General features: G+C 37.8%; 2 protein-coding genes and 1 long non-coding RNA gene across 3 annotated transcripts; 2 read left to right on the plus strand and 1 right to left on the minus strand.

Annotated features, from left to right (window-relative positions):
• The first annotated feature begins 10,401 nt into the window (after window positions 1–10,401).
• LOC132640883 (YTH domain-containing protein ECT1-like) lies at window positions 10,402–20,854 on the plus strand. Its single transcript, XM_060357681.1, has 8 exons — window positions 10,402–10,680; window positions 14,746–14,783; window positions 14,887–15,061; window positions 15,778–15,854; window positions 15,935–16,435; window positions 18,509–19,033; window positions 19,336–19,548; window positions 20,020–20,854. Exons 1-8 carry the CDS (start codon window positions 10,626–10,628, stop codon window positions 20,260–20,262), a joined length of 1,827 nt encoding a protein of 608 aa, XP_060213664.1. The 5' UTR covers window positions 10,402–10,625; the 3' UTR covers window positions 20,263–20,854.
• A 1,114-nt stretch (window positions 20,855–21,968) lies between these two features.
• On the minus strand, window positions 21,969–31,463 carry LOC132640884 (serine/threonine-protein kinase STY13-like). Its single transcript, XM_060357682.1, has 3 exons — window positions 31,222–31,463; window positions 28,191–29,181; window positions 21,969–22,617 (listed from the first exon to the last, which is right to left on the minus strand). The coding sequence occupies exons 2-3, from the start codon at window positions 29,084–29,086 to the stop codon at window positions 22,278–22,280; spliced, it is 1,236 nt and encodes a 411-aa protein (XP_060213665.1). The 5' UTR covers window positions 29,087–29,181; window positions 31,222–31,463; the 3' UTR covers window positions 21,969–22,277.
• A 2,035-nt stretch (window positions 31,464–33,498) lies between these two features.
• LOC132642492 (uncharacterized) lies at window positions 33,499–36,388 on the plus strand. Its single transcript, XR_009583197.1, has 3 exons — window positions 33,499–33,694; window positions 34,562–34,608; window positions 36,089–36,388. It is a non-coding gene; the product is annotated as an uncharacterized LOC132642492 (long non-coding RNA).
• The last annotated feature ends 35,701 nt before the right edge of the window (window positions 36,389–72,089 follow it).

A 72,089-nucleotide genomic window follows, 5' to 3' on the forward strand; every position in this document is an offset into this window, starting at 1 on the left:
CATCTATCTAGCCTCTTAAATATACAATCATCTCCACTCTGACATTCCACCATGTGAATTTACTTCCCTTGAAACCTAAATCAGCCACTCCACAATTCTGTATGCAACCTCTAAAATCCTGTACTTCATTAATTGTAATGGGTAGTCCTCCATACTTTTCCTCCTCAGAAGTTATCACATTAAAATCACCTCCAATTAACCATGGTACCACCATTGTTATGGACACATCCTCTAAAGAATTCCACAAATCCAACCTATCTGCCTGATTACATTTTGCATAAACCAATGAGACCACCATCTCATCTTGATTTCCTCTCAAAGTTAATTTAAGCGCCAAATGTTATGGATGATCAACTAAAACTTGACAATCAAAAATCTCTTCCACAAAGGCCCAAATCTTCCCAGAACTATTTGCCACAGAATGTTGCAGGCCAATCTTCCTTCTGTATTCTTCTAATTTGTCAGCAGTTTGAAAAGGTTCCATGAGACTTATAAAACCAAAATGATATTTCTACTGCATTTTCATCAACCTTGTAAAAGCTTCCAAAGTATTAACGGATCTAATATTCCATATTATTGTATTCATCATGGCTTATTAGATTTATTATGGAATCTTCTAGTTTGAACACCTGAAAGTGTACTGAACTTTTTTGCAGTTTTCTTCTTTGTCTTTGCCCCTCCTTTCTCTACTAATTTTGGAGATAAATCCCCTGCTTTGAAAACTTCTTTGACATTCTGCTCAATTGTATGTTTATCCAAATCTTTTCCTCCCGATTTAACAAGCATTTTATTATGTGACTGTTCTGCAAAAGCCACAATCTTCTCAGTATCATCTTGTTGATGCTCTCCTGTATATGGCTTTTGATATTTATGTTGTTTTCCCCTAGATCCTCTTTCAGATATCTCTTCCTCATCTTTCTTTGGTGACCCCTCAGCAAGTGAATCCACTTTTTCCCCCGTCTGCTCTGTGTTAGTCCCTATACTATGTGATGGAATCTCCATAACATTGCATGATAAGTTTTTCTTATCACACCTATATTCTGCATAATGTTCCTCCTCTTGTTTGCTTGGACTTGCTTTGCTACATACTGCTGTACTATTACTTTGTGCCTCCTCTACCATTGCTGAAGAATTAGATTTATCTGAACTGCTGCTCTTTTGAGATACTAGACTAGTTGCATTGAGGACGTTGTATTTAATAGGGCTGATTTCTTTTCTCTTATTTGACACATCCCCCCTGCCCCTTTTTATCTTTAGTACAACACGGAGCACTTTTACTTGCATTACTGCTTATTGACTTCTAAATCTCTAAATCTCTGAATGGTTCTCTTTCTGCAGAATTGGGTATGGTGTTGTGCGGGATGTTTGTTGACTTTTAGATCTCTTCAGCCTTGAGGGGATCATCTGCTGTATTGGTTGGGTCCTCCTCTTCAATTTTATCACCTTCTCCAAGAATAGCAAAGGAATTTTGTGTATCCACAACATTTTCATTTTGTTTGTCCTTCTGCACTTCTCCCACTATTACTTCATTCTTGTCTCTAATATATTTGTATTTCTTGCTTTGCATCCACTATTTCTAGCCTGCATATTCCCCATTCTTTTTGGTACTGTTGAAAGTCCTTCTCTGTTGTGCATCACTTCCATTTTGTTGAACCTGCTTTTCCCCTTCATTATCCTTCCCAAGCTCCTCTCTATATTGTTTCTTCAGTTCTGGATGTAGTGTTCTACATTCAACTTCATCATGACCTTGCAGTTTACAATGTTTGCAATATTTTGGAAGGTAATCATATTGAATTGGAATCCATTTTGAATTTATTGTCCTCTTTTCATCATCCTCCTCAGATATATATGTATTCTCTTTGGATGTGCTGCTAACAAATCTATCTCCACTTTTACTTTGGCACAACTAGGTCTTGTTTTATTTGTTGTGGCAAGATCAACTGTTAGAGGCTTACCTACTGCTGATGCAAGTGAGAAGACTGCCTCCTTGGCAAAGAAATTTGGTGGCAATTCAGGAAAGCTAATCCAAGCAATGGTTATAGAAGTTTCCTCATCTGGCTTGAACTATGGGTTCCATATCAAGGGCCTTATTTGGCAGTATCTAGAATGAACTTTGATGTAATATGCAGGAGTAGACATTACTTTGACATAGTCTTCAAATAGGGAAAGCCTAATCAAAATATGTCTATCTTCAATTAGTCCTATTCTACGTTGTCCTTTGATTGAACACTGCTCCGGAATAGCAGTTCTGAACTCCTTAATATCTATGATGTCATATGAGAACTTGCCCAGTATTGCATATTGTAATTCCTCCTGTATTATCAATTGCTTAATTTCTGATGATTTCCAAGCAACATGTGGCTCTCCGTTTATGTATGTAACTGGTTTTGGTGCGATTGGTTATTTAAAAATTGTTGCTGTAGGTTCGAAAAGATTGGCAAAATTTGAAACTGTAGGCAAAGTAAGGTTAGATGAAGTAGGGTTAGATGGTGATGGCTATATACATAATGGTGAAGACATTTATACTGAAAACATAACAGATGGTAAAGTTGATCTATTTTGAATAGTTCAGGGGTATTTTTTTTATCATATTCCCTATTATCGAACTAGTAAGAGAACATTTGGTAATGTTTCAGGATTAAAACAGGTGTTTTATATAGAGAAAATATCATAAATAGTTATAGTTTAGAGAGTAATTACGAAACGTAGCTACAGTTGTTGTATCTGGCAGAAGAATTGTATCAGTGCATACTGTATCTACTGAAATCGCGTGAAAGAGTTATATCACCATTATTGTATCAACGCTAATAGCTACGTTTCGTAAAAATAGTAGCTACATTTTGTAATTTTTTAAAACTATAAGTACATTTCGTAAGTACAGTCTAAATGTTTGGCACGTTTGCGTAAGTTCCGTTTTTATACAAATCAATCAATCAAAGAAGAGAGAAGAAACTGTATTAGTGTAAGTATTTTAATGTTGGTCCCTTCACTTAGAAGAAAGAGGAAGTGGAAAAAGTGAAAACAACTGAAACGGTAACTTCCTGCCTGGTTGGAAGTAAATAGAGAATAGGGACCCCTAAAACCCCTTTTAATGTCTAAAAATTTTATTCAAACCCTCCCGCGAAGCAATAATTTCCCCTTTTCTCTTTTTGTTTCTTTCTTCTATTCTATTCTATTCCAATAATAATATAATAAGAGAGAATTGGGGATATTGATTTGGGGTTTCCTATCTCAATTCGATTCTTCTTTCAATTTGCATTTATTAAACACTATTCAATTCAGTTTTATTTGATGGAGGATTCGAATCAACAGAGCATCAATCGATTTACTTCTGTTTCATCTTCAGGTTCGTTACATAAATTAACCCTTATTTTTTTGCGTAATTACATACGTGTATTATGTGCATCAAGAATGGATCTAGGATTTAAACAAGTGAGAAGAAGGGCATCTTGTTGTATATATGGATGTCTTTTTTTTCCCTGTAGTTCGTTGAATTTTCCCTATATAGCTCGAGTACGAGGTTTTGTATTAGACAACAACAACATACCCAGTGCAAGTGGGGTCTGGGGAGGGTAAGATGTACGCAGACCTTACACCTACCTTTGCGGGTTAGAGAGTTTTTGTATAATTCGTTGAATTTTTTCTACTCCGACTGTCCTAATTTATGGGGTACTTTTTGTTTTCGAGAGTCAACCAAGAGAATCTTTGACCGCGATCTATTTGTGCATGCCCTTTAACTATTTTAAATTGTTAATTGTCGGGACTTACTACTACTTTTTATGTAGTTGCTAGTTTCTAAGTATGTAAATTATTTTTTGAAAAACTTAAAGATTGTACAAGGTCAAAATAAAGAAGTTTGACTCTCAAAATTCAAACTGTATCACATAAATTAGGACAGAGGGAGTAGTATATATGGATATTTTTTCTACGTAGGCGTATATATTGCTCGAGTACGAGGTTTTGTATTGGATGGAGTCTTACTTATGCCGACCTTGTATGTAATGTTATCTTGTTAGAGATTTATTTGGTTGTTGTTTGATGATGGATCTGCATGATATGATTGTACTATTGTAGGCAACTCATGCCAAGAGTTTTAAATAGTTTGGTGCATTCTTTTTCTGGAGCACCTATCTGTTCCCTTACCTGTATTATTATTTTCATGCTAGCATTATCCTATTCTTCAATTTTATTACTACTGTTGTTTCTTTACTTTGGTTATTTTACTGTCAGTACTTTTTTCTTCATAATTTCTTTCAAAGCTGTTTTGAAAAACGAAGGTAGGGGAAAGGTCTGCGTACACCCATCCTCCCCAGACCCCACTATGGGAATATACTAGATATGTTGTTGTTGTTGTAAAAATTAGGGCAAAAAGCACAAAGCATGAAGTAAACACGTGATACTTCAAGTACATGAAATCTCTTGTGCCACTTAGCAGGTTATTTTGTACGTTTTCTAGGCTTAGATATTTGGCACCATGACAATTCATTGTTGTCTAGCTACTTCTCTCCAGTTAACTGAAAGTTGGCATTAGCTTTATTTGAAGTTTCCAGAACAAGGTTGGGCCCCTTAGGCACAAGCGATCGGCAATTCTTCTTAATCACAAACAAACTAGCTCTTTTGGCATCTCCAACAACAAGCCCAGTATAATCCCACCATGTGGGGTCTGGGGACGGTAGAGTGTACGCAGACCTAACCCCCACCTTGAAAGGTAGGACGGCTGTTTCCGAATGACCCTCGGCTCAAGAGAGGAGAACAAGAGAGGAAAACAAGACAAAAGGTCAAATAGGACCAAGCATATCGAAAACAATATGAAAACAAGGAGTAACAAAAGCGAGAAAGTCATGGTAGAACAGTCCGGAAAGAAAGGAGCATTAACTACTATAGATAAATAAGATAACCAAAGTGCAACGGCCCAACAAATATAAGCAGCAATCAAATGCAGAAATCAAATGGTAATAAACAAATGAGCAAAACTACAACTACTCTGGTGAAAGGATAAGTCACCTAGCCTTCTATCCTAATCTGAGTCCTCCACAACCTCCTATCTAAGGTCATGTCCTCAGTGAGCTGAAACTGTGTCATATCCTGTCTAATCACCTCTCCCCAATACTTCTTCAGCCTCCCTTTGCCTCTATTGAAAGGTCCATAGCCAACCTCCCACACCTCCGCACTGGAGCATCTGTGCCTCTCCTCTTCATATGCCCAAACCATCTCAGCCTCGCTTCCCGCATCTTGTCCTCCACCGATGCCACTCCCACCTTGTCTCGGATATCTTCATTCCTAATTCTATCCCTCCTAGTGTGCCCACATATCCACTGCAGCATTCGCATTTCCGCGACTTTCATCTTCTGAACGTGAAATTTCTTGACTGGCCAACACTCCGCCCCGTACAATACAGTCGGTCTAACCACCACTTTGTAGAACTTGCCTTTAAGTTTTGGTGGCACTTTCTTATCACACAGCACTCCAGAGGCGAGCCTCCATTTCATCCACCCTGCACCAATACGATGTGAAACATCGTCGTCGATATCCCCATCTCCCTGTATAATAAACCCAAGATACTTGAAACTTCCTTTCTTTTGAATGGCCTGGGTACCAAGCCTCACTTCCCCGTCAGCCTCACGCGGTAGGCCACTGAACCTGTACTTCAAGTATTCTGTCTTGGTCCTACTCAATTTAAATACTTTAGACTTCAACGTCTGTCTCCAGCCCTCCAGCTTATCGTTAACTCCGTTGCGAGTCTCGTCAATTAGGACTATGTCATCCGCGAACAACATACACCAAGGCACCTCACCTTATATTTGTCGCGTCAATTCATCCATCACCAGGGCGAATAGAAACGGGCTAAGAGTTGATCCCTGATGCAACCCCATCATAACAGGGAAGTGCTCCGAGTCTCCTCCTACCGTCTTTACCTTGGTCTTAGCTCCATCAGACATGTCCTTTATCGCTCTAATGTACGCCACAGGTACACCTTTAGCCTCCAGGCATCTCCATAGGACCTCTCTTGGCACTTTGTCGTAGGCCTTTTCTAGGTCAATGAATACCATGTGCAAGTCCCTTTTCCGCTCCCTATACTGCTCCACCAATCTCCTTACAATATGAATGGCTTCTGTAGTCGAGCACCCCGGCATGAATCCAAACTGGTTCTCTGAAATAGACACACCTCTCCTCACCCTCATTTCCACCACCCTTTCCCACACTTTCATAGTGTGACTTAGCAGCTTGATACCTCTATAGTTGTTGCAGCTTTGAATGTCGCCCTTGTTCTTGTACACGGGAATCATTGTACTCCACCTCCATTCTTCCGGCATCTTCGCTGTCTTGAAAATGACATTAAACAACCCAGTCAGCTACTCCAAGCCTACCCTGCCTGCATTCTTCCAAAATTCCCCAGGAATCTCGTCAGGTCCGGTCGCTCTTCCCTTGCGCATCCTACGAACAGCTCCCTTAACCTCCTCAACCTTTATACTCCTACAATATCCAAAGTCGCGATGCCTATCCGAGTGCTCCAAGTCTCCCAACACAATGTCTCTATCCCCTCCTTTGTTCAAGAGTTCATGAAAGTATGACTGTCATCTCTGTCTAATGCGAGATTCATGTACCAACACTTGGCCATCCTCGTCCTTGATGCACTTCACTTGATCCAAGTCGCGTGCCTTCCTCTCTCGCCTTGGCGAGCTTAAATAGATTCTTATCCCCACCTCTGTCCTCTAGTTCTGCATAAAGGCGTTCAAAGGCTACCGTTTTAGCCGCCGAAACTGCCAATTTCGCCTCCTTTCTCGCCATCTTATACTTTTCCCTGTTTGTACGCTTCTCTTCATCATCTTTGCTATCTACCAACTTCACATATGCATGCTTCTTTGCTTCTACCTTCCCTTGGACTTCTCCATTCCACCACCAATCCCCTCGGTGCCCACCACGGCGGCCTCGTGAGGCCCCCAATACCTCTCTAGCTGCTTCCCTAATGCAACTGGCCGTCCTATCCCACATACTGCTCGCATCCCCCTACTATCCCACGCTCCCATAACCATCAACTTCTCCCCCATCTCTAGGGCACTAGACAGAGTCAAACTCCCCACCTAATCCTCGGTCGGTCATCCACGACCCTCTTCTTCTTCTTCTTCCTTCTTATCTCTAAATCCATCACCAATAGCTTATGTTGGGTCGTAAGATTCTCACTCGGTATGACCTTGCAGTCCTTAAAGAGGCCTTTATCATCTTTTCTAAGGAGCAAAAAGTCTATTTGCGTCGCAGCCACCGAGCTACGGAAGGTTACCAAGTGCTCCTCCTCCTTCGGAAAACTCGAGTTGGCTACCACCAATCCAAAAGCTTTTGCGAAATCCAAGAGTGAGACTCCTCCACCATTCCTGTCCCCGAAGCCAAATCCTCCATGCATCTCGTCATAACCCCTCGAAACAGACCCAATGTGCCCATTGAAATCTCCTCCTATGAATAACTTCTCAGTAGGCGGTATACTTACCACCACTTTGTCCAAGTCCTCCTAAAAGCGCCTTTTTACCTCCTCGTCCAAACCCACTTGTGGCGCGTAGGCACTAATAATGTTCAAGGTGAACCCTCCAACGACTAACTTAATCGCCATCATCCTGTCATTGATCCTCCTAACCTCTACCACCTGATCTCTAAGCTCACCATCTACTAAGATCCCTACCCCATTCCTATACCTCGACTTGCCCGAGAACCAAAGTTTGTACCCGTCCACCTCCTTAGCTTTAGGTCCTACCCATTTAGTCTCTTGGATGCAAGCTATATTAATCCTCCTCTTCTTAAGAATCTTAACTAACTCTATGGACTTTCCCGATAAAGTCCCAATATTCCAAGACCCTACTCTCAACCTAGAAGGTCCCTCAACCCCCTTAGCCCCCCCCCCCCAACCCTGGCCCCCGATCCCAACCGAGAACATGACCCTAGTCTACCATCCCTCCACCAAATCCAGTAAAGCAAATATACGCTAGTGAAAGGTTAATCTAAGACAAACGAAGGATTGATACTAAAGCACAAGTTAGCAATAGTCTATAAGCAGTGAAATAGGTATTTAATTAGGCGGAGCAGGCAAAATTTATGGCTAAAAGACAGGAAATAGGCTATTGGAGGTACCAACTCCAAGTAAATAAAACCTATTCACCACCGAGAAATCTCTGTTTGCCGCCGGAAATGCTGTTCTCTGCCGGAAAATACTGTTCACTGGCCGGAAATCACTGTTCACCGACCGGAATCACTGTTCACCGTCAGGAACTGCCGGAAAACTCGAGTACCTGTGCAGAAACTGCCGGAAACCTACTGGTGGAGGATTTCCAGTCGCAGGGTAGAAGAGAAAGGAAAAGAGGAAAAAAAAAACAAAAAAGGAAGAAGGAAAGAAAAGAGAGAACAGAGGAGAGAGAGAGAGAGAGAGATCTGGCCAGCCGGAAGCTTATTACCAGTGGTGGTGGTCGTCATCGCCGGTCGCCGGTGACCGTTTGGGGTGGCTTGGTGTGGGGGGATGAGCTGCACTTACCGTTGGTGAGAGAGAGATGAGAGGAGAGAGAAGATGAGAGGAGAGAGAAAAAGAAGATGAGAGGAGAGAGAATAAGTTGAAAAGACAAATGGAGCAAAAATACAAAATAATTTCATGCATGTATAGATTTTACATTATTGATCTCCATAGAAGTAGGAATAAAGGTTTAAATGGTCACCGAGAAAAAGTTAGAGGAATTAAGTAAAACTCACCGAGAAAAAGTTAGAGGAATTAAGTAAAACTTTCTTTTGGCATCTCTAAGTATACTATATTTATACAACAACATATCCAGTGAAATCTCACAAAGTTGGATCTGGGGAGGGTAGTGTACGCATACCTTACCCAACCTTGGGAGGTAGAGAGGTTGTTCCGATAGATCCTCGGCATAAGGACAAGCCATTCTACTATATCTGTATGAGAAAAAAAGTGTCTTAGTAGATTACTTGAGAATTTGAGATGAACAATAGCCGGACACATGTTCTCCTCGATGCTCTACGCGACCGCGACCTAAGCCAGGCAACCGCGATGCAGCTGCCAGTAGTCTCAAATCCTAACGAGGTGTTAAAACTTATAAGAGTTGGGTTGTTACATTTCAACACAAATAAAAGGTTTGAGCTTAAGCTATTGGATTCTGCCGAACCCGTAACCACAATGTTGGCTCCACCCCTAGTGGTAATTGATAATGTGTGCGACCAATGGTGGTGGTGGTGGTAAACATTGAAATGTCATGTTTGTAGAAATCCTTGAATGGATAGCATTTGTTATAAGTTTAATTATTCAGATCTATTTAAATCCATTCAATAATTGTAAAATAACAAAACAAACCCACTTGATGATTGAGTCGGAATGAATAAGATTCTGACTATAAAAACAAATGCATTTAATGACTGCAATTTGAATTATTAAGATTCCAATCTATATTAAGTGCAAAAAAGAATAAGAGCAAACAAATGAGACCTTAATTTAATTGGACACGACGCTTAAGAGTGTGAAAGTGAATTTTCTGTTCTTAAATTAAATATATGTCTAACATAGCAAATTAATCTTTGCATGTTGTAATGTCAGAAATATCATGTTATTTTTATGAAGGATTTCCTGAAAATTCTGAGAGTTGTATAAAATACTCACTCAATTAGTTTTTACTTGTCCCATATGCTAAAAATAGATGTCCATTTTTACTTGTTCAGTTTGGAAAACCAAGAGATAATTTACCATTTCATACCTGTTTTACTCTTACTATTAATTATGGGTTGGAAACTTCAATGAATTGTTAGTGTTGCACAACTTTAAAGTATTGTTCGATTTATTTCAATCATTAGATGATTTAATAATAATTAGGGGGGACATAGAAAAATTATCATTCTATTTATGGCTCCAAAAGGGGTGTGCCATGCCAATACATAACAAGTAAAAATGGATGAAGTGAGTAATATTATCACTTAAATAACAGGAGAACATTTCGTTACGTTTGAGGATTAAAAGAAGTGTCAATAGATCAAAGAAAAGAAGAGAAAATTTATTATCCCTCCATCCCAATTTATGTGGCACCATTTGACTAGTCACAAAGTTTAAGAAAAAAGAGAAGACTTTTGAAATTTGTTCTAAGACAAACCTTAAACATTTGTGTGGCTATTAATCATTTCATTAAGAGTAAAAGGAGAATTTTAAAGTCAAGTTATTTTTAATTATAGAAAAATGACATTCTTTTTTAAACAGATTGAAAAGGAAAGTGTGTCATATAAATTCATTGTAAATATTGACACAACTAGTATTGTAAATATTTTAATGTTGGTACCTTCACTTACAAGCAAAAGAGGAAGTAGAAAAAGTAAAAAACTGAAACGGTAACTTCCTGGTTGGGCACTCAGTTTGGAAGTAAATAAACTAAATATATGTACAGTCAGATACGGACCCTAAAACCCTTTTTATGTCATTGTTTTCCAAACCCTGCCGCGAAGCATCAATTCGAATAAGAGAATTGGGGATTTGGATTGGGGTTTTCGTATATCACTTCTCAAAATCAATCCTCAATTTGATTCTTTTTTCGATTTGCATTGATTAAGACTATTTTCAGTAGATTTGATTTTGATTTTCAATTCGATTCAATTTGATGGAGGATACGAATCAGCAGAGCATCGATCAATTCACGTCTGTTTCATCTCCAGGTTCATACAGATTTTAACCCCTTTTTCTTTGTGTGTAATTAATTACATGGTTTATGGTGCATCAGTAGTGGATCTAGGATTTAATGGAAGTGAGGGAAGGGCACCTCGTAGTATATATGGATGTTTTTTTTGTATAGTTTGTTTAATTTTTTCTATATATGCATATATACCTCAAGCACGTGGTTCTGTATTAGACGACAACAACAACATACCTAGTGTAATCCCGCAAGTGGGGTCTGGGGAGGGTAAGATGTATGCAGTCCTTACCCCTACCTTTGCAGGGTAGAGAGGTTCTGTATTAGATGGAGTCTACTTATGCCGACCTTGTATGTAATGTTATCTTGTTAGAGATTTATTTAGCTGTTGTTTAATGATCGAATAGGACTAGTCCTATGCACAAAGTGCTTCCAGGCTAGGGCAGCGTAGAGAAGACTGAGCTAGAGCGGGAGCATCTTAGGCAGCCTTCCCTTGCGCAGGGGTGGACACACCTTATGTCAAGGGGTTTCATCCGACACCGTTTTGTCGAAAATTGTAATATATATATATATATATATTCTGAAAAAAGAAGAATACTGAGTCCTTCGCAGCAATATTCAATTTTTATTTTTTTTTAATAAAAAATTTGTAAGTGTATTGCTAAAAAAATTCAGGTTCTGAGGAGAATCGAACCCGAACACCTCTCCTACTAAGGATCCAATAAAACCAGTCAACCTAAAGTTATTCCAACATAAGTCTTAGACATTTAATTACTTGAACTCGATTTGAACTGGATTCTTCAAGCTAAACTTAAAACCTTAATGTTGCAATAATTATTCATTTTTTTCTCCCACTTGTTCATCTGTTTCTTCTTTAAATGTCGACACTGATTACCAAAAATCTTGCGTACGCCACAGCCTTTGCGTTTACGCAAGGATGCTTTTTTAACACCTTATAGTAGAGTACACTGGTTATGATGTTGTTGTTGTTGTAACTCTAATATTGAGCCAAAGCTTGCCCTCTGGTGTTTGTCTGATTGTATTAATGGAAAATTTTCTTTTGGTCTCGTTAGGCATTGGCTTACCGTGGATAATTCTCTTTCTTAGGGAGATTTGTTGCTTTGCGGTTGCTCTTTCAGGGTTTCACGAAAGGGGATATTTGGATTCTTTCCCGTTGTATCTTTTATTTGTTGGCTATAATTACGAGGACTTGTGTTATTTCTCAAAAAAATAATTACAAGGACCTGTGTTACAGTAAGCTGTTTTGAAGCAATTTTTGTGCGGGTATCAATTGTTGGAGGTGATTTCTGAGGAATTGTTATCATTTAAAAATCATGACGTGCATTTTTAGTATGACTAGATATGCAACATGATTGTGATTGCTTTCCTAACTAATATCTCATCCCAGAATTGAGAAAGGAGCAAGAACCCTAACTGGTGAATTTTTTCTACACTGAATCAGTGAATCTGCTTTTTTTCTTTGTTTGTGTCAACCGAATTTGTACCCCACACAAGGTACATACTGCATATTTGTTATATACAGATAATTGTATGAGTGTACCCATTGGTACTCTTTTTTTTTATGACACGTACCCATTGGTACTCTTCCAACATCTGAACAAGTAAAATCACGTGATGTGTGGGTTAGGTGCATGTCACGAGTTCGAACCCTGCTATAGACAAAAGTTTGGTATTTAAGCGGAGAAGGGTAGAGGAGCGGGCCCATTAATTAAATTATTAAAAAGATTATCAAAAAACAAGTATAATCACAGTTTAGAAGTGCTTGGGTAATGCCCAAACAATCATTGAATTATCTGCAAGTGGCAATTAATCACTAACCTATACAGATACACTAAGAATACAAGCAGGGGTCATAATCCAGATCTTCTTGATGGCTGTCAACTCTTCATAGGCTCCAGCTCTCATAAGCATCCTTCACTGAGAGGGGTCTGGTCCAATTGAGACCAAAGAGACAAAAAAACATGTTTCTGATTTCTGAAGCCACCTCACAATAAAGAAGAAGGTGTCTGAGGGTATTAACCAAACACCCCAACGAGTCTGTGATAGCATACTTAATGCCCCAACGCACATCATGGCGGTGAAGAAATAATACCCAACGCTATGGGGCATGATCATTTATTAAATGATTTCAGCATTTTGAATAAGGTAAGTCAAGACCACCAATTCTGCCAAGCGCATGCTCATCCTGACACATGTACAAAGGCAGATAAAATGCATTGTCAAAGCAAGCTTTGAGAAAAACTAAAGATCTCACTTACCTTGAATTCTCAATTCAAGCACACTTTGTAACAAACCATAACTCTGCTCTAGGGTTGCAGATCACCTCAAACTACACAAAACAGGTTTAGAATGGTAAATAAAACCTTAGATAAACATACTCTAAAATTTTTAACACAAGCCTAAGTGCCTAACTCATGGTCAAAAGTTGACCCAAAATGTCGACTCTGATCAACTGGTCAGAGTTCCCGGATCGTGACCAACAATGATTTTTTCTCAGTGAGAGGATTCCAAAATGCTAATCTAAATTAATTTTTTATAACATTTGCCCCCTTAAATGAAGATTTGGGTTGAAGAACCCTAGGACTAAGACTTTCTCAAATTTTCACATTTCCACTATAAAATCTACTCGTGATCATGTAATAAACTCAAATAAAAGGTCAGAATCAGTACCTTGATGATTTGGGTTGAAAATCTCTTTCTGCGCTTGCTATTGCTTTGCTCCTTTCCTTTTTATTTCCTTCTGATGTCTTCTAATGCCATTTACACTTTAATTCCTTATATTATGGGCTTGGACCCCACCTGTGGGATTATGCTGGATATGTTGTTCTTGTTATGGGCTTGGACCACTAAGTTTTCAACTGAATTAATTATTACTCCCTTCGTTTCAGTTTGTTTGTCTTACTTTCCACTTTAGTCGGTTTAAAAAAGAATAACACTTTCTATATTCGGTAACTCTTTACATCCTACATGACATATTTAAGACCTCTTAGTTTGAGATCACAAGATTCAAAAGTCTTCTTTATTTTTTTAAACTTCGTGCCAAGTTAAACTAAAACAAACAAATTGAAATGGAGGGAGTTTTTTGTTTTGCTTTCTCATAGTCAAGAGACTATTATGTCCACTTTAAATATTTGGGATATTACAAGTTCTTACTCCTTGTTTTTACTTATTGAACACCTTGGGTTTATCTTAATTGAAATGCATATGGGATTCATTTTTATGCTTAAAACAACTTTTGAAAATTAAATTTATGAAAAAGTTGTCTATTTTCAAGTTTTCTTTAGAGTGGAGTGTCATTTCCAATTGCAGGATCCAAATTTTGAGCATTAGTTCCAAATCTTTTCACAAAGCATCCCCTTGAGGCTTTCCTCTTTTTTTTTTTTTTTGATGACATGGGAACCCGCAGCTGCTACCCTTCGGGTGCGCACAGGATAAACCCAGCTCCTGTGTAATAGCTTGCAAACCACACAGGAGAGATAACCGGCACTAGGCAAGCCCCGTGTGACGAGCTCGACCCAGAAGGCAAATCCCCTGCTGTCGTAGGCAGGGGGTTTCGAACCTGAGACCTCCATTATGAAAGCCCCATGCTCAACCAAGTGAACCCCCCTTGCGGGTTTGAGGCTTTCCTCTTTTATTGTGGCCTTTTGGGAGAAAGGAACCTGCTTTTTCATCTGAAGGGGGCAATCTCATATCCTATTACCTCACGTAGCAGGGTCTCTGCATTTAACATTTGGATTTGGCCTTGAGAAATCCATTCTTCATCTTTGTTGTTTTACTTATCAAGTAAATAAATAAATCTACCAAAACATCTATTTAGAAATGGGGCAGATGGACAGTTTGGTTGTTTAAGACCTACTGGGGGAGAAGTGGACAGAAGATGTGTGTAAAAAAAAAAAAAAATCGTTTTGGTCTTAAATCAAACCCGTGAGAGAAATGAAGTTAGAATTAGCAGGATCCTTTAATGTCCTTGTTTTCACTGCTTTTATAAAAAAATCTACACATTATTGAGTTATTACTGCAACGTTTGCATTAGTATTGACAAATAACAGGCTTGTTTATGTGTGTGTAGGTGAAAGAGTTGCTGAGCCACAAAATGCTGCAGAACAGGTATACTACTAGTAGTCTTCAATGTTATTTAGTTCATCTTTTGTATAGTTTTGCCAACATATTGACATTTTATGTTGGTACTTTCGTTTTATTCCATTATCAGCCTATTTCGCCGAAAGATGAAAGGGTTGTCTCTGCAAATGCTTCTCCGGATGCAGCCATCCCTGGGGCTTCAAGAAATGCTAAAGATCACCCTGTTACCTCTGAAACTGGAGCTCTATCCACCTTTTATCCACCCAACTCCTATTCTCCTCAGGACCAAGGTCTTTATTATGGAGGTTAGTTCCTTTGGCTAATGTTTAGTTGATGTTGCAGTTCACCTGGTTTTACATGGATAGAGCAAGATGCCAAAGAATAAGTTCCTAGTAAATCATTTCTCTTTTTTTTTTTTCTTAAACTACAAATGGTCTTTGTCTGATATACTAAAAAGTGGTTACTTTTACAATAGCTCCAATGCTTTTGGGGATACTAGCTTAATACGTGCAATATGCTTTTGTGAAATCCGAACAAGTTTCCCTTGTCTTCATTGTTTGGTTAAACTTTTGATAGAATTGATCTTTTTATGGTTGACAAGCTGTCTGCTTTCTCTCTCTCTCTACTTATTTCAATTTGTTCCACTAAAATCTGAATGCAATGTGATTGGATAAATGTAATGTAACCTCTTTTCTCAGTTGCCTTTTTTTGAAGTGACTATGTCTGGTCATCTCTTTCTTTACCAGATTACTAATTTTGAGCTTCATTTGATTGTGAAGGTAATAGAAATAAAAGTTCTACAGTACTTAAAGTTTTGATTAATGGTTCACAATGATTGTGATATGTAAAGTGTAAGACAAGTTTAGATGGTACTTCTGCCAATGGATTCACCATCGTTAATGTACTTCTAGACCTTAATTCTAGGAATTCCTTTGTTAAACGTCGTCCCCCTCCTATGGGTGTTATGGGGAGTACACAAAATCCTTATGATCAATGGTCCTTTATTTGCCTTCTGGCTCAGGTTACGACAATGGCACTGGGAGTTGGGTCGAACAATCTAATGATGGCAATGTGAACAACTTGCACGTGGTTCCACCAGTAAGTTTTGATTCCAGTTTTGTGTGTGGAAGCATTATATTCCAACAGTGAAATATTAATTTCTCCTTGACCCTTTGCAGGCGATGTACAATGAAAATCCGCTCTTTTTCCCTCCCGGTTACGGCTTTGATGCTCAGATGGCATTTGGACAGTTCTCCCCCATTGCTAGTCCTCTTTCTCCTTTTATGATCGATGGTCAGCTATACTCACACCAGATTCCAGTTTCTCCATCTTACTATGCACCACCTGTTTCCCCTGGCTTGCCACATGTTACATCAGCTCTTCCAGCTTCACAGTCTGATCTGGTGGCACCAGGAAGCACTGGCCATGAAATTGATGGCACACAGTTTGGGCCAGGATCAGGTTACTACATGCCTGTTGGATCGTTTGGTGGAGGCGAGCTTTCAGGAAGCAGCAACATTGGTTTCTACAATTACCAAGGTGAATTTGGATCTGGTCAATCTTTACCTAATCGACCTAACCCTGTGGACTCTGGAAGATATATGTCTCAAATGACATCTGCAGGACTATATCCACAACCAGGTGGCATACTTGGGTCGTATGAGCAAAATGCCATGCAGGTTTGTTATCATTTTCCTTTTCACTGGAAAATTGAGTGAAAGAGAAGAAATGAATTGGGAAAATCTGTTACTAATTCTCAAAAACTGTTAGTTATTCTAATGATAAGTGTTTTATTAACTCAAATATCATGTTCATAATATGATTATATGCTACTGCATACATCAAAAGTTATACTACCCTAATAAACAAAACAACCCAGTTTAAGTGCATAGCGTAGTAAGAGATTTATGTGGTACTTATTTTGATGTAGCTCGTTCATTAATGGTTAAGTTTTCAATTTATCAGAAAACTTAAGGGTAAGCACCTTTTCATGCATTAGAGATAGAACTTAAAACTCGATCAATTGTATCTTTTTTTGGTCGGGTAAAATGTTAAACTCGATCAATTGTATCTTTTTTTCAGTCAGGTAAAAAGTAAAACACGATCAATTATGACTTATCTGGTTTTACGTATTTCATTCCTTCTTCAATGTCCACCTTTCCTCTCACTAATGAAAAGAAATACAATATGATTTAGCAATGTAGCCTGGACTCATCTGGACGAATTATTCGTGCCACAATCACAAAGGCTTCATAGGTGTTTCATTGAATAGCTAGTTAAAAGTTTGTATTCACAAGATTCAAGCCTTTATTTTCAACAGCATTAGTATTGGATATTGGTGTATGTCCAATACTAGTGCTTTTTGAAGGTTTCTATCATTTGTAATAGAAAATACGGGATTGTCTGTGTCTCATAAGTACCCAATTCTTAGACCATGTTTGGTAGTGTCTGATGGGATAGCATTAGGCCTTAGGGGTATGACAATTATATTCGAGGGAGAGAAATAGTAGGACTTTTGACGGGCCTTTGTGTAGAGTTAAAAGCTTCCTTTGTTTTGGTTATAATTTGGGACTAACGAGAATATACCATATTGTACAGATGGTTTGATTTTTTGAGTTTCAGTGGAAATCCCTTAGTTTGTAAGCAACACCATCTGTGAATTGTCAGTAAAATAATTTGAATTATAAAATCACGTGTACAACACTATATATTAGAAGATACCTATCCAAGAAATTCATCCTAGATTTCAAATAATTAAGGATTACCTTATTTTAACAGCATTGAATGTGTTAACTGTTCCCATTTTGTGGTACGATAAGAAAACAAGAAAATGATCCTAATGTGTTCCATCGCTTAAGAGGTGGGCTTGTGAATAAAGTCTTGTATATAATTGCTTACTTTGGATTTTAAGGTGTTTATACAGATGTCAACACTAATTTAGGTGCCCCTTTATCAAACTGTATAAGATCTTATTTATCCTTGTAGATGTCATATTTGTTGTCCCTTTTTTCCGTAACTTCTTATTTTTTCAAAAATAATACTAGTAACTTAACTACATAACTAACCGTGTTGATTTTAGTGTACAGAGCAGATATTTGATCAGTGGAACTATGAAGCATTAGTTTTCGCTCCCTCCTTTAAATGATTCTACTTTAGTAATGTTAACCACAATGATTGGTTTTGAAATTATAGCCATCTATTCTTATGCACCTTCTTACCCTTTACATTCAGCATATTGTCCTCAACAAAAAAATTAAAGAACATAGTGCATATTATAACTGCAAAATCTGGATAATGGTCATTAGGCGCTCAATTCACTAGTTTGGAAATGACATCTAGTCAATGCTGTATTATATCTCCTAACTTTAATGGGGCTGAGATATATCCCACCCCAGAAAAGCAGCTGACTTTTGTTTATTTGAGAAATAATCTCTTTGCTTTTATTTCTTTTTGGCGCATCCATGAGGTTCCCATAGGTTTAGAGGATTGGGTGGCTTTTGTAGAAAACCATGTCTTGCTGTGAGGTTCTCTACTTTTTGGTATACTTCTTGCATACGGGCTCTTCTTCTGCCCTATTTATATGAAAATTATACTTGATAAAAAATAAAAAAAACTGACTTTTGTCATCTCAAATAAGAAACTATAGACAGGGAACTGATTATCTTATGTCCCGTCTTGTTGTCTCTTAGTTGTTTATATTCAGTAGCTCCTTCTGTTCTGATTGACTTCTCTACTTATTTTTTCAAAACCAGGCTTCACATCAAGGTCTTGGATTTACACCAGCCTCCTCAGCCAGGCATTATTCCCAAGGTGGTTTTTATCCTGGTGCGAACTATGGTAGTGGTTCCGGTTCTTTGTGGGAACCTGGTCACCGAAATTGGATAACTCCTGACAGAAGTGGAAGACGTGAAAGGGATCGACACTCTGTCAACATTTCCTCTGAATCACTTGGTATGGCAAGTGAACGAAACCGAGGACCAAGGGCATTGAAACCAAAGAGCAAGGCTTCCGTTGAGGATAGCTCGTCATCTGTTATTCATAAAGAAGTTGAGTTAACCTCTAATTTGCAGCCTGACCAGTACAATCGGCCCGAATTTCTCACTGATTATGAGCATGCTAAATTCTTTGTCATCAAGTCCTTCAGTGAAGATAATGTTCACAAAAGTATCAAATATAGTGTCTGGGCTAGCACTCCTCAGGGAAATAGAAAGCTTGATGCTGCTTATCGTGAAGCAAAAGAGATGAATGCTAATTCTCCTGTTTTTCTCTTTTTTTCGGTATGTTCCTTCTCTTATATTGCCTTGTAAGTTAAAAGAATGCAGTACTCTCCTGGAGAACGGTTCTTATAGAGGATACCCTTTGTCATAATTCTCAGAAGGCGTCTATTTCTCTTTCAGTTCTTTTTTTTTTCATTTTCCACTGCTGATTTTTCTATATTTGTATCTCTTTTTATCAGTTAGCACTGTGTCATTATCATTGAGAAATTAGTGAACATCAATGCATGCTAACAAATATTGAGTACTTCTATATGATTGGCATGCTCAACTTTTGAGCTTTTAATTTTTGGGTACAACTCTAGGTCAATGCTAGTGGACAATTTTGTGGAGTGGCTGAGATGGTTGGACCTATTGATTTTGAGAACAACGCGGAATACTGGCAGCAGGACCGATGGAGTGGGCAATTTCCTGTTAAATGGCATGTCATTAAGGACGTTCCTAACAGTCAGTTTCGCCACATACTTCTGGAACATAATGACAACAAGCCAGTGACTCACAGCCGAGATTCTCAAGAGGTATATGTCGTCTACTATACTCCTTTTAATCTTCTATACTGTTCTTTCTTCTCTAATGTCTAAGATTATCATCCAGCTCTGAATGTGTATTACCTATTGGAGCTGCAAATAATCTGCAAAATGCTTATCTTGAATGTAGCTAGTCCAGATCTTTTGCCTTTATCATCACACATTTTTTCAGGATAGGTTGCATATTGATCAATGACTGCTAGAAATTTCTCTCTTTGGTCTTTCGGAAACAGCCGTCCTACCTTGGTAGGAGTAAAGTCTGCGTACACTCTACCCTCCCCAGACCCCACGATGTGGGATTTCACTGGGTTGTTGTTGTTGTTCTTTTCTCTGTATGCTAATATTCAAAACCGTGCCAGTTGACAATCCTGTGCCCTTACTCTTGCTTGATTTATGTGTCCTATAGCTTGTGGGTACCAGTTGAAGTTGCTTCACATTGTTTTGTCACTCTGATCATTTCAGGTGAAATTGCCAGAGGGAATAGAAATGTTGAAAATTTTCAAAAACTATGAAGCGGATACCTCTATCTTGGATGATTTCACCTATTACAATGAGAGGGAGAAGTCCTTGCTTGGAAAGAAGAGTAAACAGCGAACACTTCCACCTGGTAGTGCTGCAGTGACTACTGCAGCTGACACAATAAGTCAACTAGCTGATAGTCTTGCCGGCACACTAAACTTGGAAGGCAACAAGAATTTGCCTTAAATAGAGTTTGTAGTGCACTACCTTAAGCCAGTAGCAGATTCCAGAGGCAGAGTTTACTGCAGTCATTCAGTGTTTATTTGGTTGGGCAACCAGCTGGCTCATATAGTTAAAAGGATATTGCTAACAGCTTTTTGGGAGGTGGCCTTTTCATCACCTTTGGATCAGAAAACTCTCTCTTTTCCTTCATTTGCCATTTGTTCAATTTGTTGTGATTTGCAGTTCTTGGGCCAGGAGAGAGTAGCCAGTAGTGTTAGTGCTAACTGTCTTCCCGTTATTTCTTCGTTGTTTCTATAAAGTAGGTGATGGCAGGCAATACAGAAGCCATCCGACATTTGGAAATTTGTGGATCTCTCCGGGCTGATGCCTTATTGTACTCTAGCTTTTCTTAGTTTTGGACGGTACCCAGGGCTGCTTTGTTATTGCTGTAGAATTACCAAAATGGGTGATAATTGGGAGGAGGCTGCAACATGTTTACAGAAATCAAACTACTTTATATTAAGCCTGTATTTCATGATCAACCCAAATAATGTCTGGCTTTTATAGTCAGATTATTTCTTTTATGGAGTCATAGGTATCAATGTTTTCTCTGCTGCATTATGCCCGCAAATTCTTTGCTCATACCGTAATGTATGGTAGCTTCTTTTCATTTTCTATCTGCATCCAAGTTGAAAATATATACATTGTCTACAGGATTTCATCGAGTGTGAGCAAAGGTTATAATAGGTCTCACAGAGGTAATGCTAACCTTTAGAATATCACTCTGTGGTTCACTAGGGGAGAGACCCTTTTCCCTTCTCTTCTTTTTCTTTTTGTTTTGTTTGGTTTGGGGTCGGGAGTCAGTTGAATTTTGTTCAACTTGACGACCATGACAATCTCCTTTAAAAGAGTTAACAAGTAAAGACGTTGAACTGGGAAATAATGGCCATGAGTGTGAGACTATTGAAATTCGAGCAATGTACCAAGATTTTAGTTATGGTCTCTTGACCCCTTAAACCCACAGTTTGACAAGGCAGCTGCATCTCAAGTAGAAGCTTCTTGGCAAAGATTTAGTAGGCGTTTGGATATTTGATTTCATCTTTAGTAGGCGTTTGGATATGTGATTTCATCTCATGAGATGAAATCAGCGTTTGAACATGTGATTTTATCTCTGATTTCATCTCATGAGATGAAATTTCAAATCATTCAAAAAGACATGATTTGGGATTTGAAATCATGATTTTAAAAAATATAAATATAAAATTTATCCCATACGTTTATATTTTGTAAAAAAAGATCCATAAATTGATAGATATATTTACCAATCATGTTTACCAATCGGGAAATGCATGCTCGGTGCGGAGATTATTCGTACCACGCAGGAGGATTATATTAAAGAGTGATTACATTAATATTCATGTTAATTTTTTTTATTATTATTATTATTATGAACTATGATTTACTCTAGTAAAGATTGTATAAGAAATGGAAAAATCAATCCCCAGTCTCCAAACAAAATCTCATTCTTGCTCCCCAATAATCAGAAAACTCCAGTCCTCAAAGACCTCTCATACACCAATACCACATGACTAATACTATTGTGGTCGCATGAATTGATTCCGATACGCTCGCAATCCTTCCAAGCAAAATATGTCACTCTTACTAGCATATTTCTGCATTGTAAGATCAACCATTGGGGACTAACACAAAGATGAGGGTGTGGGCATGGATCAGAAAGTAAGATCATCAGGACACTATATATTTTGATCAAACTTACAACAACAAAGTGTAGGGTCTAACAATTCCATAAAAGGACAGGTATAAATACACATCAGCCCTCTCTATTACTACTAATCAGCATCTTAAATCCAAATAGAACAAAAAGAGATACAGCAAAGAAACAAATAGTACTCATAACTTGCTCCCTTTTCTATCTGAACAAAGAAATTATGCTTGATAGAGATACACATAGAGGAGTTAAAATCATCTATTGTTTTGGCTTCTTCAAATTTTTTACCCCTGCTTTTACTGCTTCCACATTAATCAGTAGTCATAGGTTGACTTATGCAGCACCTAAAACGGGCCTTTCTGACAGTTGTCATGATCTCTGTTTCCGCGATCTCAAGCATTCTGACCACCTGAGAGAATGGTGGCCTATTATCAGGGTTAGCATCCCAGCAGCGGGTCATGATCTCACTTAGAACAGGCAAACAATCATTGGGTATTGCTGGACGAACACCTTTGTTGACTACAGCAAAAGCTGCCTGCACAGCGGTCATTTTCTGGAACGGAAGCATACCTGTTATCAGCTCCCACAAAACGATGCCAAAACTATAAACATCAACTTTGTGGGTGTAAGGCCGATGCTGGATCATCTCCCTGCAAAACAGAGCAAATGAACTCAAGCAACCTACAATAAAAATTACATGCTAAACAATTTTGGATGTTTTCTTTTTTTCCCAAAAAAAAAAAAACAAGAATCATGACATATTGCAAAAATTGAAGCAAAAATGGCAGAATTGCTACAACACATAACGAGTTTCTCAGGAGAATATAGCTAGAAAGGTTTTCCTTTTTCAGATGAACACAAATCAAAACTTGAAATGCTAGAACTAGATTTAACTTATTCAGAGTGCCCTAGAAATGCTGAGCAACAAACTTTAGAAATGCTGAGCAACAAACTTTAGAAATGCTGAGCAACAAACTTTATCTGATATGACGACACCCATTTTTAGGCGAGACCGTTATTACATTAGTCAGAAGCATATTTTTCAAAATTTTCCTTCAACAGGTCATCTATTTTACATTCTTTAGATACATCTACCATCACAGTGACGTGCTCACCCCAACCACAGCCACCTCATACATCTATTCTGATTACAATAATTCCGACCTGACTATTTCTGGCTGCAACAATCACCAAGAAAAAAAATGGTGATTGTCGCTGCCAGAAATAGTCAGGTCGAGATTCTTGTTTCAGAGTAAATTTCAAAAAGAAACTCCTATTAGAAACAAAAAAAAAAATTATTCCACTTGCCACATTTTTTTGAAACAGAATACAGCTTAAACATTAATCTGGTGATGGGGAATACCGGAAATCTAAAGATACTGCTCTGATTGGGAGATGGAAAGACGGCCTCTTTTACATCAAGAGCTGGAGTAGAAGCATCGAAATCCTAACGCATAAATAACGGATATAGAGTATTCATATACCCAACCCTAACTAGTTTGAGATGAGACCTAGTTGACTGTTTGATTAATAATTATATTGATGTAACAGAAAACCCACGCAAGAGATGTAAACAGAAGTAGAGAATCTCATACAAAAACATACTCCCTCCCCGTCCAATTTATGTGACGGTGTTTGATTAGGCACGGAGTTTAAGAGAAAAGGGAAGACTTTAGAAACTTGTGGCCTAAATAAGCCATAGAAATTTTTGTGGCATCATCTCATTAAGGGTAAAACGGTAAGTTTAAAGTTAAATTGTTACTAAATATAGAAAGATGTCATTCTTTTTGGGAATCACTAAAAAAGAAAGTCATATAAATAGGGACGGAAGGAGCGATTAATAACCCACAAGTCTCCAAGGGCTAGTGGCACACGGTTAAAACTCAGTAGATAATGGACCCAGCCCTCTACGCTATTCTATTTATATACCAAGCTTTTTCCTACGCAGGGTTCGAACCCGTGACACCATCACACCATACATTATGAGTTGCGTTCTTACCACTGGACCAAAGCCCTAGGGGCCACACCAAAATTTGATGTGTTTCATTGAAGGGCATCAAGAAGATGCAAAGCTACAGGAGGCTAATTACAAAAGAACTTGATGTTACCTTTATCAAAAAAAAAATTACAAAAGAACAAAAGTGTAACAAAACATCGTTTGCCCCAAACAATGTCTCAATCAAGAACTAAAGTGCTAATAAAATCCAAAAACTGTACTAGTTACTGGGACAACATTGTCCAACAAAAGAGATGCACTAAACATTTCGATTGCAATTTGATTATTATAGTATTAAAGTCATACGTTTGGTACTTTCTTTTCTGAAATTGTGGGCTTCACTTCACACTTTTCGCTTCAAGTCCTATGGAATTTCTCACATTTTACATTTTTCGCCTTCAAAAGCACATTCAAAGAACAAAGGGGACTCAGGCAAGGTGACCCTTTTATCACCTTTTCTGTTTGTGATTGCTATGGAAGGCCTTAACAATATGATTAAAACAGCCAATTTGAATGGGTGGATAAAAGGTTTTGATGTAGCTAGAATTGACAATGACAGTCTAGAGGTGACTCATTTACGGTATGCAGATGATAAACTTATATTCTGTGATGCAGAAGAAGATCAATTGAGATATCTCAGGGTGATTCTGGTTCTTTTTGAAGGAATATCTGGCTTGCATATTAACTGGAGGAAAAGTTTCCTTTACCATATTAATGAAGTAACAAACATGGACCTGTTGGCTACTGTTTTGGGTGGTGAAGTAGGGGCTCCAACAATATATCTTGGAATGCCTTCGGGAGCTAAATCGAAGTCAGCAAAAATTTGGAACAATGTTATTAAGAAGGTGAAAAGAACTTGGCCAGGTGGAAGACCCAGTATCTGTCAATGGGTGGCAGATCGACTGTTATCTCAGTACTTGATGCACTTCCCACATACATGATATCCCTGTTCCCCATCCCAACAGGGGTCATCAATAGGTTGGATGGCATCAGGAGGAATTTTTAATGGCATGGGAACAAAGAAAAGAAACGTACCACTTGGTTAAGTGGAAAGAACTCACTTTTGGCAGGAAATTTGGAGGGTTAGGGATCAAGAACTTGAAGATTCAGAGTAAAACTCTTGAAATGCAATGGTTGTGGAAGTTCACCAATGAGAATCAACTCCTATGGGGGAATATTATTACTTCTCAAAAAAAAAAAAAAAGGGGGGGGGGGGGGGGGGGGGGGGAAATATTATTAAAGCAGGAAGACAAATGGATGACTTAGGAGGTCACTACACCATAGGGGGTTAGTCTATGGAGATCCATTAGAGCACTGTGGAATGAGTTGAGGGATAATTCCAAGATCAAAGGTTTTTTTTTTTTGATGAAGTTGTTATATTCATATTCAAAAGCATCAAGCAGATGCAACACTTTACAAAGAAAAGGTTAAAAACTCCAGACACTGCAAAAGAAAACTAGTAAGAGCTGGGAGTTTAAAACCATGAGCAAAAGACTCAGGCTACTAAGCCACTGAGAGGGAGCCAATGAAATCTAAAAGGGGGATAACATCATTCACAGGGGATAGATTGCTCCAACTAAAAAGGTTAACTAAACACTTTGATTTTAGAGAACAGTTAGGAGTTGAAGTCCCATCAAAGCATTTGCTGTTCCTCTCTGTCCATAAACACCAAAAAATACACGCAGGTATCATTTGCCAGATCTTCTTGATGGTTTTGTTCACTTTCCATAAGCTCCAACTTTCAACTGCTCCTTTTAAGCTATATGGGATTGTCCAACTGATTCCAAAAATTGCTGTAAACATGTGCCAGAGATCGGCTGCAACAGGGCAGTGCAAAAAAAGATGGTTAACCGACTCTGACTCTTTTTGGCACATATAGCATCTGTTCACCAAATGGATCTTCTTCTTTTTAAAATTATCCAGAGTTAGTATGGCATTTTTGAGGGCTGTCCAAGTAAAACACTTGACTTTGGTGGGTAATTTTGTCTTCCATATCAATTTCCAAGGCCAAGGATCAGTCAAAACATTGATAGTATTCGTCCTATTATAACTTGCCTTCACTGAGAACTTCCAAGATAAAGTGTTTGATGGGAGTAAAACTAGCTTTTGGAAGGACAATTGGCACACTGGAATTGGTTTTTCCTAGATATCTTCAATATAGTTCTAAGCCAGCAAAGGACTATAGCAGAGATGTGGACACCTCAAAGGATGGAACGTCATTTTTAGAAGACATCAATACTGGGAAGTACAAAGAGTGGCTGAATTCTTTAGTACACTAGAGCAGTTTAGTGGACTACAGACAGGTGAAGATGTATTATGGTGGCAAGGAAGCAGCAGGGGTTTATTCAAGGTTAATCGCAGCTTACAAGATGATGAATTATTCCAACCAGCAGATAGCCAACTGGCCTTGGAAACACATCTGGAAAACTAGAATTCCTCTCAAAGTTGCCTGTTTTGTGTGGCTACTGGCTAAAGAAGCAGCCCTTACACAAGATAATTTGATGAAAAGAGGGTTCATTTTATGTTCCAGATGCTTTTTGTGTGGCAAAACAGCAGAGACAGCTAACTATCTCTTCCTTCACTGTAAGATAACAGCTCATCTATGGAGAATTATTCTTAACCTCAAAGGCATTTCCTGGACCATGCCTGGGAAGGTTACAAATGCTCTTAAAAGCTGGGAGGAAACAGGCTTACAGGCAAAGGACAGGACTAGATGGAGAATTATCCCTGCTTGCATCTGGTGGACAATTTGGAAGGAGAGAAACTCCAGATGTTTTGAGAATGTGGAGAATGGGGTAGAGAAGATCAAGCTAAGCTTTATTTTGCTGTTGTATTTTTGGTGTAATCAGATCTACTCAAATGATACTGTCACTATTATTGATGTTTTAGATTCAATATAGATAGAGGACACTAAAAGTTAGGTTTCAGTACTACCTACGTACTGTTTTGCTACATATGAAACATAGACAAAGTTACCCGTTTCAAAAAAAAAAAGCACAACTAAACTATACAAGGGAGCTTTCTACACCTTCAAACACTCTCTGTTCCTCTTTTCATATAGTCCATATGGCGCCAAAGGAGCTACTTCCCAAATTCTTCTTAATAGCATCTAGTAAGAGGTTGTTGATTTAAATAAAATCAAATGGAAAAATTTGATTGAACTTCCAATCTTCTGAAGTCCTCATCCTTTTGACCTACAAATATTGGAATTGTTGCAAAATGTCGAGACACAAATGATCCTCTTTTCTGAATAAAAGGGAGCACTTTTGTGGCTCTCGACGAAGTGTTGATCCCTTGTATGTCTAAGAATAAAACTTTTTAAACTGCCAAATTTGTTTGGTGAGAAATGTGAAGTGAAAAGGAGGGATTATCACTTTGTTCCTTTCAACGTATTTCAATAAAGGAGCTAATCCTTGTATGTTTAGGAATAAAACTTTTTCAAAACAGACTTGTCTGACGAGAAATGCAAATAAAATTTTAAAAAAGAGCTTCCTGCTTGCAATCAAATTATATTTTTTTGAGAAAGGTAATAACTTCTATTGAAATCCAAAAGATCAGCATCAAAGCTGCTGAGAGATGTTGTTGCAAGCTCCAAGAGGAGCCAAAGGGGCAAAAGAAGGGATCAGCAAGTAGCTGAAGATCTAAAACATTAACAGATGCCTATCAGATCTACTAGGTCCCCTACATCACTAACAACATCCTGTTTACACCAAAAATAGAAAAAGACTAAGGCAATTCATCTTGATTTTCTGAGTGGATGCTTGCAATGAAATTATACTCCTTGCTTCTCTCTCTCTCTTTAAGGATAATGGTATTACCTTTCCATAGTTCAAGGAGAAAAAGTTCAACATAGCTTATAAGCGCACATTACCTTCAATTTTGAAAAGGTATGCAGCATTTGTTGTATTTCAAACCATCAAGAGAAGGATGTAGTAAGAATTTAATACCCAAGCAGATATCATGCAGAACAAAATTATTTCTTTTCGCAGCCATTGCTCCTTTGCCTTGGTAAGTAAACGGCTGTACCAGTATGCATGAATAGGTAACATATATGAATCAAACAGTAGGACGTTGGGAACAATAAAACTAACACAAAAAAGACAAAATATTCCCACGGGAATAAGAGAAACAGCAAAGCTAGATCTCTTACTGGGTTTTTCCAAAAGGCCAAAGCCTGGAACAAGATAATAGGATTAAACAAAGCTGCTAGAGAGTCCAGAAACTTACGGAGCCATCCAGCGATATGTTCCAGTCTCTGGTGTCATTCCTTCAGTCTGCACCTCAATACGAGCAACCCCAAAATCCGCAATCTTGATTGACTTGTCCGCAGCAATCAGTAGATTGTCAGATTTCAGGTCACGGTGTATCAGATTCAGGTCATGTACATATTCCATTCCCCTTGCCACGTCTAAAGCCTGTTTCACCGCTAACTTCAAGGGCACAGATCGATTTTGTCGCCTGGCCAGAAACTGACGCACTGATCCCCCTTTTGCATATTCAGTCACAATACACCAGACCATAGGTTTACGGCATGCACCAATAAAACGCACTATATTTGGATGTTTCAACCTTGCCAGCATCATGACTTCCTGCTGAAATGCCTGCTCCATCAAGTGAGCCCTCTCAAGATCGTTTTCTGGCTTCTCTAGAAGCTTGATGGCAACATCCTCACCATTGTATGATCCCTTGTAGAGTTTCCCAAAAGCCCCTTGAGCAAAAGCTGGACCCATGTTCAGCTTCCTCAAATCAATCGTCCACTCATCATAATTCTCAAGCCCGTCAGTAGGAGATCGAGGATCCATCAAAGCTTGAGCTAGGGCATCATCACTCAACCCTTGAGAAACTCTCCCCCTGTTTACACTACCTACCACAGAATAGTTGCGGACACGCTTGAGGCCCTGGTGGTTTAAAATATGAGTGTGGGAGCCATTTGATCCAACACTGCTGTTATCCACTGACATCGCAACGGAACCTCCACCATCGCTCATCTGCAAACTCCCATAACTGTCGATTGACATGTTTGACCCCTCACCAAGCTTATGGTAAAAGTTTTGAGTGATGCCATAGTTATCATGGTTCTCATTTAAGTCTATAAGTCCTGCAAACTTAGGAGCCTCCAACATTTTCTCTGATAAAGCTACTGCAGCACAAAAGCTTCCTGTCTAGCTTATTTATTCTGCATGAGGATTTGCATAGTCAAACTTCACTCTCCATAACCCTGAGGAAAAAACATGAAGAACAGAAGATCACTTATTCAAAACCCAATTCAGAAAATCCTCCTCTCCCACTTGAATGCAATTACCAATTGATTAAGGGACAATAATTACACAAAGATTGTTTCAAACTTTAATGACATAAAAGAGACAATCAATCCATTTGATAAAAAATGGATATTGGGCCTAACTCAACCTCAAAAAATAGCTCGTCATGTGATGGTCGTCCAATACCACATATGACGAAGCCAAATAACCCATCACCTATCGATGTGGGAACTCACCACAAGCCCGCACGCCCAGAGCTGGTCATCTAGAGCGTGGATAATATAAGATGAGAGCCCAACATCGGGTAAATCATGAATTGGATGGGAATGGCTCTGACCATGTGAGAAGGAAAAGAAATAAGAGAGGACACTACGGCAACAGGATTTCTTGGGTTTGGTCGCATGAGGGTTCCAATTCTATTGGTGGTACTGGTATATGTGCAGTACCTTTAGGAAGCAAAGGAACCTCAGAACATTTATAGAATTGCCAGGAATGGAGTTTCTCTTCTACAATGATTATTTTCTCACTAAATGTTATGAGACCATGATAAGAAATTTATCTTACACCTAACATCTACCTCAAAGCTAGCTCATGAGGTGATGATGATTGCCCAATACCATATATAACAAGACCAAATAACCTATCACCTACCGATGTGGGAACTCAACAAAAATCAACTACGCCTCAATTCCAAATTACTTGGGGACGACTACATGAATCCTCTTTATCCATTTTGCTCTATTCACCTCCATTTTATATAAAATACTACGTAAATAATTTGTATTTGCATGCAAATTAGAGCTTCTTTATACCAAGATTCTCCAAAAACTTTACTTGTCCTTACACAGACATGCAAGTCTCTAACACAAACTCCAAACCAAATTTAAGTGTAAACCAAACAACTAAACCTTGATAACAACTAGCTCATATCACCTATATGAATCAGTTTCTTCTTAGCTAAGTCCGCATTGATCCTAAGATATCTATCCCTCTTCACTAATTGGCTAAAAAAGCTAATTCTCACTACATTTAGCGCCCGTTTGGCCATGGATAGTTTTCGTTACTGTTTGGATATAGAATTGTTACAATTTTCCGGAAAATTTTCACTCTAAATCAGTCACAAAAATAAAAAAATAACTCCAATTTGCATTCATGTCCAAACACAACTCCAGTTTCTAAATATGATTTTCAACTTGAAAACAAATACTACTTTTTTTCCAAACATCACAATTCTCATGTCCAAACGCCCACATAAAAGTGGCTCAGAAATAAGGACAATCAATCAACCATAAGTCTTTCTGAAAACATAAATGCACAGAACAATAACATAAAAAACCTCCTATTGAATTTTTTTCTTCCAGACCCCCACCCAGTAAAAAAAAAAAAATTGAAACTTTAACCATAAGGAGCAAAAAAAAAAAAAGAAACTTTACCCAGCTCAAAATTAGCAAAAGCTAGCTGATAATTCCCATTAATACAAGAAGAAGAAAAAAACATCATTTGAGGAAATTACAATTTACCCTTTATTGTTTTGAGGAAATTTCTTTAGTTTTTGTTGATTAATACAAGAGAGTATTCAACAAAAACAAAAACTAAAACTAAACGAAACAACCCCTTTTGTTAAATTGTAATTTCCTCAAAACGCTGTATCCACCTCAACCCCACATAAAAAATAAAAATAAAAAAAATCGAAACTTTAAAAAGAAGCTAAACCCATCTCAAAATTAACAAAACAACTGAAAATTCCCTTTAATACAACAATAAAAAATGACCAAGTCAACAGAATCAATAAAGAAGTTGGAAACTTTAACCATAATCAGTAAAACAAAAGCTTAACCCAACTCAAAATTAGCAAGCTGAAAATTCGCTTTAATGCAAATAAACGAAAGAACCCATTGAAACTTTAACCACAAGCAGTAAAAGAAAAGTTGTCAAAATGAAGAAGAAAATTCCCATTACAACCCATAGAAAATTAGGTGATCTGAGGGTAAAATTACCTTGATCAAAGAGGGGCTTGACTTTGTAAATACACTGTTCCAACTTACAATAATCCGATCGATTCAAGTTGTACACACACGCGCAGCGTTCAACGCAAAAAAAGGAATATTATTATAGAAGAAACAAAGATAGAAAAAGGAAAGTGGAGGAGACTAGTGGTAGGAGCAGTAGAAAGAGAAAACACACGCAGTGATGAAATGAATATTGTCTTCTTAGCTATAAGGGACTCGTTTCCTAGCTTTATGCGTCTGTTAATATAAAATACTACCTCCAAATTAACCTTATATAAAACAATTACCTTTTCCACTCGATGGGCATATAAACAAATAATCTATGTTTTGACATTGGGAATCCAACTATCATTATTTAGAGTAGTACTGCTACTTCTTTTGCCATTTATTAATCTTACTGCAGTAGGCCCGTGCTAAGTACAGGCTCAAACTTAAAATATAAAAATAGTATGGATATTTTATCAAATAAGTATAATTGCATAATTAATTTATTGTAATTGCAGGTTAAACATATCTTTTTCATAAATTTGCATAACTATTAGAGTTTTTTTGTCATACAATTGTATAATTTTTAACAAAAAAATTTATTTATGAGAAAGCAAGTTTGGTTTGAAAATTAGCAAATATCAAAGGGACGTACGTAATTTATTTTATGCTTAAAAGGATTACTTCTTAAGAATTAATTTAATTCTTCATATATACTTTATTCTTAAAAGGATTAGCTCCTAGTTAATCAAACATGATTATTAAGCTAATTCAATTTTGACTGATAATGCTATCTTCATCTTCAATACTATACAACACCGTTCAATAAATTTTACTTTTTGTATTTGTAAGCATATGTGATCTCACTAAAGAAGTAAAATTTTGGAAGTTTAAAATAATAGAAAGGAAATGTTGGTGAGGAATATATTATGTGAGATATGTTTAAATATAAAGTAAGATATAGTAAATGCTTCCGTTGAAAAAGAAAATTTGGCACCAAAGTTACATAAATTATACCAGTTTAAGAAATAATTTAAAAGGTACTTCCCCAGTTCATATTATATGATGTTTTTAGTTTGGACACACCCTTTAAAAAATCACTCACCCCTAGACTAAAATATCTTTAATTAAATGGTATCAATTTAATATTTCTTACTTGTGTAACAATTCACTTATTGAAAATAAGGGTAAAGTTATTTAATAATACCTACTTAGTTATATAAATAATTATTTATTTTAAACTAAATATAAAAATTAAGACCACCATATAATATGGATTAGAAGAATAATCTAAAAAGCACCAAGAAGAGATTTTTAAAAAAGTTACACAACACCAATTATAAAAGCTCATATGGGAAGTGGCCTTAAGTAATGAATGAGACAAATATAAAAAATTGAAAAATATGCAAGGACAATTCAAAACACTCACATGTAAGATTCCTATAGGGTGCTTTGAGATGTGAGGACTACAAAAAACTCATATTGACACTTATATATAGCAGTAATCTTCCATGGGCCAAATCTTTCATTTTCAAGTGAAATCCAAAATTTGACATTGTGAATCTAACTTTTGGCCTTGAATAAAGAAACTTGTTATTTTTTGTCCAAGGACAAAGATGGAATAAACTAGTCAATATATGCATTGGTATCCTAAGGTAACACTTATTATGGGACAAAAAAATTGAATAAGGTGACACTTATTATGTGATGGAGGGAGTAATAGTTTTGAGAAAATTTAGTATTATTTTTATATAGAAATTAGTTATTCATTGGTTAGTTATACATGTATTAGTTAATTTAGTGTCTATGATAAATAATACATTCATAACTTATAATATATGTAGTGTTACTTATGCTGAATATAACCTTAAATCGTCCTGAAATAAAAATTTAGTATTGATTTATTCTTTGTTTGGTTATGTTATATCCCGTAATTTTGCACATTCGGATAAATTGAAATAATTGTGACTAGTAAGGGATAAGGCAACATTTTGATCTTATTTAATATATATGTTGTTTATGAAAAGTATTGATGCGGAAATATTGGGGAAGGCTAAGGGCAAAGTTGAAAATTTGGAAAATAATTCTCATGAGTTACAAAAAATTGTCATGAAATAATGGACTTGGAATAAAAAGAAGAAAGAAAAAAAAATTGGCTTGAAAATGGCCAAGTGGTGGCCGGCCAACTTGGGATGGGCCAAGGCCCATGAAAAACTTAATCCAAGTCAAATAAAAAGATGAGGACTTGGGCATTATTTTTCATTCTTCCTTAGAGTTTTCAAGAACATTCAAGAGAGAGAAATTTGAGAGCAACAAACAAAGGCCATTCGGCCAACTAAGAAAAAAAAAATTGAACCAAAAATTCCTTTCTTCTTGAATCCTTACTAAGTTCAAGACCCTCTTCAACGTGGTATAATTTTTGAGGCAAGAAAACCACTTTTGTGACAAGTGCAAAATTCTATTCAAGTGGAAAAAGGTAAAAATTTCATGTTCTTTTATATGTTATGGAAGGTTATAAATGTTGTAGTAAGTAAAATTGAATGGAAATCATGGAAATATTATGTGTGTGTGTGGCCGTGTGGTATTGTTGGTGGAGGAAGATGAACAAATTTTATTTAGTATGCTAATTGTGTCGATTGTGGCCTTTGTGATGTAAATGGAAGAATAATGGTTCAAGTTGACATGGAAATTGGTTGTAGGTTGTTGTAGGAAATTGTGTGATTTTAATATGGTTTTTATGTAATTGGAAGTGGAGTATTTAATTGCTTGAGATGAAGTTGTAATCGTTGTGGTATTGTCATGGGAGATAATGCGACACTAGCATGAATTCTTATATTTGTATGAATGAAGTTGTTAATGTAGATTGTTGATGGAATTCATGAATTTGGAAGAAAAGAATGTGTTGTTGTTGGTTATGTTGTGTTGTGAAGTTTCGGGTAGTGTATGTGTTGGTTGGGCCGTTTGAAATGTTGTGCGGGTTCCTGAAATGTTCTTGAATATTGTTGAATGGTTTCGGACTAGTATTTGAATATGTGAACAAGTATGAATTGAATATAAAGGAAATGTTATTGAATTATGTAAAGGAGCTACTAATGTTGGAATGTATTTTGAATTAATTGTTCAAGTTGGAAGATATGATTGTTGGTATTGTTATTGATAGTTTGGCCGAGTTGAATTCTCGGATTTGTTGTTGGTAAATTGGCCGAGTTAGATTCTCGGGGATGGTGTATTTACAGGGGAAATGCTGTCGAAATTTCGGTAGAATATAAATGAATTCATTTGAAAGTCTAAGGCAAGTGAATGACAATGAATCTAATGATTATGTGAATTCTTTTGTACGTAGACAAGCAAGTTGGGACAAATAAGCATAGCTAATAAGGCGTGGCACAGGTATGTAAGGTTTACCCTTTCTTTCTTTGGCGTGTCCTAGAACCAAATAAGGTATGATATGTGTCTTGGGGTTACTCCGTTCTGTGATTCCGAGTTTGCTTATGATTCGTATTCACCCTTTCGATATGTATCTATAATTTTCCAAAGCTCTATTTGATATGTTTCCGAGGTTGTCTACGATTTTGATTAACTTCTGATATAAGTAAGTCATATAGCTTACTATATGATTGAATAACGAGATAAGCATAAAGAATTGTGTTTCCAGAAGAGATCTGTAAATTTTAGTGTCCCTAACCTTCGTAAAAGATCTCGGGTTTGCTTTGAAATGTTCGTAAAAGTTATGTGGTAAAACGTCCATAGCTTTCACGTACATATGGTTCCAAGAGTTATATTTAGTTTGGTCCATAACGCTATCTGAAAGGATACTTGACATGGTTGTTTCTTTGATTTCCAAAATAATAAATAATAACTTCTGAAACGCTTTTAGAAGATTCTGTACTTCAAAAGCTCATAACTTTCGTTTACTAGTTCCGATTGAACCGAAACTTGTTTCTGGGCCTTCAGATGTCGGTAAATATATTTGTCCATCGAGTTTTGAAAGTTATTTATTTGTGTGCATATGGTTTCTCACTACTCTGCTCGTGCATGTGTTGTGATCTCTTTCGCCGAGTCCCGGGCCGGTATATATCGTGCGCATGGTACGCCGGGTCCCTTGCTTGAGGGTCGGGTGCCATAATGTATTCCGGAGTATGATGTGTTACGGTGTTATGATGTGTTCATGGTTCGCCGAACCATATATGTGTATATGTATGTTCTGATCTTATGATATGTTATTATGATGTGTGACGGAGATTACGGAGCAAACCTTCTGGAGTATAATGTGTGTGGCGCCAAAGGCAGGGTGGCGCCACGTTTCCCCAGGTCCCGTAAGGGGCCGGATACCGTTCTTGGCATGCATGATTCGTGTTCCCAGTAAGTGTTTTATTATTCTGCATATCGTGCTTAATGTCTGTACTAACCTTCTACACATGCCACAACAATATAATATGTGTATATGGATCGGGCTGCACGTTCCGCAACAAATACATGTGTGGATCGGGCCGAACGTTCCTCGGCACTAATATGTTATATATGTGGATCGGGTCGTACGTTCCTCGGCACTATTATGTTACGTATGAATCAGTTATGTGTAAACGTATATGATGACATACGCTGTTGGCACGTGCGGTCTGTGTTTGGAAAATATACATTTTGATACTCTGGAGGACCTACTTACTTTCTGTACCTCTTCTGACATATGGCATCAGTATATACGATTTGCATTATGAAGAATAAGTATTTTGGCATTCTGAAAGTGTACTTATTTTTGTATCGTTCCTTTCGATTATAATACTGTTTGCTGTATTCCATGCTTTACATACTCAGTACATATTCCGTACTGACCCCCTGTTCTTCGGGGGCTGCGTTTCATGCCACACAGGTACACCCAGATGAGTACGGGACTTTGCTAGAAGATGCTTCAGCTAGATTGGCAACTCCATTTGCTCCTGGAGCGTTACCGAGTCAAAGTATATGTGCTGTAATGTTTGTTCGAAGTTAGAGACTTTGCAGACAGAGTCGTGGGTATAGTATGTCGGTTTTGTAAGCGGCTCCATCAGCCGATATGTCATTTTGTATTATGTGATAAACCCTGTAGGATTACATATTTTGTCTGATTCGAAAACATTGATGAAAGAAAGATTTGAAAGCTTACTATATATTTCACTACTAATTAATTTCAGAGTCCGAGGAGATTATGTGTAAGATAAGAGTCTGTGGGTTCGCTCGGCTCCGGATATGCGGTCGGGTGCCCATCACACCCTAGTGGGATTAGGGTGTGACAGGTTACTAATTTTGGGATAATTTATATCAGAATTAAAAATAGCACCACGATAAGTTGTCTCTGTCACGTAGTGGAATACGAATATCAGGATTAGTTATCCCGGATAAAACAATGAAAATAACAAAAATATTATCAGGTCCTCAAATCTTTTTTCTACCAAAAAAATGTGAAAGGTATTTTTATAAACAAACAACTTCTTTTTAAAAATTATGCAATGTGTGTTATTTTTAAATTTTAATACAATAAATCAAGCAGTTAATAAGAAATAATATCAGGATAACTATCTTCAACCAAATGACCCCTAAGGGATCATTTGGTAAGAAAACAAGTTATTCCGGGATTGTTATTCCACCCTCAATATGGGATAAAATAACACTATAATCCCGGGATAACTAATCTAGAGATTAGTTTTTCCGAAATTTTATTCCAACCAAACGTAGAATAAGACAGTACTAAACTTTTATTCCAGGACTATTTTTACTTATCCATCATACCAAATGACCCCTAAGAGTCTTGGTCTCTCGTTTTTCTCTTTACTCCCAACGGGGGAAGACGTATTGTATAGTCGCTCGTATTTTTCAACAGACATGCTGTTTTGGGTCAAGAATAATATAAGCCGCGTATTAAATTGAGCTTTGACTGCTAGGACTTTTGTGCTTGCTATGGTCTATGGGTGTTCCCTTGACTGGGTCGATTGACAAAGACTCATTAAAATAACTCTGGAAAAAAAAAGAGGAATATTTGGAGAGAAATTCATGATCTTATTAGTGACTTTCTTATGAGTCTACCTAAATTGATTTAATACAAAACATTGTAGTAGCAGTTTGTGGTATGAAACTAGTACTCTAAAGCAAGAAAATAAAATGAAGACTCCAACTAACAAAGAATAAAACAATAGAAGGTAATTTTCACTTTTATTTAAATAGTTTAAATTTAAAATTTATTCTCGTAATAACTAATTAGACATACATTTAGCATTGTATAACTGTAAGCTATAAATAGATATCATTTATCTATTTATTTACCCAATTATATTATATATTATTCAAATTATAGGTGAGTACGAGAAACAAATTGTAACCTCCCTTGATGAATCTTGAAATATTTATTCTTTCAATCCAATTCAAGATAACAATAAGGAAGAGTTTAATATAATCTTATATCCAAATAAATACAACCACACCCAAATCACATTTTATAATATTAATATATTTTGTTCTATTCCCTGAGATGTCCTTCATATGTTCATTAGCAGGAGGACTCAACGATTTGAAATTAGTCTAATAATGATTATGCAAGAGATGGTTCATCCTATACAAAATTGAGAAATTTTGTGAACGATGAAGAAGAAAAATATAAGTGAAAAAAATCACATTTGAGCATAACCAACTAATTGATCAAGGCTTAGTCGAGCTGACGCACATACATTAGGTGGTCTGTCAATGAGAAATCCTTTTAGTTCTATTTGAAATTTGTACGTTTGAATAGAACATAAAGAGCCTTCAGTGTTAGAGTACTTTTATTTTGTCTTCAAAGAAAATATATTGAACATTAGATTGATGCATGGCTAAATAAGCAAAATTAATGTTTATAATCCATATAGGAGGCCTCCGCTAATTTAGAATTAAAGCGTTATTGGTGTTGTTAGTAGAGTTAGATCGAATCCATCTTGTTCATCTCTAAATCACCAACATTTGCAATTGTGTGAGTTTGAGTCTAATGATTATACTATAATCATCGAATGGTAAGCTAGAGAAGGAGATTAAATGAATTCAAATTAGGAAAGTGGAGTGGATATGCCGAAAGAAAAGGTGCACACGCGTGTGCAGATGGGGAAAATATTAAAGACAAATGGACGGCCAGATATTGTGTGACATTAATACGGGGGCTATTTTGATTAAATCCCATTAGATGTTATCTAACGGTGGAGATACAACCTGGTAACAATAAATGGCCCAAATAACTAATTCATAGGGGCTAAAAAATTTCGATAAAAATCCTAATTGTCTTCCTTCTCTTCCTCATTTTCTTCTCTCTTCTCACTTCAACCCTAATTTTTTATCTCTCTTCTATCTTCCTTTTTCAGCGAATCGTCATTGGAGCTCAACTAGCTACTTACTAATCCTTCCACAATTGTAATTCAGTGAAGTAGTAGTTGATTAGTGATTTGTAATCATTTGAGCTGATAAAATTATTTTATTTATGCCTTGAATTTATATCTCTTTCAAGTTTATCAAATTGGTATTAGAGCCCTTTCTTGGACCAATAATGATGATTACAGAGACTCGATCTAAAGCTACATAGGAACGCATCAAGAAGCTGGACAATCAACTCCAAAATCACATTACAGAGTCGAATTCAAAGATTGACGACTTGGCTAAGAAGCTAAATCTACTTATGAAGAAGCTTATTCCAACCGAAGACAGAATTTTAGGCAGTGAACTATAGGAGTATCATCACAGAAGGGTCAGAAAATCGACCTGGGTTTGCAGATCAACAAGAGACTTCGATGGTGAGGAGTAATTTCAATCTAGATTTGATTTTCCGTACTTTAACAAGTTGATCCATGTTTATTACTGAGGAGATGCGAGTGATTCTATCAGTACAATACAATCGCATAGTGAACCCACAACAGAAGCTGGAGCGGTAATTCGCCATCTCTCTAGTAAGGCTGAAGCATGGTTCTTCTCTTATCATGTGAGTAGAGGCACAATTACCTTGAAAGAATTTTGTGAGGAAATTTGTAAAAGGTTTGAAGATGCAGACAATAGTAAACTGAATGCAATAGGAGAATTCAACAAAGTAAAACAAAAGGGTCAATTAATATTTGGAGAAATTTAAAGATTTGACGACTTGGGTTTTTATTAGAAGCCCTACTATTCTAGAGGACTTTTTCTTGAAATTCTTTATTGAAGGACTTAAAGGAAGAAATTAGGTACACTTTTGAAGTGCCTAATCATTTGACCTTAAGTCAGGCTGTGGATAAAGCTAGATATAAAGAGAAAATGTTGGATGTTTTAAACAATAAGAACAAGACTGCTTGGGGTAAAATATAGCTCAAACCTGCTACTCATTAAAATATCCCTAGTAACAGCAGGAACATTGAAAACTAGAAAAGAGAAGGGGTTAGTAATTCAAATGGTGCAGTAGTCAAGAAGAATCATAACACATATTACAAATGTAGAGATAGATCGTTTTCTGGTCATCAATGCAAGAATAAGCAGATTAATGAAATGATAGCCTCTGTGGAGCCAACTGAGAATGGCCAAATAGAGGAGGCACTAGAAAAAATGGAATGCAATGAAGAAATTCAGAGTACATATAGAATAATTGAAGCTATCAATCTTAATGCCTTATCTGGAACTTTAAGTTCCAAACTCCATTAGCCTCAAGGGGTAAGGCTAAGAAGAAGGTGCTAATTGTGTTGATGGATTCTGGAAACACCCACAGTTTCTTAAACATGAAAAGTGCCACGCGAATTGGTTGTGTAATTAAAGAAGACAGACCCGTGAGGGTAATTGTAGGTGAGCCCTTATTCCTTCACAAGTTTTAACTGAAAAATTCAAGGAGTAGAGTCTGAGGATTCAGTTAGGCGCATTAAATTGGCAGGATGTGATATAATCATAGGGGGAGACTGAATGAAAAGTCATAACCGGTCCTATTGAATTTTGTGTCCTATAAAGTTGTAGGTCCCATAAAGAGAATAGAGTTGAGTTGAAGGAAATTTATAGTCAAGCAGTGTTGCAAAGTATGTCAACCACTAGTGTCAAAGAACTGTTTAAAAATGGAAGGTCTTATGGGCTCACTTGTTCACTACTTTAGTAGAAATAAAAAATAAATAAAAAGGATACCATACCTGTAACAATCTACAACCTCTTGAACAAAAACTCATATGTGTTTATGGTGCCAACTGTCTTTCCGCCAATGAGACAACATGATCATTTTATTCCCCTGAAATCAGAATTAGCCTCTGTCAGTATCAGACTATACATGTATAATTGTTTTTTTTTTTTTAAAAAATGAGTTAGAGAAACGAGTTAAGAACATGTTAAGTAGTGGTATTATTCGGCCTAGTCATTCTCCATTCTCATCACCTGTATTACTAGTCAACAAAAAATATGAAAGCTAGAGATTTCATATTGATTATAGAGAGCTCAATAAACTGATTGTTAAAGATAAATTCAGTATTTCTTGGTGGATGATTTGCTTGATGAGCTTAGTGGTTCGCATGTGTTCTTTAAAATTGATCTAAGGGTGTGCTATCATCAAACAAAGATGCATGAAGGGGATGTGCATAAGAAAACTTTTATAACACATGTGGGGCATTAAGAGTTTAAGGTTATGTCCTTTGGTCTCACAAACGCCTCTACAGCATTTAAAAACCTTGTTGAGTAGTTGTTGGCTCAATGATCAAGAGCTTTACATTAAAGTTTAGATGATTTGACAAATAATGTGTCCGAGATAATCAATACGAGATATAAGGAGAAATTCATTTGAAGAACCGGACATCCAATCAGAGCTCCAAAGGACTAAGTGAAGCAGTCACAATCAGATGTGACTAATTGTGATTAAATCCCATTAGATGTTATCTAACGGTGGAGATACAACCTGGTAACAATAAATGGCCCAAATAACCAATTCATAGGGGCTAAAAAATTTCGATAAAAATCCTAATTGTCTTCCTTCTCTTCCTCATTTTCTTCTCTCTTCTCACTTCAACCCTAATTTTTTATCTCTCTTCTATCTTCCTTTTTCAGCGAATCGTCATTGGAGCTCAACTAGCTACTTACTAATCCTTCCACAATTGTAATTCAGTGAAGTAGTAGTTGATTAGTGATTTGTAATCATTTGAGCTGATAAAATTATTTTATTTATGCCTTGAATTTATATCTCTTTCAAGTTTATCAAATTGGTATTAGAGCCCTTTCTTGGACCAATAATGATGATTACAGAGACTCGATCTAAAGCTACATAGGAACGCATCAAGAAGCTGGACAATCAACTCCAAAATCACATTACAGAGTCGAATTCAAAGATTGACGACTTGGCTAAGATGCTAAATCTACTTATGAAGAAGCTTATTCCAACCGAAGACAGAATTTTAGGCAGTGAACTATAGGAGTATCATCACAGAAGGGTCAGAAAATCGACCTGGGTTTGCAGATCAACAAGAGACTTCGATGGTGAGGAGTAATTTCAATCTAGATTTGATTTTCCGTACTTTAACAAGTTGATCCATGTTTATTACTGAGGAGATGCGAGTGATTCTATCAGTACAATACAATCGCATAGTGAACCCACAACAGAAGCTGGAGCGGTAATTCGCCATCTCTCTAGTAAGGATGAAGCATGGTTCTTCTCTTATCATGTGAGTAGAGGCACAATTACCTTGAAAGAATTTTGTGAGGAAATTTGTAAAAGGTTTGAAGATGCAGACAATAGTAAACTGAATGCAATAGGAGAATTCAACAAAGTAAAACAAAAGGGTCAATTAATATTTGGAGAAATTTAAAGATTTGACGACTTGGGTTTTTATTAGAAGCCCTACTATTCTAGAGGACTTTTTCTTGAAATTCTTTATTGAAGGACTTAAAGGAAGAAATTAGGTACACTTTTGAAGTGCCTAATCATTTGACCTTAAGTCAGGCTGTGGATAAAGCTAGATATAAAGAGAAAATGTTGGATGTTTTAAACAATAAGAACAAGACTGCTTGGGGTAAAATATAGCTCAAACCTGCTACTCATTAAAATATCCCTAGTAACAGCAGGAACATTGAAAACTAGAAAAGAGAAGGGGTTAGTAATTCAAATGGTGCAGTAGTCAAGAAGAATCATAACACATATTACAAATGTAGAGATAGATCGTTTTCTGGTCATCAATGCAAGAATAAGTAGATTAATGAAATGATAGCCTCTGTGGAGCCAACTGAGAATGGCCAAATAGAGGAGGCACTAGAAAAAATGGAATGCAATGAAGAAATTCAGAGTACATATAGAATAATTGAAGCTATCAATCTTAATGCCTTATCTGGAACTTTAAGTTCCAAACTCCATTAGCCTCAAGGGGTAAGGCTAAGAAGAAGGTGCTAATTGTGTTGATGGATTCTGGAAACACCCACAGTTTCTTAAACATGAAAAGTGCCACGCGAATTGGTTGTGTAATTAAAGAAGACAGACCCGTGAGGGTAATTGTAGGTGAGCCCTTATTCCTTCACAAGTTTTAACTGAAAAATTCAAGGAGTAGAGTCTGAGGATTCAGTTAGGCGCATTAAATTGGCAGGATGTGATATAATCATAGGGGGAGACTGAATGAAAAGTCATAACCGGTCCTATTGAATTTTGTGTCCTATAAAGTTGTAGGTCCCATAAAGAGAATAGAGTTGAGTTGAAGGAAATTTATAGTCAAGCAGTGTTGCAAAGTATGTCAACCACTAGTGTCAAAGAACTGTTTAAAAATGGAAGGTCTTATGGGCTCACTTGTTCACTACTTTAGTAGAAATAAAAAATAAATAAAAAGGATACCATACCTGTAACAATCTACAACCTCTTGAACAAAAACTCATATGTGTTTATGGTGCCAACTGTCTTTCCGCCAATGAGACAACATGATCATTTTATTCCCCTGAAATCAGAATTAGCCTCTGTCAGTATCAGACTATACATGTATAATTTTTTTTTTTAAAAAAAAATGAGTTAGAGAAACGAGTTAAGAACATGTTAAGTAGTGGTATTATTCGGCCTAGTCATTCTCCATTCTCATCACCTGTATTACTAGTCAACAAAAAATATGAAAGCTAGAGATTTCATATTGATTATAGAGAGCTCAATAAACTGATTGTTAAAGATAAATTCAGTATTTCTTGGTGGATGATTTGCTTGATGAGCTTAGTGGTTCGCATGTGTTCTTTAAAATTGATCTAAGGGTGTGATATCATCAAACAAAGATGCATGAAGGGGATGTGCATAAGAAAACTTTTATAACACATGTGGGGCATTAAGAGTTTAAGGTTATGTCCTTTGGTCTCACAAACGCCTCTACAGCATTTAAAAACCTTGTTGAGTAGTTGTTGGCTCAATGATCAAGAGCTTTACATTAAAGTTTAGATGATTTGACAAATAATGTGTCCGAGATAATCAATACGAGATATAAGGAGAAATTCATTTGAAGAACCGGACATCCAATCTGAGCTCCAAAGGACTAAGTGAAGCAGTCACAATCAGATGTGACTACTCAAAGGAACTGGTCCTTATTCAACTGGAGACTCAAGATATTCCATGACCGACATAGGAGTAAACAGAATATTGAATGATTCCTAATCTATGAAGAGTTGGATTTTAGTTATGGTAATATTCTACCATATACCTTAAGCTGACATTTTGTAAATTAGCATTATAGTAGAACAATGAAGCCGAAACGCAAACATGGAAAGAAAAGAAGATCCAAGTCAAATAAGGTTTGGTTTACGGGTACAATTAATGTAACCAAAATCTTGTTGGATTCAATTATTTAAGGCGGAAACTATTGTTATATATACACAGCACGATCAAGCATTGGAGCTTGGAAGCCACAGCCACAAAATGCTTTAACGAGGAGAGAAGCGTGAGTGCTGTAAACACCTTTATGTCAAAAAGAGCCAACTATCCAAATAACAAAGAACCTGAGCATATCAAGATTCATCTATTTAGTTCTTTAGTTGTAGCTAGGTTCTTTTATGGTTCCTATCTATTTACCTTTGCAAGTATTGTGTAATAGGTATTGGTTGGTTAAGTTACTTATCCCCACCTAGCAACTAGGTTGCTTAGATGGAATGTTGAAGAAACAGGTCCCTTAGGTTTGACAAAAGGATTTCTTATCATCCGCTCGGTTATATGTCATGCCCTAAAATCCACCCTAGGCGTAACAGGCATCTGATGCTATGAACAACACCGAAAACACCTTATAAAATCAATAAACGTCTAATCTCTTTCGATAATCGTTCAACAATTATATAAATACGTTATAAATATCTAACTAACTGATGATCACCATCAAATAATCAAATCAGCGAAAGTCTATCATAAATGTATCGTTATAAAACGTAGCAACACCCAAAGAGTCAAGCAATGACTTCAACAACTACCCACATAAATAACGCCTATCTATGGAGCCTCCAAGATGATAAATAAAACATAATATAACTTTGGGGCGCAGCCCGGAAACTAAAAAAATAACTAAGATAGGATGGTGCCCCATGAACAAACATGTGGGCTCACCAAATAGTCCAGAAAGTAGCAAGCTCTCCTAATCCGCGCGAGTATCACGAGCTTGCTCCCCAAAGTTACCTAACACACCATCAAAAATAATAATGGTATGCCTGAGTACTGGTACTCATTGAGTGTCTCCGGGACAATAGTTAATATCAAAATAATATAATAAGGATCAGTAAAATAGTGTCAATAAAAGTAGTTTGAAATTTAGAGATAGAATAAATCATCAAACTTAGTAACACCATTAATGTAAACCGTTAAAGAAGAAATAAATCAATTTCAAATCATTATGTCGTTTATCACATTTAAGTCTTTCAATCATGAACTCAAGATCATCAACACGTCACTCATAGGAAACCAAAGTTTAACACGTGCCAATACAGGCCCAAATCAATATAACGTAAGAATGACCATTCAAGGTTCCCTAAATTGCATAGTAGCACCGCATCAGGGTTATCTACCCCAATGGCTACTCTTCCTCCCGAATAGCTAGGATAATACCACACTGGGGTGACGAACCCTCGATGGCCACTCTTCCTCCCGAATGGCTAGGATAACCCCATTATGATCCATAGTGACTACCCTTCCTCCCGATTATCTAGGCAAAACACAAACAATAGAAATCGTGGAACAATAGCCGAATCACAATCATAACATAAAAGCCGAATCACTCATTATGGATTATGTTCATCATCCCATTAATAGGGTACGCCAATTCATTTATAGGTTTAGAAACTGGGATCAAGTCACTAAGAAAGTTTCAAGTTCAACACAACCCGTTCGTAGAGCAAACTCATGAATTATCCAAGCTTTCCAACAATCAAGTTTAAACGTCCCTTATGGGGGTAATTCGAGTTCGAAAACCGAAGCTTAATATTTCAATTTCAATCATCCTTTGATAAGTGAAGATCATATAAACATATATACACTATAATACACATAAAGGTTTAATTAGGGCTTGTCCCTCAGACACACAAACCTTACCAAGCAACACCTTAAACGTTTGAAAGAGTATGTTCGAAAAGAGACATACGTCGAAAGAAGGTTTTCAAAAGAGACATACCTCAAATCTCGCTAAAATGGTACCAATGGAATTTTTGAGGTTCATCAATCACTCTACAATATATTTAGATGATAAAGATTATAATTTTAATCGTTTTTTTAAGTTATCTTGGAATTTCGGAAACCAGGGCTTTTCTAAGCCTTATATCTTGTTCTTGAATCATATGAGAATCATTGGTGGATTATAACCTCTTAGTTTACTGTATGCTAGTTCAAACATCACTAATAATCTCATAAAAATTAGAAGTCTTACCTTTTGATGAAAACACATCCTTCTCTTCTTCTTTCCTTTAGTTTTAAAAAATTTAGGGTTTGGGAAGATGAACTAGCGTTAAAGAGTAGTGATTTTGATGTTAGATTGATGTAGAAATGATGGGAATTTATCAAGAATTCACCGTAGATGTTTTGGGGAAGCTTTAGGGCTTTTTCTTCTCAAAAGGTCGGCTAAAGAAGAAGTAGAATGAAGGTTTAAGAAAATTTCACGTTTTGGATTTTTATATCCGAGCAAGATGCATGACACATCTTGCGAATTGCATGTTTGACCCGTGAAACGCAGCCCTAATGCACGACGTGTCAGAGGGGCATGTTTTTGGTGTTCAATCTTGTGAAACGCAGGTTGAACCACAGGATGATCTTGCGAAATATAGGTTAGTAAAATGATCACAACTTTTTACTCACATGTTCGTTTGAGCTCCACCTTATATCATTGGAAAGGTATTTCAAAGACCTATAACTTTTATTTAGGAAGTGTTCCCGAATTCAAAACGTATTTTCACGAAATTTCCCTAGAAGTTAGACATACCGAAACTTAGACAAGTTTAAGAACTCTTACGAACTTCACTACTTGGTTTGACTTCAAAGCGACTATCTTGTACCCACTTTCACGCCGAAGAGATTCATATAGCTAAAATTACCCATTAAACACATTCACACTAAACTTGAATTCACAGAGTGCTACATTATAGTGAAGACTTTGGGAAACCCTATAGGGAGGATATGTTGTGGTTTTTGACTCCCTTGAATAAGGAGTTTTCCACGTGAAAATTCTTGTGTTGATTTATTAATTTCGTTGCGTTACCTTCATACACAAACAGTTCTAAGAAACAGATTCTTGGATTGCATAGGAGTAGCCCGATCCTAACAAGTGGTATCAGACCTAGACAGTTCTTCAAAGGCTAGTACCTTGAAAGATAGTGGCACCTCCAACAGTACAAGAATATCAATCAACCACAAGACTACTATAATACAACGAAAATTATTATGGTTGGTGGAAAGCCCGTATTGAAGATTATATAACAAGTGAAGATCCAGAATTATGGGAAATTATTCAGAAAATACCACTTATTCCCAAAGCATAAGCTTCCTATGATGACAGAGAGACAATATCAACGTCCTTACCTAAACAAATGAAGACTATGCAGAGAAGGATTACCAAGCCATTCAAAAGAATGCAAAGGCCAAGAAAATACTTATTTGTGGCCTTGGAACCAAAGAATACAACAGAATCTCCTCATGCAAGACACCCAAAGAATTTTGGGATACATTACAAACAACACACGAAGGAACAAATCAGGTAATGAAATCTAAAATCTCCATACTAAATTGGCAGTACGAGTTGTTTAGAATGAATAAAGGAGAATCTATCCTAGTGATGTTCAATAGGTTCATCAACATAACCATTGAACTCGATTCTCAGGGAGTAGAGATTCCTTAATCAAAAATAGCTTAAGCACTGATCGACATCCTACCCGACTCATGGGAAAGTAAAGTCAAAGCTATTATGGAGGCCAAAGATCTGGACACAATGACCATCAAAGGCCTCACGGAAAATTTGAAAACATACGAGATGAGGAAAATTCAGGCGCAGAAAAACTCCTAATCAGTCAAAGATGTGAGCTTGGTCCTTGTAGCCACGTATAATAAAGACATCAATGAAGAAGAAATGGCATTACTCACAAGAAGATTCCAGAAATATGTCAAGATCGAAGGCTTGTTTTATAAAGTAAATTACTCTAGATCACGAATACCTAATAGGAGAGTTAAGATTTAGGTGCTACAGATGTGGGGGTATGAATCACTTTGTAAGGGAATGCATAACAGACGAGGAAGAAGAAAGAAGAAGTGAATTAGAAAAAAGAAGGTATCATAGGCCAACTAAGTACAAAACCACAGTACTGGTAGGTATCATAGGCCAACTAAGTATAGCTAACATAATTCAGACAATAAAGCAAATAGACAGATAAACCAACAAGTATAAGTACCAACAAAGGGGTACGCCAACAATATATCAGTGTTACAAGTACCAACATGGGTATGCCAACAATAACATAAAAAACTACACAAATCATATAGATATCTATCCTCGTATCAACGACACCCGTAAGATACTACAATTTCACAATCAAGAAGAAACAACAAATTTCAATATCCACTAACAGCACGCGGCATCAAGCCAACACAATGGAACATTCAAGTCACAACACAACGGGGTGGCTAGCCCCAATCATGCAACAGGGCCCGACCTAAGACAATATCCAACCTAACTTCATACCCGAAGGTTTAAATGCTTTCTCCAACAATATAATCTAAGTATATGCTTCGCTATACGAAGTCTCACCAAGGGTAAGCCACAACCTACCTGGATGGCTGAACATCAAACACCAATCAATCACTCTTTAGCCTTGCCCTTCTGCTGAGCCTCAATATCAAATGAGTCTAGGCATATTCGAAATCTAGATTAGAAATCATGAAGAACGATACTAATATTGCTATCAATCAATTTAGGTCAAATCCAACCCTAGAATTTGGGGAAACGGGGCCCACAAGGTCAAAACGGAAAATTCGGGAGTAAAATATCAAATTAAGTACTAGGTGATCATAACCCAATAACTAATTTAACTCATGGATTCACCTAATCTCGAAGTTCATGCAAAACCCCCAATTTTGGGTATAAACCCTAACTCTTTGGTTCAAGAATTCAACGCCAATAATGGGAGAGACATGATTAAATTCATCAAAATCTAGCATAAACTCTATCAATTTCATAATTAATAAGCCTAGATAGGACATTCATTAACTCCACTTTTATCTTCATTACTAAGGAATTTCTAAGAAAAGAGGAATCTATGATGATTAGGAATAAGGAATTAGTAAAGAGGATTAGGAGAACTTACCACCAAGAACCTTCACCAATAATTTCCAAGAACAGTCCCCAAGAGCTCTATTTTCGAAATGGGAATAAATGATAGACTAAGGGCGTATTTAATACACATTTAATGAAATAATAGGCCCGATACTGCCACAGCGGTATCGAGGCCTCAATAACGTCTCCGCCCCAGCGCCCTCACAGACCGCTGAGACGATCTGGGCCAAATCACACTTGGCCGCCCCTGCGGCCATCCCGCCACAACAGTGGTGCCATTGGGACGACACTGGTGCCGCATTGGCGGACACCAGGTACCAGAAACCCAACTAATTTTCTAAGTCTCAATCGAAATCCCGAACCACTTCCGAGGCCATCTACTCACAAGCACATACACAGACCCACATAAAAACACGCTATGAATGCATTCGTGGCCTAGAAATTTCCAAAGGAGGTCTTGTTGACCGAGTCAACCCCTGATACCTCTTTTCTAATTTCCCAATCCAAGTCCTAAAATGTATCCGAGTGCATTGGGAACCGAACCAGATACACACACAAGTTCTAAATGATCATGCGGACCTCTCAGAATCGATGGATTTTCGAAAAAGGTCTGTTTACCTAAAAGTCAATTTTGAGTCAACTCTTTTACGCTTAAAGTACATATTTCACAAAAAGTCGCTAGAATCAAGTCTAGACACCTCGAGAAGCGCATCAACAGTCCCCTCGGGTCAAAATGAGCTGACAAAGCTCAGAAAAGTGGCGAAAATACCGAAAAGGCTATAACGACCAAACGGGTCGGTACATCAGATACCAATTGAACCATTGCTCGTCCTCGAGCGAATAAGAGAAAAGGAGCAGAAAATACATGAATCAGTGAACAACTGGGGATATCGGTTACGCATGTTGGACTCGGTCTCCCAAGTAGCCTCCTCAACAGGACGGTGCTTCCGTTGCACCTTCACAGAAGCAATCTCTTTCGACCTCAGCTTTCGAACCTGCCTATCTAAGATCGCGATAGGCTCCTCCTCATAAGTCAATTCTCATCAAGTAATATAGAATCCCAGCGAATAATGTAGGTACCGTTGTCATGGTACTTCTTCAGCATCGAAACATGAAACACCGGATGAAATCCCGCCAAGCCTAGCGGCAATGCCAACTCAAATGCAACATCTCCTACACGGTCAACAATCTCAAATAGGCCAATATACCTGGGGTTCAACTTGCCCCACTTACCAAACCTCGTAACACCCTTCATGGGTGAAACCTTTAATAAAACCTAGTCACCAACAGCAAACTCCAAATCCTGGACCTTCCGGTCCGCATACATCTTTTGCTGACTCTAAGCTGCCAAAAAATTGGCCTGAATAACTCTCACTCTATCAAGAGACTCTCTCAACAGATCCGTACTCCATGGTCAAGCCTCGAACCCATCAAACCAACCAATCGGAGATCTACATCTCCTACCATATAAGGCCTTAAAAGGTGCCATGCCAATACTCGAATGATAACTGTTATTGTACGCAAACTCTACCAATGGTAAGTGCTGATCCCAATGACCACCAAAATCAATAACACACGCTCTCAATATGTTCTTGAGCACCTGGATGGTCCGCTCGGACTGGGGATGAAAAGTTATACTGAGATCCAATTGGGTACCCTAACTCCTCATGAAATTCCCTCTAGAATTGAGAAGTGAAAATAGAAATAGGAATAGGAACCCCATGCAATCTCATAATATCTCGAATGTATAACTTGGCTAACTTCTCCGCAGTATAGGAAACTTGAACGGGAAAAAAGTGAGCGGACTAAGTCAACCAATCGAATATCACCCAAATGGAGTCAAACTTGCCCAGGGTCTTCGGAAAACCCACAACAAAATCCATGGTAATCATCTCCTACTTCCACTCGGGAATGGGCATCCTCTGAAGCACACCGGCGGGTTGCTAGTGCTCATACTTTACCTGCTGAGAATTCCCACACTTAGCCATGAAATCAACTATATCTCTCTTCATCCGACGCCACCAGTAAGGCTGTCCCAAATCACGGTACATCTTAGTCTCCCCAGGATGAATGGAATAGCGAGAGCTATGAGCCTCAGATAAGATCAACTAAATCAAATCACCAATACGAGGAATACATACGCGTATTATAATCCTCAAAATGCCCTTAGAATCAGTCACGGCCTCCTTGGCCTCACCCCTCAAAACTCTATCTCGAATCTTGCTCAACTGAGCATCCTCAAACTGATGAGTTCGGATCCGATCCAATAAGAATGACCTCGCCTCTACACAAGCCAAAATCCTGCTTGGGCCTGAAATATCAAGGCGAACGAAACTATTGGCCAGAGTCTAAACCTCCATGGCCAACAAACGCTCGGAAACAATCAAACGAGCTAAAGTCCCCATACTCACTGCCTTGCGACTCAAGGCATCAGCCACAACATTGGCTTTCTCGAGATGATAAAGAATAGAGATGTCATAGTCCTTCAGGAGCTCTATCCATCGATGCTGCCTGAATTAAGATCTCTATGGGTAAACACATGCTGAAGGCTACGGTGATCGGTGAAAACCTCACAATGGACACTGTACAAATAGTGCCTCAAAATCTTCACAACGAAGACCACGACCAACAACTCGAAATCACGGTTAGGCTAATTCTTCTCATGAATCTTCAATTGACGGGAAGCATATGCTATCACTCTACCTTCCTGCATTAACGCAACACCGAAACCCACATGAGAGGCATCACAATAGACCGCGAAATCCTTACCCTCCACGAGTAATGTTAAAATCAGGGCTGAAGTCAAATGAAGCTTGAGCTTTTGAAAACTCTCCTCACAATCATCCGACCACTGGAAGGGAACATCCTTCTGAGTCAATCTGGTCAAAGATGAAGCAATAGCAGCAAAACCCTTCACAAAGCGGCAGTAATAGCTGGCCAGACCCATAAAACTACGAATCTCTATGATAGTAGTGGGCCTCGCCCAACCCCTCACAGCCTCAATCTTCTGTGGGTCAACCATAATCCCATCCTTAGACACAATATATGCCAAGAATAACATAGCCTCCAACCAAAACTCACAGTTAGAAAACTTAGCAAACAGGCTATGTTTGTTCAGCAACCCAAGAACAGAATGAAGAAGGTTCTCATGCTCCTCTTTACTCTTGGAATACACCAATATATCATCAATAAACACAATCACGAAGGAATCAAGAAATGGCCTAAAGATGCCATTCATCAAAGTCATAAATACAATCGGGACATTGGGAAGCCCAAAAGACATAACTAGAAACTCATAGTAGTCATATCTCGTCCGAAATGCTGTCTTCAGAATATCCTCCGCCCTGATCTTCAACTGGTGGTAGCCTGAATGCAAATCAATCTTCGAAAATACCGAAGCACCCTGAAGCTAGTCAAATAGATCATCAATAAGAGGCATAGGACACTTGTTTCGAATGGTAACCTTGTTCAATTGGTGATAATCAATGCACATCCTCATGGTCCAATCTTTCTTCTTTACAAATAACACAGGAGCACCCCAAGGGGAGACGCTCGGTCTAATGAACCCCTTGCTCAATAAATCCTGTAACTTCTCCTTAAGCTCTCTCAACTTAGCAGGTGCCATTCGATATGGCGGAATAGAAATAGGGCGAGTGCCCGGATCCAAGTCAATACAGAAATCAATTTCATGATCGGGTGGCATATCCGCCAGATTCGACGGGAATGCCTCCGCGAACTCGCTCACAATAGGAATGGACTCAAGGGGTGGAGATGCAACAATCGTGTCATGAACATGAGCCAAATAGGCTAGACACCCCTTATTGACTAACTTCATCGCCTGAAGGAAGGAAATAATCTTTTTCGGAGCGAGACTAGGAGTACCCCTCCACTTGAGCTTAGGAATGCCCAGCATGGCTAAGGTGATTGTCTTGGCATGACAGTCCAAGATCACGTGATAAGGAGAAAGCCAGGACATCCCCAATATAATATAAGAGTCTACCATATCGAGAATCATCAAATCTACGAAAGTTTCATACCCCATAAAAGTAACCAAACAAGACCAGTAGACTCGATCAACAATCACAGAATCTCCAACCGGAGTAACAAATGAACAGGTATATCTATGCTATCACAAAGCAAAACCCAACCAATGGCACGATATGTAGATACATACGAATAGGTGGATCCAGGATCAAATAACACAGATGCTGCTCTATGACGGACAAAAATGGTACCTGCAATAACAACATCTGAGGCCTCTACCTCGGGCCTACCCGAAAACGAGTAACAACGAGCCCCACCACGTCCAGTTTGCGACCCCCCTCTCGCACTCTGGGATCAACCTCCAGCTGCCTGGGATCCGCCTCTAGAACCCTGAGAACCACCGCGGCCTGACTGAGTGTCGTTGCTCTCAAAGACCGGGGCACATACTTCTCAAGGAAGGCTGGGTAGAACTGAGTCGAAGTCAGGGGAGGGGAACCCTCAGGTCTGCAAGCCACAAAATACTTTCACCAAGTATTCGCGTTGCTGTAAAACTGGCAGGACACATAGTCAACCCCATGGGTCTCTACGATCCCTATCCGGTGTAACAATTCATGCATATCTAGATTGAACTCATAAACGTCCTCAGAAGAAGTACCCGAAAACCTTGGCGGCTCTAACTTCCTGAACCTTCCAACAAGATCCTGACTAGACACGGTCATAACAACACCCTCCATAGGCCTAAGATCATCACCAAGAGCGGGTATGGCATCAATACGGGGAGCCATAGCTGCAGCGGGGTATGCTACCCGAGTAGTCCCTGCGCCCCAACTCTGGTCTGTGAACCTCCACCAGGAGTGGTAACACCAGCGGCAGCCTGCTGGGCATCTAGATGAAGCAGTACTCTGGCCATCGTATCATGCATAACTTGATTAGAAGTAACCTCGGGCTGTGTCCGTGCTGGAGCCACACCATCCTCTGTGGCCTGGTCTCAATCCGGCTGATACTGAGGCTCGGGAGACGGAACCTCTCTCGCCATTGTCCTACCGCAGAGGCCCTGCCCCTAGCCGGGGTAGCCCCGCGGCTTCTATCTCTGTCGCTTCCTCTGGCTATCGCTCTCCCTCTGGTGCCAGCCGTAGCTGCGGGCTCCGGCACCTGACCTCGGGCCATAGTAGCTCGAGTCCTCACCATCTGTGAGAGAAAAGATAAGAGTTAGATACCAATTTGATCTTTCCAGATACCAATTAGAATAAGGTAGCACGAAAGAGTGAAATAAATTGAGATTTCCTAAATGTCCTACAACCTCTCGCAGATAAGTACGGAGCTCATTATACCGATCCACGAGATTCTACTAGACACACTTTTGTATTATAGATCGGGTAACCTAGGGCTTTGATACCAACTTTTCATGACCCATTTGGACTAAGTTGTGCGGGCACTTACCTTTCTCACCTCGGTAAGAGAACCCTCAACCCAACGATAAGCTTTACATGAATAAATAAATCGAGCAAGCGGAACAGAATAAATACGTAAGTCTCACAATAATATATAATAGAAATAGTGCGGAATAAGGAAAATACGCCCAGGGTCTAGTCTAAGTTATACAAGAGCATCTAAAAGAAATAAATACAAGTCTGGAATAATATAATAATACATCAATCTGTCTATATCTCAGAGCAGAAAAGTAAGACATAATGATAAGAGGAGTCTTCAAGGCGGCGAACGACTCGTGCTCACCCTGGAAATTCGGTGCTAAGCTGAAGACGATTGTCCGCCACGGGAGACGGAGGAAGGCCCAACCTGGTACTCTACATTCGTAAAAGAATACATCAAGTGCAGATCAGTTCAAAACCACAGTACTGGTAGGTATCATAGGCCGACTAAGTATAGCTAACATAATTCAGACAATAAAGCAAATAGACAGATAAACCAACAAGTATAAGTCAAACATAATCGAAACCAAGTACACGCCATCGCCTAAGTAGAGCATTTAATCCCAAATGTGACAAGTCTCAATATGTTAAATCCAAATACAACATCACAAGTAAATACCGAATCATCTCAAGGTAAGTCGTAATACAATGCAATGCAATAATGTATGTATGCAATGCAATGCAATTGTTACACCTCAGAAAAGTCCCCGTACATGTACAAGGAATAGAACGACAAGGGTATGAGTGTGGGGTGTTTTACTAAGTAAGGGGTGATGATTCGTGAATTTTTGGAAATGGAAAAGTTGTAGAATTTCATGCAGCCCAGTGGTCGTATAGTGATTTACGGCCCGTAAAGTGATTTACGGACCGTAAACCACCATCGTCCTCCAACCTTTCAAATTCCAACTTTCTGTTAAAGTGTGGGAATGCTTAAATACGACTTGGAATACGGCCCGTAAACCTCGATCGTAAACTGCAATATTCTTCAGCCAACTTCTCTGTTTTGGACATGCTTAAATACGACCAGGGAGGACGGCTCGTAAACTAGTTTACGGCTCGTAAACTGTGGTTTACGACCACTGTTCACCCCGACTGGAATTCATTAAAGATCAAACTTTGAGTTATTAAAAGGGACCAAAGCCTCATTTTATTTCATTTTTCATCCATACAACCTTCAAGAACACTCTAGAAGCTCTCCAAATATTCATCCACAAAATTCAAGAGATCAAAGGGAAACCAAGATCATCAACATCTAATTCATGAAAGCAAGTGCATGAGACTCTATTGGAAGTCATCTTCTTCAAGAAATCTCAAAAGGGTTGAAATAGGGTTTTGGTATAAAAAGAGTATTGTTGCTCAAGGCTTGTTCCACCATCATCCAAGGTATTTTTCATGACTATACCATATGGTCCAAGGTATTGGAAGGCTTAGATACTTGAAATGTATAAGAACATAGAAAATGGGCCTTGCATGGGTGAATAGTGGCACAATTGAATAGTAGTTGAATGGAGTCATGAATGTTGATAAGCTACGGTTGTGAATATGTTATAAATATCGTCTAGACCATGAAATAAGTATTATATACGAGAAAACGTGATAACGAGCTATAACCATGGATGTGGAGAAATTGGAGGAAAATGGTAGATTTTTCTCAAAGTGTATAAGTGATGATTGTTGAAAGTAATATTGTGAGTGTCATTACGAATGTATGAGAGTTGAAATGAAACATGGGAAAAGTATTAGAAATGAAGGAAGTGCTATCCAATTTTCCTTAGAAATAGTAGTCCGTTCTTATAATTACTTAGCTAACGACGACATGAATTCTCTTGAAGGTATATACGAGTGCATTAAGGGAGAACGAGCAAGCAATAAGAATTGTAAACGTAGAAGGTATGTGAGGCTATTCCCTTTCTTTCAAAGGCATGATCCCTAGCTTACGATTTCATAAATGCTCCCATCTGTTCCTTGCTATCAAAGGTTAAGTAGTCTAAGATTCCGAAGAACGATTTCCTTCTTGATATTCCATAAATGTTTTCCAAAGTACTCCCATTTTCCAAAACCAAAGGTTGTGATTATGTGAGCGTTTATGATAACGACCGTGGATATTGTTTTCAATAACAATGATGATGTAAAAAATGAGAATATTATTACGCTGACCATGATGAGAGCAAATTTTATGTTTAAAAGTTTCAAGTTTACGATTTCAAGGACTATATGAGAACGTCGAGCTATTTACTGATTTCTCAATTTATTCATGGATGGTGACTTTATTTCTAAATCTTCCAAAGTATATGAATGGATGCCTTATGAAGTTCATGATTTTATCCTATGTTTTCTTTTAATGTTATTCCTCATTGATAGTCTCACCTTATAATAATTGTTCCTTCAAGGTGAGACAAAGCGACAATGATTACTCCATAGCATAATCGGAGGCTTTCGACCTTACGTCACTCCGACGTACTTACAGATTTTCCTTGGGCTCTCAAGCATGCTAAGTATATGGTATAAGTATATGATATGTATATGTATTCAGGGGATATGGGGAAGGTGAGGCGCTATAGACGCATAGCCACCTGGTCAGCTGGCATATCATGATTTCATCCCGGACGCGGGATGCCCGGACGCGGGATGCCCGGACGCGGGATATATGGGTTATGGATCGGGCCGTACGTTCCTCGGCACTAACTTATTATATTTATGGATCGGGCCGTACGTTCCTCGGCACTAACATATGATGACATATGGATCGGGCTGCGCGTTCTGCAGCAGTTTACTATGTGATGCCTTATGAGTATGCATGCATGGATCCGCCTTAAGAGGCAAGCAGTTATCGATTATCTCCTTGTACTTACTTTACTTTCTTATTATTACTTTATTTCTTGATGTATGCCTTACATACTCAGTACAATGCTCGTACTGACATCTTTTTCTTTGGATGCTGTGTTCATGCCCACAGGTAGACGGGAAAGCGGTCCAGACTGATAGGAGTCACTAGCCGAGCTGAAGAGCACTCCATCTTTCAGAGGTGCTAATTGGTTGTTCCTTTTGTGTATATATTTGTATGTCACTCAATAGAGGCTCATAGATGCTCGAGGTGGGTTGTGTGGTTCCATAACGTGGGTAGTACGCATGTGTATAAGTATATTGAAATATGTTTTTGTATTAACGCGTTATATTTTTGTAATGAAAAGCAAATCCTCTTTTTATAGTTAACCGGAAATAGATGAATGATTGTTAAATGGGTTAGGTAAATGATAGCACGAGCGGTGCTCGGTGGTTAGCCCCGGGTACCCGTCGCGGCCCCTAGCCGGGTCGTGACAGCAATGCCATGCAAATGCTGTGTACATATGTACTCCGGACGGAAATATCGACATCTCGGTAGCAAAACCCAAGGTGACTCGTGAAGTCTAAGTGCCACTCGTCCCGGATCTTTGCTCAACAGACAGAAGAGACCCGGATCTTTGCCCACGGGTGTTCTCACCTACACCACCCTGAGGGACTTGCAGAGTCCATACACTCACTCAATCCACGATTCCAGAACTAACACCGGATATCGAACTCTCACGTCACTCTTATTTAAAAACTGATCCCAGCTCATCACAATGTTTCATCAAATACCAACAATGTATCATGAGAGTGCGTGTAATGCATGTATCAATATCGATAATCAGATCAATATCACAAATACCAACAAAGGGTTACGCCAACAATATATCAGTGTCACAGTACCAACATGGGTATGCCAACAATATCAAGAAAAACTACACAAAACATATAGATCTCTATCCTCGTATCAACGGCCCCCGTAAGATACTACAATATCACAATCAAGAAGGAACAACAAATTCCAATATCCACTAACAACACATGGCATCAAGCCAACACAATAGAATAATCAAGTCACAACACAACGGGGTGGCTAGCCCCAATCACGCAACAGGGCCCAACCTACGACAATATCCAACCCAACTTCATACCCGAAGGTTTACATGCTTTCTCTAAAAATATAATCTAATTATATGCTTCACTATACGAAGTCTCACCAAGGGTAAGCCATAACCTACCTGGATGCCCGAACAACAAACACCAATCAATCACTCTTTAGCCTTGCCCTTCCGCTGAGCCTCAATATCAAAGAAGTCTAGGCATATTCGAAGTCTAGGCATATTCGAATTCTAGATTAGAAATCATGAAGAACTATACTAATATTGCTATCATTCAATTTAGGTCAAATCCAACCTTAGAATTTGGGGAAACGGGGCCCACAAGGTCAAAATGGGAAATTCGAGAGTAAAATATCAAATTAAGTACTAGGTGATCATAACCCAACAACAAATTGCTAATTTAACTCATGGATTCACCTAATCTCGAAGTTCAAGCAAAATCTCCAATTTTGGGTATGAACCCTAACTCTTTGATTCAAGAATTCAATGCCAATAATGGAAGAGACATGATTAACAACCTTAGATTCATCAAGTCTAGCATAAACTCCGTCAATTTCATCATTAATAAGCCTAGATAGAACATTCATTAACTCCACTTTTATCTTCCATTACTAATGAATTTCTAAGAAAAGAGGAATCTATGATGATTAGGAACAAGGAATTAGTAAAGAGGATTAGGAGAACTTACCACCAAGAACCTTCACCAATAATCTCCAAGAACAGTCCCCAAGAGCTCTATTTTCGAAATGGGAATAAATGATAGACTAAGGGCTTATTTGATACACATTTAATGAAATAACTGGTCCGATACCGCCACGGGGCCGCAACAGCGTCGCCGCCTCAGCGCCCTCACAGACCGCTGGGACGGTCTGGGCAAAATCACACTGGGGCGGTCATCCTGCCTCAATGTACCGCTGGGACGACACTGGTGTCGCATTGGGGACACCAGGTACTAGAAACCCAACTAATTTTCTAAGTCTCAATCGAAATCCTGAACCACTCCCGAGGCCATCTGCTCACAAACCGCATACACAGACCCACATAAAAACACGCTACGAACTCAGTCGTGGCCTAGGAATTTCTAATAGAGGACTCGTTGACCGTCAACCCCCGATACCACATTTCCAATTTCCCAACCTAAGTCCCAAAATGCATCCTAGTGCATTGGGAACCGAACCAGATATACACACAAGTTTTAAACGATCATCCGAACCTCTCGGAATCGACGAATTTCTGAAAATGGTGCGTTTACCTAAAAGTCAACTCTTTTACGCTTAAAGTACATATTTCACAAAAAGTCGTTCGAATCAAGTCTAGACACCTCCGGAAGTGCGTCAACGGTCCCCTCAGGTCAAAATGAGCTGACCAAACTACGAAAAGGGGCGGAAATGCCTGAAAGACTATAACAACCAAACGGGTTGTTACAAAGTGTGACTTACATTGACATTAGAGCCTTCGAATACCTTAACTCGAAAAAGGAAAGACTCGCGGACTCCCATTCAAATCTTGCCCGAAATTAAAAGCTTGAGAGAACACATAAAGAACCTAGAATCCATAAATTACTTCCTCAAGAACCAAGTTCTCTCTCTAAACAAAGAAAAATTTGAGTTATCAGAAAAAGGAGCAATGTATGATGGCATCTACGGAAAACTCAATACCAATCGAGGACACCCAATCAAGTTTCAAGGAAATCTTACTAAGCGCCCAACCTGATCTACATATGGAGAATCAAAAGAACAAGACACTCTAAGAAAAGGTGAATAAAATAATAGATGAGATAAAAAGGACCATGCAATGGTACATGTCCTCAAAAGTAGTAAAGTCCATAAATGAAAATTACAGTAGAAACTCAGAAGGACTGAGATTCAAGAAAACCAGTGCTCCATATAATCCCAGGAGCAAGTACGTGTTGGTTTCATATAATTGTTTATGCACTCACTGTGGGAACATTGGACATTTTAGAAATACTTGTCCACACAATATTGCTGCAACGGAAAGAACCATGCAATATATCAGAAATAGAACATTTGGTCCCTCAGATATAAAAATCAGTATAGATAGACTGAAATAAATTCTACCTACTGGACCTCCAGTGTCACGACCCAATTTAGCTAAGTCGCGCAGGCACCTACCTTTCCCATCTCGATAGGAAAATCCTTATCCCAATAATCTCAACAACATGAAATAATAAATAAATAAATAAATAAATAAGCGGAAGAGATAGAAATACGTAAGTTTGACATAATAATAGATGATGCGAATATACATCAACCACCCCAGAAATCTATCTAGTCATACAAGAGCAACTAACTAGAATCTACAAGTATGGAAATAACAATAACACATCAATAGTCTGAATATGTCTCAGAATATCAAGTGAGACATAAAATAAAGAAGAATCTTCAAGGCGGTGGGCGTCCCTGTGCTCACCCTGTAAGACTTTAACAGCAACTGTCGTACCACTATCAGCCACAAGAAGTAGAGTTTGATCCCACCTGGAACTCCACATTCATAACAGAATGCAGCAAGTGCAGGTCAGTACAAACCACAAGTACTGGTAGGTATCATAGGCCAACTAAGTTTAGCTAACACATATTAAGGCAATAAAGTAAGATAAACATGTAAATCAACAGGGTATAAGTCAAACACGAGCCATAATCCAAGTACACGTCATCACCTATGTTTAGCATCTAAACCCAAATGTGTCAAGTCTCAAAATACTCAATCCGAATCCGTATATCACAAGTACATCATAAGAATATCACAATAGAAGCCATAGAACAGTGCAATGCAATAATTTATGAAATGTGAATGCATCATTGCACCATACACATGTACTCCGGTGATGGAACATCGCATCTCAGCAGCACAACCCATGGGGGAATTTGCGAAGTCTATGTACCTCACGATTCCAACAACAACCTCGACAACCGCTACCTCACGATTCCGGCAACAACCTCGGCAATCGCTACACTCATACCTCGATTTCGGGATAAACATCGGACATTGGTCCTCACGTCACTCTCATCCAACTGAGCCCAGCTTGTAATAGTATTTCCTCAAGTATCATCAATGTGTCAACAATATATCATGAAGGATGAGAATGTGTGCAATGTATGAGTTCAATGTCAATAATCAAATCAGTATCGCACACACATGGGCACACTAACAATATCACGAAAAGGCTACACAATAAGACATAATAGAACACTATTCTCATATCAAACATCAACAAGTAAGATACTACAATATCATGGTCAAGATATATCAATAGTCTCCTATATCTACTATCTCCACGTGGCTTCAAGCCAACAACAATAGAACAAGATAAGTCACAACACAACGGGGTGGCTAACCGTAATCACACAGCAGGGCCCAACCTAAGTCAATATCCAACCCAACTTTATACCTGAAGTTTTTCACGCTTTCTACGACAATAGCGTCTAAATATATGCTTCGCTAAACGAAGTCTCACCATAGGGTAAACCGTAACCTACTTGGAAGGCTGAACAATAATATCACCAACAATCACTCCTTAGACTTCCCTTTCCTTTGAGCCTCGAGATAAAGAAAGTCTAGGCACATTCGAATCAAGAAGAACATCAAACGAACCCTACTTCTATTCAAGACTCAAATCCCCAACCTATGGAATGAGTTTTATGAACTACAAGGGTGAAATTAGGAATCTAAAGGTTCCAACATGAAATTAAAGCACGAGGTGATCAATTTCCATCAATGTCAAGCTAGAAGAATCAACAATTTTCTCAATTTCAAATTCTAGGCAAAACCCCCAAATTTGGGTATAAACCTAACTTCCAATTCCATAAATTAGCCACTAATTAGGAATAAATTATTAAATAAAGGATTCAAATCATCAATTCAATGCTTAAAGAAGCTAACTCAACCAACAATCATGATTTTAGAAGTCTAGAAAGAAGAACTCACGGAACTCTCTTTTAATCTTCAATCACTTAATGAACTATCAAGATAAAGTAATTCTAAGGTGATTAAGGACAATAGAATAGTAAAGGAATTTGAGGAACTTACCACCAATAATTTCCTCCAAGAATATCCTAGAATTGCTCCCAATAGCCCAGATTTCGGAATAGTAATAAATGAGGGACTTAGGGCATTTAACACTTCATTTAATGAAATAACTACCTGACACCTGTTTTCGTGACCATCAGGCCGCTTCAGCGTCACCGCTTCGGCGATCCCATGACCGCTATAGCGGTCAAGCCAAAATTGCATAGGCCGCTTCAGCGGCAGGGTGACCGCTATAGCGGCATTGTTGTTGCGGTGCTGGTGCCGCCAAAGCGGGAACTGTAGTGGTTCTATATTTTTTTCGATTCACGTTATCACTTGCCTCATTTAAAAAGGAAAGTGTCCCGAGGAAGTACGATCGTACCGAAAAAAAGGAAAAATATAACTCTAAGTAATGGTACTCTAAATGGATAATGTTTTAGAGTCCCCACCTAATTTTTAGGAAATTAGAAAAATCAATTCGAAAAGGGTTCATTTAAAATGGTTAAATTTTAAAAGAATCCTAATCTAACTAAAGTATGGGTAAGGGTTCTGGTGATCCCCCGGGGAAGGTGTTAGGCACCCCGATATTAAGGATCTGTAAAATACGATTGACCTACGTGTTCTAATCGTATGCCTTTGTAGATATAAATTGCTTGTGATAAAAATAGTGTTTGTTTCATATTTCTGCAAATAAAAATTAGTCATTCATGCCAAAAACACTCCTTTTCAAGAAACAAAAAATTGTAGAGTTTTGCCCAAAATTAGGCCTTTTTTTTGGGATTTCGGACTAGAACACCTAGGTTAAAACCCGAAAGCGTTAACCCAAGTAGAACACTACGTAAGCCCACTCGAGTTTAGAAAAGAGTTTTTTAGAAAAATTGTTTTCAAGTATAGAAAATAGTTTTTATAGGCATACTAATATACCTAATAAGTTAGCCATATTTTTAGAACTTTTATCCAATTTTTGGTCTTAATCTTTACAAAAAGTCTCAAAGTTAACTCATTAGCCTTTTAATAGTGAAAATAGTTCACCCAAAATGATAATCCAAGTTTGCAAAACGTCTTTTCCAACTCAAGTTTCAAATCAATCATAGTAGTCCTAAAGTTTTCCTATAAGTTCAAAATCATATCAAATGTATCCAAAATCCTCAAAATCCTCCGCAATCCTAAATTTGCCTAAACGTTTTTTTTTTTTAAAAAAAAATTTGAAAATCAATTTTAGTAACGCCTAAGAGTTACTAAAATTGATTTTCAAATTTAAAAAAAAAAAAAAACATTTAGGCAAATTTAGGATTGCGGAGGATTTTGGATACATTTGATATGATTTTGAACTTATAGGAAAACTTTAGGACTACTACTATATATATATATATATATATATATCAAGTAAATAATATAAAGAGTAGGGAATTGGGCCGACCAAGCCCAATAGAAAAATGCATAAATAAATATTTCCGCTCCAAATTATGCTCCAATGCCTTAGTCCTTCCATGATAGGGGTTGACTCGATCTAGAAATGTTAGTGGGCCTCGAAAGATCCACTAACAAATTGGGGAGGCACAAAAGATAGGTGTACAAAACATTAGAAATAAGCCGAGGTCAATTATTTAATTTACAAAGCCAAAAAAATGAATTATAACACTTTTAAACCAAGCCCATAATTATCATACTTATAAATAAAAGGACAATTTATGCTAAAGGCCTAATAGTTGCTATGAATTAGTAACAAACTCACAAGAACTAAGGTTTTTTTTTTTTTTTAATATATCGAAAGCTAACAAGAATGAATAAATCACACTAAACCTATCAATACAATGTCAAAATTCTAACTTAAGGTACTATTTTTTCTTATTTTTATCAATTTTAATTAACCTAAAATCACTTGACATTGTCAAAAATAGTAATAAATCCATAGGATACTCACTTAATCATGTAAACAAAGTTAGGCTAGCACATAGTCCTTTTCAACTATACAAGCATCATAAATAACATATAATCATAACTTAAAATGGAATAAGGGATGGAATCTCTTTTTCTTAATTTTATCGATTTAACTAACCTAAAATCACTTAACATTGTCTAAATCAAACTCCTAATTTATTTTCATTTTTTTCAAATAGTAATAAATCCATAGGATACTCACTTAATCATGTAAACAAAGTTAGGCTAGCACCTAATCCTTTCAACTACATAAGCATCATAAACAATATATAATCATAACTTAAAATGAAATAAAGGATGAAATTTTTTCTTATTTTTTATCAATTTAACTAACCTAAAATCACTTAACATTCTCTAAATCAAACTCCTAATTTATTTTCATTTTTTCAAATGGTGTCAAATTCACATAATATCCACTTAATGATCAAGCAAGACTAAGCTAGCAAAGAATTATTTTTAACTAACACAAGTATCATAATAAATATATAATCATAATTAGAAATGAAATAAAGGATATCAATTTAACTTACCTAAAATCACTTAACATTGTCTAAATCAAACTTCTAATTTATTTTCATTTTTTCAAATGGTATCAAATTCACATAATATCCACTTAATCATCAAACAAGACTAAGCTGACAAATAATTATTTTTAACTAACACAAGTATCATAATAAATATATAATCATAACTAGAAATGAAATAAATGATAGAATGAGAGGTTACCTTTTGATGGGGCAACCTAAAGATCAAAATGAGGATTGGTTCAATCTACTTCAAGCACCAAACACTTCACAAATCTCTAAGCCCCTTTTTCTTTTAATTTTTTTTCTCTTTTTCTATATGTATATCTTATATTTGTCTCTTTTGTTACTAAGCTTTGAACACATAAATCAAACTTTAGCTTTTAGGATGCCAGATTTGAACTCTTTTTTTTTTTTTTCGTTTTTTTTTTCTTTTTTTTTCTCTCTCTTTTTCCCAACAAAGGTACAAATGGATAAAATCCCCTTCTTATTTTTATAAAAATGTAGCATAGTTTTTATACAAGCTAGGTTAATTAGTCTAATACGCCCCTCGTAAAATAATAATTTGACGAAATAAAAATTATAATACGTCGTTTTAAAATACGAGCTTCAAAACGACCCCAATATTAATATACTTCTGAGCAATATTTAAAAATGTAAAAAAATGCGGTCGAAATGAGCCGTAATTCATACGTCATTTATGATTAACAATTTTCCCGAGTTAGACGGAGCAGGATATGTATCTTCTTTTAAATCACGTTTGTGAAAGTAAATAGCTCGTAATTTCTTGTAATTGTTAATTTTTATGAAAATAATAATTAAACGTTAATTTTTACAATTTTATCGGGATTTTTAAATTTTTAATTTTTTAAGGGCATCCTTACTCCGTCTTGGACTCAGAAATTTCGAAAACTAAAATACGCGTTTTATGAGGTGAAAATTAGGTGTCAACAGCTGCCCCTTCAGAGTTCGATAATGGCAAGGCCATCCTTGAGGTGCGAATTTGACAAACCTAATTTTCAATGAATAAAAGAAATTACAGCCTTCTTTTGCGCAAAATTTCGAAAATATGACCGGGCCCCGGTTTCTGGGCTTCCTACATATCTCAGGCCACATAAGAATTCAGGCCGTTTGTAGTTCTGACTCTATGAAGACTATGAAAAATAAGAGTGTTCTTTAAACTACCTCGAGGTGTCTCGAGATAATTATAGGAATATGACCGATCCTCGAAACTTGAGTAGCCTACATATCCCTGGCTTAAGGAATCAGGCCAATTGTAGTTCAACTCGATAGCCCAAAAAGGAATATCCCTTGATGTGGGAATCCCTTTGGATACTTTCGGTTCAAATTCCGAACCGGAGGCGGTTTTTGGAAAGGATTTATTAGTTTTGATGTTTGAAGTGATCTCCAATCCTCGGTGTAGAAATCTAGACTCTCGTACATGATTTTTGACCGACTGCCCAAGAAAGGTTTCACGTACGCTCCGCATGTTTTGAATCCAGCTTTTGCTTCCTATCTCGGTAGCTTTTAGCCATCTCCAAATGTTGAGTCCCGCGTGTTAGTTTTTTGAAAATTTTGATTTTAATGTAGTCATACCTGAATGGCATTTTGCCATTTTGTTGACATTGAAGTCATCCTCCAATATTATGTCTGCCTCTTCGCAAATGCTTGTCCGTCTTCTTTCTTTTCTCCTGTAAGTGTGTGTTTTCTGCGTATTTTTTGAAAACAATGATCTACTCTGGATAATAATCACGATACTTTGACCGACTCTTTTTCCGTCAATTTCAGATGTTTTCATTGTTCAATGATAACTTTCGCTGGGATCTGGGTCGGGCTATACCGCATTTTTGTGAAGCCTACACCCCAGTCCGATTGTCATTTTCGTAAGCAAGATGCTACTAATGAAAACCATGTTTTTAAGTGCGGGGTCATTTTTGTTTCTTATGACATCCGCCACCCCTGAAAATTTGGACTCACATCATTTTCACATACTGCGATGACTGTTGCAAATCTGGTGTCGACTGCATCGTTATCCTCATACGAAGCCTGCAGTATACTAGTTCGGGACCACATCACTTATAGTAAAAAATACCCAAATGTAGACTGCACGTCAGGGTGCAGGATCATATTCCTTTCATGATGACTACTAACCTCTGTGTCTAGAATTACAACATTTAGTCAGAATATTCAAGTTAACTACTGCATATTCAAGTGCGAAGCCTTTTCTCGTGACTACCACTATCCCTGAACCATGATTACGTTAACTTGAAATAAACTGGAGTAGCGACCACAAATCTTGATGTAGGAATCACATTCGTATTTCAACGATTGTGGACATCAACCTCGGAATTATGCTACTTATTTTTGCTATATATATGGATGACGACTCAGCCCCTTCGGCACGTAGTCGTTTAATCCATATCGTTATCTTGAGGAATGAAGATTACCTCGGTGGCAAGACTGATACCTTCCTTTTTTAACTCCAGGGAAGAATATCCGCCCGTCGACAGGGTTCACATCTTCTAAAAGGACTGGACTTGATTGTGAATACGACATTTCAATACCGATATCAACGTGTCGTCTTCAAATTTTAGATTTTTAGGACATCTAATTAGTCAATGTACCAAGGCAAGCCATGCGACGTCTAGGCCGAGGTCTCAATACCTTGACACAATACTGTTTAGTGGAGACCAAGGTTTTGGTAAACCGTGATTATATCTTTAAGTAGTCTTAAAATTTTCTTTTTGTAAAAATCTTTGTGCTCTACAAAACGAACAAACTTGTTAGTGTAAAACAAACTTTACTTAGGGAGGATTTCGTTACCCTTTCTCGGATGCTTTTGCTTTATCACATCTCTCTAAGTTTTTGTCTTCGTTTTGCTTCGTTATCATTATTCCCTTTTGGGATGCTTCTCGCTTTTATTGCTTTGTGTTTGAAATTTTCGTCTTTTCTTTTGCTTTTGTTGTTTCGCCTTTGGTTTTATGCTTTGTTTTGTTCCGCTAGCTCCATTTCCTGTCTTAATCACTGAACAAACAAGTTAGCGGAAAAAAACTCTATTTAAATAGGTTTGTTACCTTTTCCGGGTGTTCCTTCGTTGAATTGCAGCTTCTGTTGTTCTTCCTTTGAATTTTGTCTTAAATGCATAGTCCTCCTGGCATTTTGTTTGAATGAATGACCCTCTTAGCAATTTGAACGAATGGCCCTCTAGGTTGTATGTGTCATCTCCTTAGCATGTTTAAACTGCAAAACCTTAGAAACCTTGTCAGTAGATAATGCGGTATAAACGTTCACCTAAGGTGGATGAATAAGTATGTTTCTTTCTAAGGTGGAAAAATTATACGTCCCTTTCTGAGGTGGACAAACAGTTATACGTCCCTTTCTAAGGTGGACGAGTGAGTATTGTCCCTTTTTAAGGTGGACAAGCAAATATTGTCCCTTTCTAAGGCTGACAAGCAAATATTGTCGTAGTAAAAATAAATTGAGATACCGAGAACCATGTGCTTGACATGGTTTATGTCTCATTGTCGATGTGGGTGGCCAAAATGCTCTCCTTTGCTAAAGCTTTTGTTATGTGGCGATCATCTTGATGCCTTTCTAAATTTTGAATTGTGTTGCCAAAGTCTGTTTTGATGGTCCTGCCACCTGTACTCAAAGAAAATGATTAGTAGATACGTTGTCGCTCTAGCGACCTTAGTTAAAACAATTCTTAAGAAAGAAACTTGGGGAAAGGACTAATGGTATCTTTTGCTCGTTGTAGAGCCAGGCCGCGCTTTCTATGCTTTTTATTCGTGGTGGTCCTTGACGCATTTTGTAGGATCTCTGCTTTCCCCGAAGAGTTTGGTATTCCTTTTCAACAAATTGCTCCTATTTGCGGTCAAGGGAAGTCGTTAATGACTTGATGGTGACTTTCTGCAAAACTCTAAGCAAAAAGGCGTTAAACTAGCCAAAAGAAATGGCATTGTATTCATAAAGGAGAAGAAAAGAGTTCAAAGTTTAGCCGTTTGGCTTTCACCATTCGAGAGGCTTTATTTGATTTTTCTTGTCGTTGTTGCGGATTTGATGTCCACTTTCGTCCGTCATTTTTAGGCATGTCCTCGATGTTTGATGGCGTTACCTGCAAAAACCCTTATACTAAAGTTAACAAGGTATGACAGATAAAGTTGGATATGAAACCGTTTGATGTGGCGACTCTTGTCTGGTTGATGCCTTTGATAGTATCATATCGCTTGGTAACGACGTTATTTCTGAAAAATGGAAATTTTTAGGTTCCCTCAAAATTTCCGCCCCAGTGTAGAAATGTATTCGCTAATTCTTAAACTTGTCGTACCGAAAGAATTTTTGAGATCCTCTCAAAAATTCCGCCCCAGTTAAAGCTACGTCAGTGACCTATCGTGTCGAGTTTTGAGGAAGTTTTGAGATCTCCCAAAAAGATCTCAAAATTTCTTCCCTAGTTTCTATCTAGGGATATCTACGATTTTCATTTGGTGCAACCAAACTCGAAAAATGCCTATGTAATCCCACTTTGGGAATTATGTCATAAACATAATTGGTGGTAATTTTTTTATGACGTCATCTCGAATTTTTGAGACCAACGTATCGTCCTCTGATAATCCACTTTATAGATAGGCAATGTTTACTTAAGAGGTAAGTGTCACGTTTTTAGGGCGGATGACCCTGTTTGTCTCATTTTTGGGGCGGACGACCCTGCTTGTCACATTTTAGGGTGGACAACCCTGCTTGTCACATTTTTAGGGAGAACAACCCTGCTTTTTCATGAAGATAAGTTTGTTTCTATTCTACCATTCTCACATAGTTTTAACCCCTCAGTTTTGATTTATAGTTATAACCTTTTTGGTATCGCTTAGGAATGGCTTTCTCGGCGTTCTTCGTAGCCTTCTTTGTCGTCATCTCGAGTCCCGAGGACTGTGATTGTCACACCCCGACCTTACTAGGGTGTGATGGGCACCCGACCCCATATTCGGAGCCGAGTGAACCCGCTGACTCTTATTACATATATAACCCTTTGAACCCCTAAATCAAGTACACATAATAAAATTTACTGAAATATTCTTTTTGTTGCTTTCAAATCAAATAAAATCTGTAACTGTGTAAAACTTGTATCATAATACAAACTGACTCCCGAAACCCACGACTCTGTCTGCAAAGTCTCTAACATCAATCCAGAAATCCTATCATACAAGCTCTGACTCGGCAACACTCCCAGGAACAAGTGTGGTCTACCAACTTCGCTGGAACATCTTCTATGCTAGCCTCAGCTCATCTAGGTGTACCTGCGCGGCATGAAATGCAGCCCCCGAAGAAGAGAGGTCAGTACGAGCAATGTACTGAGTATGTAAGGCAGGAATAGTAACATAGTAAGAAATGTGCGTATGAATAATAACTGCATGGAAACATAGAACATGTCATAGGATAAAAGAGTAACCTGTACGTATGAGTGCCGCTGAGGGCGAATACCATGCATGCTTATCTGGTCATGTGATATCATATCTTATCATATTATCTCATATCATATCATATCGTATCATATCATGTCATGTCATATCGTGTCATAGCGCCGACCAACGTCGGCTCGCCCACATAGCGCCAAAATACGTCGGCTCGCCCATATATCCCGCGTCGGGGATGATAACGCCAGCTGACCAGGTGGCAATGAAACATGTGTCCCTTCCACTCCCCCATATATCCCTTCCCCCACCCCATGTACATATACATATATCATGTAAGCATGCAGGAGAGCCCAAAGAAAATCATGTATCCATCGGAGTGACGTAAGGTCGGTAACCTCCGATTATATTATGGAATGGACATGGGCGCCGTGTCCCACCTTGAAGGAACTAGTATTATAAGGCGAGACTATCAATGAAGAGTGTCATCATGAGAAAACATAAAACAGGATTATAAGGCATCGTTTCATATACTTGGAACCTTTAAAGTAATCATTATCCATAATAGAGTTGAGAAATCAAGGAATAACTTAACATTTTCATATTGTCATATTCATGGTGGGAACATATCGTCAACATATCTGTCATGGACATTTTCTCATATTTGACGTCATCGTTACCATTATGAAATCATATTCATCATTTAAGTCATAAAAGCTTTCAATCTCTTAAAACTTGGTTTTTGGAAAAATATGGACATTTTGAAAGAAAACCAATTATGAACTATTAGGAAAATGACTTATAACTTGGAGTCATAGACTTCTAGCTTTTTCAAGTAAGAAAGATATAAAAACATTCAAGACATTATGACGTGGGGATCATGCCTTTAGAAGAAAAGGGACAAGCCTTACATACCTGTGCCGCGCCTTACTAGCTACAATTATTCGTCCAACTTGTTAGTCTACATTCAAGAAGATCGACATTATCGTTAGATTCATCGTCATATACTTGTCTTAACCTTTCAAGTACATTCACTTATGGTTTGCCGAAATTTCGGCAGCACCTCCCCTGTAAATACACCATCCCTGAGATTTTAACTCGGCCAATTTTAATCAACAACAATCCGGGAATTCAACCCGGCCAAACTATCAACAATACCAACAATTATTCTAGCAACACTTCAACATTCAATTCTATTCAATTCAATTCACACACTACTTTATCCCTAACCATGAAGTCCTCATTATTCATTATATAGTCTATCACAACAACAATTAAAATACTAAATGAAATTAGTTCTTCACTTTCACACAATGCACACCTACACGGCTACAACTTCCACAACAATACCATAACAATTGCAACTTCCTTTCAAGCCACTAAACCTTCACTTTCATCATAGGTTCCATAACAACATCAACTAGGATATCAAATAAGGTCAATTCATCATAGCTTACCAAACAACATCATTCTCGGCCACAACAACTACACACATATCCTCATGAATTTTCATCCATTTCTATACATTATAACAACAACCAACATACTACATAAAACTAATTCATCATTTCTATACCATACAACACATTTTCGGCCAAACACCATACATATGCATATTTCATGAATTTCATGGATTTCTTCATTCTACAACACTCAACAACATGCATAGACCATCTACAACATATGAAAGAGGGTTAAACCTTACCTTCTCCTTCTAGTTCTTCAACTTGGCTAGGGTTGTGAATTGCACCAATAAATGGCTTGCTTCCTCCAACAACCATCCCATGTTAATTAGGGTCTTCAAATTAGTGGGAATAATAAGAGAAAATAATATTTCTTCATCAACTTCCATGGCCTTAATTTTGGCCATGTTGGCCGAATGCTTCTCCTTCTT

The sequence above is a fragment of the Lycium barbarum genome, chromosome 5, assembly GCF_019175385.1.
Source record: "Lycium barbarum isolate Lr01 chromosome 5, ASM1917538v2, whole genome shotgun sequence".
Taxonomy (NCBI): Eukaryota; Viridiplantae; Streptophyta; class Magnoliopsida; order Solanales; family Solanaceae; genus Lycium; species Lycium barbarum.

Bases quoted from the DNA above. Each gene is read 5' to 3' on its own strand.
- LOC132640883 (XM_060357681.1), top strand. From the start codon at position 10,626: ATGGAGGATACGAATCAGCAGAGCATCGATCAATTCACGTCTGTTTCA. The intron at 10,681-14,745 runs GTTCATACAGAT...ATGTGTGTGTAG, and splicing joins CACGTCTGTTTCATCTCCAG to GTGAAAGAGTTGCTGAGCCA. The intron at 15,062-15,777 runs GTTAGTTCCTTT...CTTCTGGCTCAG, and splicing joins CCAAGGTCTTTATTATGGAG to GTTACGACAATGGCACTGGG.
- LOC132640884 (XM_060357682.1), bottom strand. From the start codon at position 29,086: ATGTTGGAGGCTCCTAAGTTTGCAGGACTTATAGACTTAAATGAGAAC. The intron at 22,618-28,190 runs GTAAGTTTCTGG...TCTGTTTTGCAG, and splicing joins ACATATCGCTGGATGGCTCC to GGAGATGATCCAGCATCGGC.